The 72089-nt window shown below is 44.8% G+C and overlaps 1 long non-coding RNA gene across 1 annotated transcript; it reads right to left on the bottom strand.

The window, feature by feature from the left end:
* Window positions 25134–34318, bottom strand: LOC106504331. The gene is made up of 3 exons (XR_001297723.2): window positions 34048–34318; window positions 27829–28015; window positions 25134–25288 (listed from the first exon to the last, which is right to left on the bottom strand). It is a non-coding gene; the product is annotated as an uncharacterized LOC106504331 (long non-coding RNA).

The following is a 72089-nucleotide window of genomic DNA, read 5'->3' as shown; positions in this document are numbered from 1 at the left end:
CTTCCAAATGTAACAAAAACAAATGCCCATGAGCTGAAGTTGAATTTAATGCAGTGGAAAGGGCACTGGACTAAAAATAAGATCTTGGTGCTTAACTAGATTCTGCCACTAATATGCTTAATATGCTGTCTTACAGGGTCTTCCATTTAAGACTGCAGCTGGGCCTATTAGCTCAGGGTAGGCTTGTCATTTGGGAGCCTGGTAACCAGGAGATGCCCTCTGGCCCAACTTCACTCCATTTGCAAGGTATCTGACTCCAGCCTTGTCTAATCAGACTTCCTTTTAGTTTTCGACACTTTTTTCTCCCTAGGATTTTGGTAATTGTGTCATCAGTCTTTTCCACTTAACCACCCAACTGTTGAGTTGGCTCTTTTTCTAGTTTGATGCTTTTGGACAAATCTCACAAAACTTCCACAGGCAATCTATAGTCATGTGGGCAAATAATCTGTAAAAAAGAGGAGTTAGAAATAATAGTGACCATTTATTGAGCACATACATGAGCCAGACATCATGCTATAAGCATTTTACATGAAGTATCAAATTCACTCCTCCTGACATTTCAACGCAGTGGTGTTTAATGAGCTTGACGGTGAGGGTGGTTTTGGCTGCCAAGTAATGGAAAACCCAGCTCAAGGTGGTTTACACAATAAGGACATTTATTGACTCACACAACTCCCAGGAAGTCCAAGGTCAGAATGAGCTTTAGAGTTGGGTGTTCATTCATCTAGAAGAATAACTTCAAGGACCTAAATATTTCCATCTCTCTGCTCTGCCACCAGCAGTGTGAACTCTCTCCTAAGGTTGGGTCACCTCATGGTTGAGGATTGGCTGTCAGCAGCAGTCAGGGCTCCTGGCTTTCTTTCTTTTTGTTATACCTCAGGAGGGAATTGCTTCTCTTAGAGCAACTGTCCTAGAAACTCTGGGCAGATCCCCTTGTGTCTGGGTGGCCTGATCTGTGTCATGTCTCATGAACTGAAGAGGAGGATAAAACCATCTTGATTGGTGTAGATACATCAAGACCCACTTCCAGAGCTGGAGAAGGGGTTAGCTTCCCTGAGTCACATTGGCTGCCTGGCCAATGAGAGCAGAACCAGGGTTCTGCCAAGAAAGAGGAAGGAGGGATGCAAATGTTGGGTGGCCCACCAACAGTATCTACCAAAGTGAAGTTAACTAACTTGCTTGAGACCAATCTTGTGCAAATCAGCCTTGTTCTTAACCACAGTACCATGTCCCTTCCATCCTCAAACACTCCACACGTCAAACTCAGTTAGAAACATTTCAACCGGTATCAGAAAGGACTGTGAATAAATGCTGTACTAATCCCCAGACACATTCAACTTCTCTAGATAGCCGCTTTTCAAAGGCTATTTTATAAGTACTGGTGAATGTTGAAGAATACTTTGGCATAAGAAATTTGATTGTCAGTTTATGAGCGGGATGGTTCAGTTTCAAAGTTCCAGATCTCTTTCCGAGTCCAAAGTATGCAAGTGTACAGGACTTCATTCCAAACAAGTCATAAAATCAAAGAGTTTATCCATAATAAAAGCCAGGGAAATGAAACTTTTATATTCCCCTGAGTTCACTAGTGAGGACAAACTTCCCCAGTTGTCCTTAACATTGGGAAAAAGAATCAGAACCTATGTATGAGTTGGGTGGTTATCAGTTTCCACGACAGCTCAAACTGACTAAAATAGTAAATAGAATATATTGATTTGCATTTACTGAAAAACCTAGAGCTAAACAAGCTTCCTTTAGCTCAGGAATGATACCCAAGATCCTATTTATTTTGTTCTCTTCTGTTTGTCTTCTGTGGTTATGCTTCATCTCAAGGCCAGCTCACCTCGAGGTCACAAGAAGACTGCCCAAACTCCTGGACTACATCCTCCGCTCTGGCTCTTTTGTCCTTGAATTATTCATTCAACTTCATTCATCCACATCTCTGGACAACGGGTATCATTGAAAGAACTAGGAAACTTCATCCTCGCAAGTCTCTAGCAATGTCTCCTTGAAGCTCATTGGCCTGAACCAATGTGTGTGGCCAGAGTAGGCTGATTCCCATTACTCTACATCATATATCTCACCTCCTGAGTTGATCCTCCATGGCCTGCTCCTACCCAGGGCCTCTAAAAAAGGGAAGGAGAAATGATGCTGGGAATATTACCCACAAAAGTGGATGGCAGTAGCTTACAGGAAGAAGGGCTTGCCCCTGTTGATCAACAGTCCCTCGTCGACTTCCCAGAAACAATGCCCATGATGGCATAAGAAGGGGGCAGTGAGAGAGTAGGGGGAAGAGAACAATCATCAAATTGTAGGCACAGTCTGTTGGAATTTAGCAAGAGTTCTCTGGCTAACCCAAAGTGTCTGTGGGTGGAAAGTTAAAAATCATGTCCTGACAAGGCTGGCTGAGTCATCCCCACCCCCAAAGCCTCCTCCCTGCTCCCCATTGGTGAAGCGTTCTCTTCCACTCCTTTCTGAGAGCCTCAAACTCAGTTTTTAATTTGTCTTATGTTTATCTGAACACTGGCTGGTACCTTCCCGCACAGTGAGGGATGGCTCCCCCCGCAAAACACTTCCCCTGGTAGACCCCAACCCCCCCCCCCTTCGCTACTTGGTCCTCAGTAGCGAAGGGACGGGCATGCAAACAGAGAGGCTAATGCTAGAGGACCCACGGCTCTTTTGCCCTTGAGTTATTCATTCAACTTCATTCATCCACTCATTTTACAGGTATTTACTGAGTGCCTACCATGTACCAGGTGTTATTCTATGCACAGGGTCTACAGAGTTCAATAAAATTCTCAGAGTCTCCATCACATGGAGCTGTCCTAGTAGTAGAGAAGATAGAAATAAAATATATATATATATTTGTATACAAAGTTAGGAAATGACAAATGCGATGTGAAAAACAACGTGGAGGGAGTTCCCATTGTGGCATGATGGAAATGAAACCGACTGGTATCCATGAAGATGCAGCTTCGATCCCTGGCCTCGCTTAGTGGGTTAAGGATCTGGCATTGCTGTGAGCTGCAGCATAGGTTGCAGATGCGGCTCAGATCTCGCATTGCTGCGGCTGTGGCTGTGGCCAGCAGCTGCAACTCCTGTTTGACCCCTGGCCTGGGAACTTCCATATGCCAAGGGTATGGCCCTAAAAGAAAGAAAGAAAGAAAGAAAAAGTGGAGAAGGGCAAAGGATAGGTGGTGGTGGTGGGGGGTGCTGTTGCTTCGATAATGTGATGAAGGACGTTCTCTCTGAGTAAGAACCAGCTGCAGAAGCCAGGGATGTTCAGGACACAGGGAAATCCCTTAATAATTAATTAGTTAATTGGTTTGCTAGACCCAGAGTTGGGCTTTCGCTACTCTTCGCTCGGAATCAGGACCACTGCAATTCATCCAGATTGCGGACAAACTCTCCGGCCTCCAGTAGAAGGCTTAAACAAGCCATTCTACCTTCCAGCTGAAAGGGCTGAAACGCAGAGGAGTGAGTATGTAAATACTAATTTGCCTCTGAGGTCTGTGCACATTTACAGATAGAGCTTTATGAGTGGAGAGGTGGTCCTTGGGGTTCATCTGCCCGTTTGCAAATGAGCATTTCCCCCAAATGGGCCCATGCGGACTCTCTTCCCCCCACTTGTGGGCTAGTTAGTGAAGCTCATGTGGATCCAGGGACTGAAAGCACCGATTTGACCCGAGCATTCTTTGACCTACATGTTTATGTGGGAATTGAGCGTAGAATGAGTTGTCACTGAAAATATGTGCTTTGTGTATTTAGAAGATAAGTATTTTTTTATTGCTAATTAGTGTTGGACCCACACACATTTGTCATGTTGGTATGTCAGATTCATTTGTCCTTTCAAACCCACTGCCTTAATTAATCTTTCTCCAGCCACTCTCTCTTAGAGCCTGGCTGTAACTCAGACTGCTAGGCTCTGTGGTAAGAGGATTTCTACTTAGAAAATCATGAATTTTAAAGCAAAATCCAGAGCTTGAATCTTGCTAAAGAAAAGATCATTTGGTAAATCCAAGAACCAGCCTCGCCACAGTGAACCCATGGGATGGGGGAGAAGCCTGGGTGTCATTTTTTCCTCTGAAACATTTCCTGAGTCCACCCTCTCTTCCTAAGACTCGGGCAACTCTTCCTCCTTTGTGCCCAGGTAAGACCTTTACACACAGGTATCCAAGTGTCTCTGATTTTATTTTTATCTTCATGTAATGGCCTTTCTCCCACCTTTCTAGAAGCTGTATTCCAGCTTCTAGAATACAGGAATGGTACCCCATTCATGAGTGTCCTTAGCACTCAGCATCCTGCCTGGCAAGAGGTTCTTTGAAAAATGGCACAAAAGAGTCATTCTTCAAGTGCAAGTTCTCCTGCAAGCATCTGAGTCTCATCTGACTCCTACGACTGTTAAGTAGCATTGGACCCTGATGTTTCGGAAAATCTAATTGATGGTAAATTTCGTATTGAGAAAATTCTGTCACTGAATGAAAAAAATGTTTTTTTCCCCTGGAGAGTGAGAAAGACTGCCATTGTTCCCTTTTAATAACAGAACATCTTTTGGCACCTCAGGGCCCCCTGATGATACATTTGAGAAGTAGTGCCTTAACGAATAAGTATTCCCGTGTCAATAATGTTCTAACCTTAAAAAATATAAAAACAGTGATGACCTTTGTATATCATTTTACTGCTTACAGGGGCTATCCTGTCTGCTCTGTGACTTGACCCCGAAAAGAACAGGCAGAGGCAATTATTATAATGATAACCATTCAAATAATGAAGGAGGTGAGAAGGGGTTTGATTGTTCCAGTTCACAAATCTGGCAGGTAGAAGAATGAGGACATTAGCCCACGTGCTCTGTTCAAGAGTCCTGGGGGTTCCTGCTGTGGCGCAGTGGTTAATGAATCCGACTAGGAACCATGAGATTGTGGGTTCGATCCCTGGGCTTGCTCAGTGGGTTAAGGATCCGGCATTGCCGTGAATTGTGGTGTAGGTCACAGACACGGCTCAGATCTGGCGTTGCTGTGGCTCTGGTGTAGGCTTGGCAGCTCCAGTTAGACCCCTAGCCTGGGAATCTCCATATGCCACTGGATCTCCATATGCCACTGGAGTGGCCCTAGAAAAGGCAAAAAGACAAAAACAAAACAAAAACAAACAAAAAAAAGAGTCCTGTGTGGAGTGTGTTCTAATGAAGGTGTGAAAGCATCTGTAGACACAAGATACTGCGACGTGATGAGAGGCAGGGCCAGGAGATGTAGTTCCTAGTCTTTCCACATTTTGTCTTCAGAGGAATTCCATCTGCACTGGTCACGACCACAGGCGGAGAGATGGCCTCTGGTGGGCCATGGTGATAAGGCTGAGGCCCAGGGCAGGGTGGAATTGGGCCACATGCTGGTTCTCATCTCTAGCTGGTGTCTCTTGCCCAAGGCTGGCTGTTTTATCTGCCCTTACAGAGGTTTGTTGGTGACCCTTCCCAGGCATCCTGCAAGTGAGCTCAAGCTAAGAATAAGCACAGCTCTGGGGATCATGGTCATTAAAACCACCTGCGGCGGGTTGATCATATCAACCACAGGCCCCCAATCCCACATCCAAAATCATTGGGGCCAGATGAACTTCAGGACCAGAATATTACCTAACACCCGTGGTGGAGATCCTGCCGCATTGTGTAATCAAGCATCTTATTAGCTCTGCAGCCGAAGGCACGACTGCACTCTGAAAGAGACTATTAATAGGCTCACATGTTCAGGTCAGCCCTGGACACCCAGTGAGCTAGGAATTAACTCATGGTTTGGGGAGCACCTTGAATTTCAGAATGGTGGGTAAAGAATGACAGCCCCTTATCCTCCTTTTACCATCACCACCCCATTTCTCCTTTGTGTGCATCTCAAGGACAGAAGGTTTTCTTTGGCTTGCTGGGCTTGACCATGGCCAACATTCGTTTCCTTAAAAAGATGCTTTGTCATCCCCCTCTGGATGCATCTCCATATGTGAAGGCCAACTTTTTTTGAGCCTGAGAAATTGCCTTTAGGTGTTAATAATTAAAGCTGGTCTATATGGAAGTTTGGCCAATGGGTCAGTTCTTCAAGAATGGTTAGAATTTTGCGGACGGATGGGACTTTGGAGAAAGCCTCACGTGGTGGTTCCAGCGGGCGTCTAGGAGCCTCTAGGCAGGGGCCGTCTCTCCATATAAGAGATGGGACTGGGGAAAGGGCAACTGCAGCGCAGACTTTATGTTGGGAAGAAGTGACTGGAGCTGGGTTTCTCAGGGCGGGGATTCTCCAATGAAGGATTTAGGTTGTAGGTCCTACATGATGGAAAGTCACTGAATGTTTTAGAACCGAAACTGCCCGCTGTGTGCTAAACTGTCAACCTCTCCCAGCATCTGCAGCTCAGTCCTTTGCCTGAAATGCCCTTCCTGGCACCTTCCCGCCCAGGCACACTCCCGCTCATCTTTCAGGACATGGCTCGAATGTCACCTGCTCTGTGGAAGCCTCACCCTGACCCCAGGCGACGCTAACTGCTCCTTTCTCTGTGACCCCACAAGCCTTTCCATGCACCTGACGCCACTTCTTTCACTGCATTGCAATTGCCCTTGAGGCTTTGTCCCCCCAAGTTGAACCACAGGCTCCCTTTGGGAAAGTGCCATGTCTTTTTTTCTTTTTTCTGACTGGCATCTGGCACAATGCTTGACCCGTGCGACTTCTAAACAATTGTTAATTGAGTAAATGCTTCTATGTCTCCTACCATTTTTCAGTGTTCTCTCTGTTCCTATTTTTCTTTCTTAAAAACTTCTCACATCTGTGTAATTGGAGTGATAAATCTTGTCTGGTCTAAGTTTTGGGACCTAGGAGTTTCCACCCTCCTCCAATAAAGAACCATGAGATGGTGTGAAAATAAGCCTCAGGGAAAGGTTGAGGTGAAGTTTGTTGGGTGCTGTAGTGGTTGTCTCCCAAAAGATACACCCAAGTTCCAAACCCCAGTACATGTGAACGTGACCTTGGAAAAAGGGTCTTTGATGATGTAATTGAGGAGAGGATCCTGTATGAGATCACAGATTGGGTGAGTCCCAAATCCAGTATCAGGGGTCCTGATAACGGGAAGAAGGGGAGATCCAGGGTTCAAAGGAGAAGGGGTGTCAGGACGCAGGCTGAGATTGGAGGAAGGCAGCTGCAAGCCAGGGAATGCAGGGTTGCTGGCAGCCAGTAGAATCGAGGGCAGTGGTGTGGTGTGGGAGTCTCCATCCCAGCCTCCAGAAGGAACCGACTCTGCAGACCCCTTGATTTTGAACTTCTAGCTCCTCTGCCTGTGAGAGAATAAATGGCAAGTCTGTGGTCATTTGTCACAGCAGCCCTGGGGGACGAATACAGATGCTGCTTAAGATTTCAAGCAGCGTTATCTGGCAGCCAGCAGGGATGCTGAGAAGAGGTGTAGCATAAAGGTTAGGCATCATGGAGTTCCCACTGTGGCTCAGCAGTAATGAACCCAACTAGGATCCATGAGCATGCAGGTTCAATCCCTGGCCTCAATCAGTGGGTTAAGAATCTGGCGTTGCCATGAGCTGTAGCATTGCAGTGGCTGTGGCCGGCAGCTGCAGCTCCAATTGGACCCCTAGCCTGGGAACTTCCATATACCTCAGGTGTGGCCATAAAAAGGCCAAAAAAAAAAAAAAAAAAAGTTAGGTGTCAGACAGTCCGAGTATCATCTCAGCTCTATCCTTAGTGCCTCAGTTCCCTCATCCAGAAGATGGGGTGATGGACTATTAGTACCTGTCACATAAGACTCTGCCTGGCACGGGGAAGGAGAATTGAGACGATGGATGAAAATTCTTAGCACACACATAGGAGAGACTCAGTATTTGTCATTAGTCAATTATTAGGCAGAGGGGTGGTTTACTGGCCTGCGAATGTCATCAACATGACTTCAGAAATGTATTTGAACGTGAAATTCAACTCTCATACTGCTGAGCCCTAAAAGTGTCCTGCTTTTCTTTTCTTTCTTCTTTTTTTTTTTTTTTTCCTGGTCTTTTTGCCTTTTCTAGGGCCGCTTCCTGAGGCATATGGAGGTTCCCAGGCTGGGGGTCGAATCAGAGCTGTAGTCCCCGGCCTACACCAGAGCCACAGCAATGTGGGATCCGAGCTGCCTCTGCAACCTACACCATAGCTCACGGCAACACTGGATCCTTAACCCACTGAGCAACGCCAGGGATCGAACCCACAACCTCATCGTTCCTAGTTGGATTCGTTAACCACTGCGCCACGACGGGAACTCCTCTTTTCTTTTCTTAATTGAAGTAGAGTTGATTTACAGTATTGTGGTAGTGTCAGGTACACATATATTTGCATACATCAATATTCTTTTTTATAGATTCCTTTCCATTATAGGTTATTTCGGGATACTGAGGTAGTTCCCTGTGTGATACAATAAATCCTTGTTGTTTATCTATTTTATATATGGTCGTGTGTGTCTGTTAATCCCACACTCCCAGTTTATCCCTCCCAGCCCCCTTACCCTCTGGTAACCATAAGTTTGTTTTCTTTGTCTGTGAGTCTATTTCTGTTTTGTGCAAAAGTTCATGTGTACTATTTTGTAGATTCCACACATAAACGATATCATGAAGTATTTGTCTTTCTCTGAGTGTCCTACTTTTCAGCTTTCTCATAGAGATCCAACCTGCTTCCTTTGGGTTGTCTAGTTGTACTAATTTGCAGGCACCTGTTACGTGGTTAGAACCATTGAATTTTATTTTATTTTTTATTTTTTGCTTTTTAGGGCTGCACCAGTGGCCTATGGAGGTTCCCAGGCTAGGGGTCGAATTGGAGCTACAGCTGCTGGCCTACGACACAGCCGCTGCAATGCCAAATCTGAGCTGAGTCTGCGACCTACACCACACCTCATGGCAATGCCAGCTTAACCCACTGAGCGAGGCCAGGGATGGAACCTGCAACCTCGTGGCTCCTAGTTGGATTCGTTTCCGCTGCACCACGATGAGAACTCCAGAACCACTGAATTTTAGAGTTTATCCGTCATCAAGTGAAGAAGTTTCCACCTGGGCTACCCAGAGGGCTAGCCTCCCCAAGCGTAGTAATGGGAGGCCTCAAGTGCTTTTCTCCATTCAGGATGTCTGCCTGTGCATTACTCATGTGGGGAAGAGGGCACAATGCAGCTGAGATGGTAAGGCTTTGCTCGGTGGGTTTTTTGCATTTATTAAATGAAAGGTTTCGACTCCCAATCCAAGACTGTGTCCCACCAGCCTCCTGTTTTCCGTGTCTTCTGAGGACTTTCAGGTGTTGGGCCATTACTGTACATCCCTTGCTGAGCACACAAGTGTGAGCTAGGCAGGCACTGCCCCTGGACAGGGCTCACGGTCCAGGTAGGGACATGGCCAGAGGACACCTGGAGAAATCCAGCATCAGCGAGAGTGGGAATTTACAGCCAAGACCTTGGGTACCTCATGGCCCCTGGGGGCATGACTGGGATCAGCTACTCTCCGAGGGAGGGACCTACTCTCCGAGGTTACTCTGCCCTTGGTCTCTGACTTGCTCAGGTGTCTGCTCCATTCTCCCCTCCCCACCACTGCCCCCACCCCCAAAATTGGCCAGCTTCCAGGTCCACATGGTTAAAAACAACTAAAGTCAGCTCCAAGGTGGCCTAAAAGAAAGGTGAGAGGTTTTTGTTTGTTTGTTTATGATGGAGACTCTACAGAATGCTATTTCAAACTCCAGAAAAGGGTATTTAACTTGAATGTGTGCTGAGATCTGAGGTACAGGTCAGAGATTTATACCATGTATTTTGTAATTTTGCTGCCTTGGAAGAAAATATTGGGCCGCCTCCAATTGCCCTGCATACTCTGCCGAGTGTCCAGAGGACTCGGGTCCTGGGGGCGCTCTCCACCTGCTGCTTTTCTCCTGAAATGGTTGTGGCCCTGATCAGCCCACAGAAAGCCTTCCTCTCCACGGAGGGAAGGGTAGCCCCTCGTTCTGCAGCATCCCTGCCATGCTTCCAAGATGCCTACTGTCACCAGATCCAGGCATTTTGCCACACTGGGGGAGGGCTCATTCTAGGCTTTCCAATTTGTCAGCTTGGTTTTCTATGTCTGGACAGAAGTTGTGCTCTTGTTGGACTTGGTTATTCCTCCCCCCTTTTCTGATCAATTACGCCATCCAAGCAAGTCAGTTCCTGGGATACCAGCCTTTTTAAGGGACCCCAGCTGACAAGTAATACTGACAGTTTTCCTGTGGCATTGCTGTCCCTTTGAGAGATGCAATTTGGGAAGAGAATGCTAATTGTCCCATTTTTATGAGAAATATTTTTCAGAGCCACCCATTCATTTAACTTTTTTTTTTTTTTTACTTTTTAGGGCCACACCCACGGCATATGGAACTTCCCAGGCTAGGGGTCCAATCAGAGCTACAGCTGCCGGCCTACACCACAGCCACAGCAACACAGGATCCGAGCCCGTCTGTGACCTACACCACAGCTCATGGCAATGCTGGATCCCCCACCCACTGAGCCAGGCCAGGGATTGAACCCATGTCCTCATGGATACTAGTTAGGTTTTTCACCTCTGAACCACAGTGGGAACTCCTCATTTAACTCTTGAGGGCATAGTAAGAGCTGTGTTTTGATGTGATTTTTTTTTTTTTCCCACTGTACAGCAAGGGGGTCAGGTTATCCTTACATGTCTACATTACAATTACATTTTTCCCCCACCCTTTGTTCTGTTGCAACATGAGTATCTAGACAAAGTTCTCAATGCTATTCAGCAGGATCTCCTTGAAATCTATTCTAAGTTGTGTCTGATAAGACCAAGCTCCCCATCCCTCCCACTCCCTCCCCCTCCCATCAGGCAGCCACAAGTCTCTTCTCCAAGTCCATGATTTTCTTTTCTGTGGAGATGTTCATTTGTGCTGGATATTAGATTCCAGTTATAAGTGATATCATATGGTATTTGTCTTTGTCTTTCTGGCTCATTTCACTCAGGATGAGATTCTCTAGTTCCATCCATGTTGCTGCAAATGGCATTATGTCATTCTTTTTTATGGCTGAGTAGTATTCCATTGTGTACATATACCACATCTTCCGAATCCAATCATCTGTTGATGGACGTTTGGGTTGTTTCCATGTCCTGGCTATTGTGAATAGTGCTGCAATGAACATGTGGGTGCACGTGTCTCTTTTAAGTAGAGTTTTGTCCGAATAGATGCCCAAGAGTGGGATTGTGGGGTCATATGGAAGTTCTATGTATAGATTTCTAAGGTATCTCCAAACTGTTCTCCATAGTGGCGGTACCAGTTGACATTCCCACCAACAGTGCAGGAGGGTTCCCTTTTCTCCACACCCCCTCCAGCACTTGTGATTTGTGGATTTATTAATGATGGCCATTCTGACTGGTGTGAGGTGATATCTCATGGTAGTTTTGATTTGCATTTCTCTTATAATCAGCGATGTTGAGCATTTTCTCATGTGTTTGCTGGCCATCTGTATATCTTCCTTGGAGAAATGTCTATTCAGGTCTTTTGCCCATTTTTCCATTGATTGATTGGCTTTTTTGCTGTTGGGTTGTATAAGTTGTTTATATATTCTAGAGATTAAGCCCTTGTCGGTTGCATCATTTGAAACTATTTTCTCCCATTCTGTAAGTTGTCTTTTTGTTTTCTTTTTGGTTTCCTTTGCTGTGCAAAAGCTTTTCAGTTTGATTAGGTCCCATGGGTTTATTTTTGCTCTAATTTCTATTGCTTTGGGAGACTGACCTGAGAAAATATTCATGATGTTGATGTCAGAGAGTGTTTTGCCTATGTTTTCTTCTAGGAGTTTGATGGTGTCCTGTCGTATATTTAAGTCTTTCAGCCATTTGGAGTTTATTTTTGTGCATGGTGTGAGGGTGTGTTCTAGTTTCATTGCTTTGCATGCAGCTGTCCAGGTTTCCCAGCAATGCTTGCTGAATAGACTTTCTTTTTCCCATTTTAGGTTCTTGCCTCCCTTGTCAAAGATTAATTGACCACAGGTGTCAGGGTTTATTTCCGGATTCTCTATTCTATTCCATTGGTCTGTCTGTCTGTTTTGATACCAATACCACACTGTTTTGATGACTGTGGCTTTGTAGTATTTCTTGAAGTCTGGGAGAGTTATGCCTCCTGCTTGGTTTTTGTTTCTCAGGATTGCTTTGGCGATTCTGGGTCTTTTGTTGTTCCATATAAATGTTTGGATTGTTTGTTCTAGTTCTGTGAAAAATATCATGGGTAATTTGATTGATTTTTTTTAATTAAAATTTTTTATTGTAGTTGATTTACAATGTTCTGTCAATTTCTGCTGTATGGCAAAGTGGCCAGTTGTACGTGTGTATACATACAACTCACGTTATCCTCCATCATGTTCCGTCAGCAGTGAGTAGATATAGTTCCCTGTGTCATACAGCACGATTGGATGTGATTTTAAAGGAGCATTTTAAAGAACCTTTCTTTTAACGAATACTTCACATGCTGGCCACTGGTCAACCTTCCCATGTTAGTTTATCTTCTTTTCAGGCATTGAAAGCCACAATTAAAATGCCATTTATGCCTTAGAGTAATCCATGCCTTCACCTGCTGTTATCACCCAGGTCGAATATGGTTGTTGGCCTGGTCTCTACTCCCTTGAACTATCTGGCTACCCACGTGTCTGCTCCCCAAGCTGGTGGCCGTCCTGGTTGGTCCGAGGTTCAGAGGCTTCCCCTTCTCTCAGCCCTTCTGTTTGCTCTCTGAGGTGAGAAGGCCATGGCTTTACTTTTTGCGAGTGGAAGAAAGGGACCTGCTCTCCTGTTTAGCACAAGCCCAGGGAGAATGCTTCCTGCGGCTGCTGCTTTAGCATCCCTGTCTTCTGCAGACCGTCCCCTGTCATGGTGTGGGCTCAGAAGGACAGGGACCTGGAGAGGTGGGTTTGGGAAGGGGTGGGGTGAGGAGAACGCGTGCAGGTCTAGCCTGAAGTCAGGGAGCATCTCTGGGTCAGAGGGGCCCCTATCCCAACCCCTGGGGGTGTGGGGTGATGGGTGGCAGGAGGTGGAGGGGCGTAGGCAAATCTCTTTGTCTCTGATCTGGTCCAGCCCCAGCCCTGCCTCCTCTTGCGTGTGGGTTCATTCTGCGCATTCCCTCCCCAGGCTGGCATCCCAGGCAGGGGGCTGTCTTACATTTGCAACCACACACACTTGTGCACCGGGTGGTTGAAAAGCCACCTTGAAGACTGATGCTTCCCGTCATCCAGAGCAGACATCATTCTACGAGCGCTTTATGAGGTTTCAAAGTCCCCCCCACATGCGCCCCCCCGCACGTTTCTTTACACCTTGTTTTACATGATAACCCCTGGAGGGTTCCACACAATTTCTCTTTTTTTTTAAGCCTGAAGAAAAACACATTTTCTTCTCCCCTTCACTGTTCGTTATCAAAGCACCGAAGCATTTGATTTAAAAGCAAAACAAAAAGCAAACACATGAGGCCGAATTATGCCCTCCGTGGAAAGGAACTGTGAGTGTGGATTAAAGAACTGAGTTGAATCGCAGGAAGAAAATGACATGGATTTTTTAGAACAGACAGAAGAGAAAAGTAGGTCAAATTTTCCAACCTCTCAACTCTGTCATTGTCCCTTTAAAGCTCTTACTGCCAGGGTTTGGGAAAGTCGGTGCAAAGCCATGGATACCAAAGTCACACTCCAGTAAAATACGGAGCATTGGCTTTGAGAAAATGTGGGGGAAGCCTGGGTCTCGGTGAAGACGTTGTAAGGGAGAGTCAATTCCTTTTATTTCCACGTTTGAAATCAAGGCTAACAGATCAGCAAGTAACACATTTGCCATTTTGGTTCCCTAATAATACACCATGGGAGGAAGAATTCAAATTTGACCATAAGAAACTAAGGTTCGGAAAAGTATTTAGATGAGATATTCTTTCTGAATCAAAGCTGCCAAGGACATAGCCCTTCAAACCCTTCTTTTTTTCCCCCCCTCACAAAATTTTATTTTTTTGATTAAACAAAATAGACCTTTTTTTTTTTTTAACATTTCAGATATACATTCATTTAAAATTTTAAAATGGAATAAAATTTACATAGGCCTTTTTCCAGTTTTGCTGTGTGTGTATATATGTTCTTTTTTTAAAATTTAATTTTATTGAAGTATAGTTGATTTACAATGTTTTGTTAGTTTCAGGTGTAAGCAAAGTGAATCAGTCATATATATAAATATATTTATTTTTTTCCCATGTAGGTTATTACAAACTATTGAGTAAATTTTCCTGTGCGATATGGTAGGTTCTCATTAATCATCTGTTTTATACAGTGGTAGGTACCCTTTATTCCCACCCTCCCAATTCTTCACTCCCCCCAGTGGTTTTGAGGCAGAATATTAACTCAGGTAGTCAGTGTAGAAGCATGGGTTTCGATGCATTCTTTGATATGGCCATTGATTAACATTTGTGGCTTGGGGAGTTCCCGTTGTGGCTCAGTGGTTAACGAATCCAACTAGGAGCTGCGAGGTTGTGGGTTTGATCCCAGGCCTTGCTCAGTGAGTTAAGGATCTGGCATTGCCGTAAGCTGTGGTGTAGGTTGCAGATGCGGCTCGGGATCCTGTGTTGCTGTGGCTCTGGCGTAGGCCGACATCTACAGCTCCGATTCGAGCCCTAGCCTGGGAATCTCCATATGCCACGGGTGCAGCCCAAGAAATGGCAAAAAAGACAAAACAACAACAACAACAACAACAAAACAAAACAAAACAAAACATTTGTGGCTTAAGGGCTTCAGGTAGTAACATCCCCACAGACCTTGTTGATTACAGGGAGTGTACCTGCGCCCAGATGGACACTAATCCCCAATCCCCTGTGACTCAGTTTACAGGAGAAAAAGGTCAAAGAAACTAGGAGACTTACAGGACATTTCCACCCCCAGGACCCTATTGGACAAGGACTGATATAACTGAATAAAGCCAATGGAAGAAGACCACATGTTTCTGGACCCTACATTGGCGCCCCCCCAACTTTAAGGAATAAACCCCCCTATAGGACAATAGAGAAGCGGGGGCTCTTCTCCCCCCTCCCAGTAACCCTGGAAGCTATCTGCTTTCCTTTAATGAAAACTTTGCTTCCTTGCTGCCTGTGTGTTCGTGGAGTTCATTCTTCGACCGCCGTGAACAAGAACCCAGATTCTGGTACCATCTTTCTGGCATCAGTTTCACCTATGGTGACCATAAGATTGGTTTTTTTTTTTTTTTTTTGGTTTTGAGAGTCATACCCTCCGCATATGGAAGTTTCCAGTCTATGGGTCAGTTCGGAGGTACAGCTGCCGGCCTACACCACTGCCACAGCAACATGGGGTCTGAGCCACATCTGTGACCTACACCACAGCTCAAGGCAACACCGGATCCTTAACACACTGAGCAAGGCCAGGGATTGAACCTGCATCCTCATGGATCCTAGTCAGGTTCGTTAACCAATGAGCCACGAAGGGAACTCCACCATAAGATTGGTTTTGAAATCTGTTTCTGTGTTTTAAGTTCTTTTGTATCATTTTTTTAAATTAGATTCCGCATATAAGTGATATGTGATATTTATCTTTCTTCTCACAAACAGTGACAAAATGCCTACTGTGGGTGTCTTAGTTTCCTATATGTGCTATTTCAACAAATTACCAAAAACCTCATGGCTTAAAATAATGGAAATTTATTCTCTGGCCGTTCTGGAGGGCCGAAGTCCAAAATCAAAGTGTCACTGGGACTGTGCTCCCTCCAACGGCTCCAGGGTGGAATCTTTGGAAGCATCCGGTGGCTCCTGGAGTCCCCTGGCCATGGCTGAGTCCAGGGTCTGTCTCCAGCTTCATGCGGCCTTTCCCTCCTGTCTCTCATAAGGACCTACACCACAGCTCCTGGCAATGCCGGATCTTTAACCCCCTGAGCGAGGCCAGGGATCAAACCCGGAACCTCATGGTTCCTAGTCAGATTCGTTTCGGCTGCACCACGATGGGAAATCCTGTATCCCTTTTTTCACATTCCATATATAGCCGATGTCATATGATGTTTGTCTTTCACAAATAGGATTTTTGTTTTGTTTTTATTTCATTAGAAATATACCTTCAATGAAGAAATTTAGATGTTACCCATAAGCAAAAAAAAAAAAAAGCAAAATTATGTCACATTCACGCCCCATAAAGCTCTATAAAATAGTTCTGCATTTTTTCTGCTTATGTAAACATCTTTAGAATATATTTTCCAATCAATGAAGTCAGAACACAATGCCCCATTTTGTGACCCAATATTTTGACTTATCAATAATGCAGGAATGTGTTTCTATGTGAATAAATTTACAATTCCTATTCCAATTTTCGGTCACCAGTGTCCCATTAAAGGGCTGTGTGTAAAAATTTCTTAACCACTCTCTATTGTTAAGCATATAAGTAGTTTTCAAACTTTTGCTATTTTGAGGTCTGCTGCAGTGAATATTCCATCATGTCGTTTTTGTGTGCTTGCCTGATTATTTTCCATCAGGAAAATTATTAGAAGTGGAATTGCTGGCTGCAAAGGTATAAACTTATATGACTTTTGATAGCTATTTTCAGAAAAGCAATCTGAAAGGTCATAACAGAGGGAAGCCAATGAAGTGATTTTTTTTTTTTTTTTTTGCCAGTTTGTTTTTTGTGTTTTTGAGAGGAGTGACATCTATAAGGTCTGTTCCAGCTCATAGAATTCTGGGATTCCTGGATTTAGGAAATATTAAAACTGTGCTGGAGATGGGGTTCCCATCGTGGCGCAGTGGTTAACAAATCCGACTAGGAACCATGAGGTTGCAGGTTCGATCCCTGACCTTGCTCAGTGGGTTAAGGATCTGGTGTTGCCGTGAGCCGTGGTGTAGGTCGCAGACACGGCTCGGATCCCACGTTGCTGTGGCTCTGGCTTAGGCTGGCAGCTACAGCTCCCATTTGACTCCTAGCCTGGAAACCTCCATATGCCGCAGGAAAGGCCCTAGAAAAGGCAAAGAGACAAAAAAAAAGAAAGAAAAAAGAAAAAAAGCTGTGCTGGAGAAAGAAAGAGACTTAAAGAGAAAGTCAGTGGATTTGGAAAACTTTAAGACCTGAAGAACTGGATGTCCACAAGGAACAAGGACCTTGCGCTCCAAGATGATGCTGGGAGGAAGACCAGAGAGGAGTGTAAGACCAAGGCGTTGAATTTCTTAATTAACGCTTTGGTGGGGACCAGAGATGAGGTGGTCAATATTCTGCTTGTCCATGGCTTCTCCTGCCTCAGAAGTTCTGCCTGGTCTCTGTTGTTCTGTATTTGTTTCTTTTGTGTCCTCTGATCCTTTCTATACCTTGCCCTCAGTTCTCTAAATTGAGGAATATGTTTGGACCAGTCAACTACAGACTAGTCTAGAGATCCCTGTTGTGCAGGTAAATTCAGTGGCTGCTGATTAGCTTCCCAACAGATGCTTTTGTCTTGGGTGCCCACCTGGTCCAGTCGGCGTGGTCGGCGTGGCAGGGCAGGATAGTATTGTACCAAGCATAGGAACTTGTGCGAAGAAACTCTCAGAAGTGGCTGGGATGTGGCGGATATCTGGAAACTTAGACGTGTGGGGGAATTCCTGGTGGGTTCTTTGAATTCCCTGCCCAGGACAGGAGGCTAGTTAGGAGGAGCTGATATAAAGCAGCCAGGTGACACCAAGGACCTGAAATAGGGTGAGGGAGTGGGCATAGAGAAGAGGGAGGGGATGATGCTGATAGTGAACATTGGCTGAGGGCTTTGGATGTGCCAGCGCCTGTTGCCAGCACTTGACACAGACAGTAAAACCAAGTGGTAAATCAATATCCCATAAAACACAATTGGCTATTGGTAATTATGTCCTGATCTCTGCCTGCCCCCAGTCTCCCGTGGAAGCTGGATAAAATTTTATTCTTTGGGGAAGGGGCATCCTTTACATGCCACAATCCTGAAGTTAACCTTGATCTTAGTCCCTCGTTTTTTTTCCTGGCTCCTCCTCTTCCCACTCCCCTCCACCCCCCCCACTTTGAAATTCAAATTTCCTGCCCTCCTGCCGACTTCTCATTACCCACCACTGTGCCACGTCCTCCCTCTGCTGCCCCCTCCCCCGTACCTGAGGCACCATTTCTGGTTAGTTGTATACAGGACCTATTTTATTTTATTTTATTTATTTTTACTTTTTAGGGCCGTACCTACAGCATATGGGAGTTCCCAGGCTAGGGGTCAGATAGGAGTTGCAGTTGCCTGCCTACACCACAGCCACAGCAAAGCAGGATCTGAGCTGCATCTTCTACCTACAGCACAGCTCACGGCAACACCAGATCTTTAATTCACTGAGCGAGGCCAGGGATTGAAGCTATCCTTATGGATACTCCTTGGGTTCATTACTGCTGAGCCATGACAGGAAGTCCTATAGTATCTATTTTATAAGTTTACTTTTGTGCTTCTCCTGGCCACACAGACCGACTGAAAGTACCATTTTTTCCTTAACTTTCCCATAACAGGACCATTTTTTACACCCCTGAATTTTGGGGGCCATGCTTGTCACTGTGTTAGGGAGGGTTTACAGTGTATTCATTTGTTGGATCCTTACAGCCATAGGTAAGGTGGAAACTACTATATCACTCTCATTCTATATGTGAGTCAACTGGGGCAAAGAGTTGACTTCAGTAATTACATCAGCTTCCATAGCGAATACGGTCAAAACCAGGAGTGATAATACAGTCAGGGCAGGGCAGGCTGACTCCAGAGCTTGTAGGGTCATCGACTAAACCACCATACTTTTTTTTTGGCCTCACTCAGGGATAGAACCTGCACCACAGCAGTGACAATGCCAGATCCTTAACTGCTAGGTCACCAGGGAACTCCTACACCACCATAGCTTGTCACGGCTCTCGGGGACAACCTCGAATTACACTGCTTTGTCTATGCCTCCAGTTTACCCACTTCACTTTTGCTTTTCCTCCCAACACATTCAATCTTTGACCAGGAGTGACTTTTCTTTCTTGGCCCACTGGCGTTTCTCCCAACCTTTTAGAGTCTTTCTTTTTTTTGGGCTTTCCAGGGCCGCACCTGCGGGAGGTGGAAGTTCCCAGGGCTAGGGGTCGAACTGGAGCTGCAGCCACCAGCCACACGGGATCTGAGCTGCATCTGCAACCCATACCACAGCTCACAGCAATGCCTGATCCCCAACCCACTGAGTGAGGCCAGGGATCGAACCCGAGACTTCATGGTCACTAGTCGGATTCGTTGCTGCTGGGCCACCATAGGAACTCCTAGAATCTTTCCTACTCTATTTCCTTTTCCTACACAGTCTAGATCGCATGTTCCATCATTTTTATCACTTCTCAGGAGTCCGTTTTCAGTCTAAAGTTATAGAAACCCACCCCCATCATGTTTCCCCATCGCCACATACCACCTGTATTCTCATCCGCTGTCGCTGCCATCACCCCACTTTGCCTATCACCACACTTTCTTCCCTATCCACACACCACCTATACTATCATTTGTTTATTTTTTCTTTAAATCATTTCACATTTAAAAAGTGACTATAACCAAAAACACCCTTCTAATTGAACATAGTCCAGGCAACTTAAGGGAATTATTAATTTTGTTATGTGTGATAATGGGTACGATTTTGTAGAATGCGATTCTTGTTTCCTGGAATTCCATGCTGGAGTATTTTTGGGGTGAAACACTTCAAAGTCTGTAATTTACTTTTACGTTGCTGAACAAAAAAGACATTATAGATGAAGGAAATCTGGAAAATGTAAACAGTGGTAGAATCCCTGTTGGGGGGATATGGATGTTCTCTGCGCTCTTCTCTTATTTTTTATGTTTGAAAGATTTCTAAGTTAAAAGTAAACATTAAAAAGACTCTTCCAGAATGAAAGAAAAAAAAAAAAAAAGACACTTTTTGGAGTTCCTGTTGTGGCTCAGTGGGTTAAGAACCCGAATAGTATCCATGAGGACACGGGTTCGATCCCTGGCCTTGCTCAGTGGGTTAAGGATCCAGCATTGCCGTGACCTATGGTATAGGCCACAGATGTACATGTGGCTGGGATCTGGCTTTGCTATGGCTATGGCATAGGCAGGAACTGACTCGCTGCAACTCTGATTCGACCCCTAGCCCAGGAACTTCCATATGCTGTGGGTGTGGCAGTAAAAAGAAAAAGAAAAACAAAACAAGACACTTCTCTCACAAACATAAATGGAAAACTTCTATTGCTTACCATACTGGGACGACGATTCTGGAAATAAATATACCGAAAATACAACAGAGTCTTTCGATTCCAGCTAAGTATCCTTGCCTGATCGAAAGCTCTGGGTGTATTCTCTTTGCAAATAAAGGGGATTAGTAGGTATTAGAGAGGTGTTAAAGAAATCAAGTCCATTCTCCTTACATGATTACAAGAGAATTGGAAAGGGAATAACCCTTTCATTGCATGTTTCAATGTTATTTAATGCCATGTCCTTGTACCTCTTAAATCACCAAAGCTCTTCATGGCATAGTTTGGGAAATGTTCAAATCACTTTTTCCTTTCCTTCCATTAAACTTGTCCTGCCAAATGCTAATCTGAGATCAGCCCAACTATTCAGCTTCATACTCTTTGGCTGTTTTGGCACTAGAGGGAACGTAGATATTCATCAGGGTTTTGAGGTAGGAGATGGAAGACGTTCTAGGGATTTCTAGCAGACATGGATTTAATACAAGGAGTTGGGTACTTATGAAACTGGGAAGATGTGAGGGAGTAGAGGTAGGAACATCCTTGGGCTTTTGGCTTCACAGTCATACTTGGGATTCAATTAGAAGGAATTGCTACCTCCGTTGCCATGGGCACTGCTGCCTCACCTCCAGCAGGCAAGCTGATGACCAGACAGTGGAGAATACCAGAAACACCCACATCTGCTGAGCTGGCTTGTCTGCTGCCCTGATCCCACAGGATGGCCTCTGCCTCCCTCCTCCCTTCCCCGCACCACACAGGGGTATCTCATTGGCAGAGACTAAGTGACGTCCAGAATCCTATTTACAAGGGAGTCTGGGAAATGTGGCTTTTAGTCTTCTGGTTCCAGTCCAGTGGAGGAGATGGAAGAAGGTGAGAATGGATGTCGAGTGCAAAGAATACACAACCCAGGGGCGCCCCCATCACCTCAAATGTGTGGTTTCCCAAGCCCGGGTCCCCAGGGCCGCCAGGCCAGCTCTAGACATGACCACACACTACTCACTGTACTCTCGGATTTCCCGCATTAGATTTTGTCTGTTTGGAGGATCTCTTGTTTTGTTTTCAATCCAGTCTTATTATTTTCTTAGGTATGAGCTATAATTTTTAGCATTCAATTCCTTCACCCAAGTTCAGCCACAAAAACTTGAGGACATTAAATAATAGATACATTCTAGCCATCATTACTTTATTCCCAAGAGTTAACACACAGGATTATATTTAAAGATAGATTGCTGAAGCAGAACGTGCAAATCTAGTCAGTAAAATATCCATGGAAGGCTTCTAGTTTTCCGAATGCATAGGAAATCACAGCGTCTTCTTCTTTCTCATTCTTCTCCTTGTTCTCCTCCTCCCCTCCCCCTTCTTCTCCTTTTCAGTTGAAATATAGTTGATTTAGAAGGTTGCATTATCCCCAGTGTGTAGCACAGTGATTCAGTTATATATGTTCTTTTCCATGGTGGTTTATTAGAAGGTATTGAATACAGTTCCCTGTGCTAGACAGTAGGACATTGCTGTTTTTGTTTTATTTTATTATTTTATTCTATTTTTTTTGCCTTTTCTAGGGCCGCTCCTGCAGCATATGGACGTTCCCAGGCTAGGGGTCTAATCGGAGGTATAGCTGCCGGCCTATACCAGAGCCACAGCAATGCAGGATCCGAGCCGCGTCTGTGACCTACACCATGGCTCACAGCAACACAGGATCCTTAACCCACTGAGCAAGGCCAGAGATCGAACCCACAACCTCATGGTTCCTAGTCAGATTCATTAACTACTGCGCCATGACGGGAACTCCTGTTTTTCTATTTTATATATAGTAGATTGTATCTGCTAATCTCAAACCTCTCATTTGTCCTTCCCACCTCTTTTCCCTTTGGTAACCATCACTGTTTTTTTATGTCTGTGAGTCTGTTTCTGTTTTGTAAATAAAATCATTTGTACATAGTTTAGTTTCCACGTACATATAAGTGATACCATATGATATTCGTCTTCGTCTGACTTACTTCACTTAGTATGATAATCTTATTTATTTATTTTTTTTTGGCTTTTTGCCATTTCTTGGGCTGCTCCTGCGGCATAAGGAGGTTCCCCAGGCTAGGGATCTAATCGGAGCTGTAGCCGCCGGCCTATGCCAAAGCCACAGCAACGCCAGATCTGAGCCAGGTCTGCAACCTACACCACAGCTCACGGCAATGCTGGATCCTTAACCCACTGAGCGAGGCCAGGGATCAAAGCCGAAACCTCATGGTTCCTAGTCAGGTTCGTTAATCACTGAGCCACGATGGGAACTCTGGTATGATAATCTTTAAGTCTATCCATGTTGCTGCAACAATAATTTCATTCTTTTTTTTTTTTTTTTTTTGTCTTTTTAGGGTCTCACCCGAAGCTTATGAAGGTTCCCAGACTAGGGGTTGAATCGGAGCTGTTGTTCCCAGCCTGTGTCAGAGCCACAGCCACGCCAGATCTGAGGTGCATCTGCGACCTACACCACAGCTCACGGCAATGCTGGATCCTTAACCCACTGAGCAAGGGCAGGGATCGAACCCGCAACCTCATGGTTCCTAGTCAGATTCGTTAACCACTGAGCCACGACGGGAACTCCAGTATGATAATCTTTAAGTCTATCCATGTTGTGCAAGATTGACTTCATTCTTTTTTTTTTTTTCTGTCTTTTTAGGGCCGCAGATTTGTTTCCACTGTGCCATGACGGGAACTCCTCATTCTTCTTCTTTTTTTTTTTAATGGCTGAATTATGTCCTGTGTGTGTGTGTCTGTGTGTGTGTATATCACATACTCTTTAAGCATTCATTTGTCAATTGTTTCTATATCTTGACTATTGCAAATAGTGCTGCTATGAACACATGGGTGCATGAATCTATTTAAATTATAGTTTTTTCCTCAATATATGTCCAGGAGTGGGATTGCTGGATCATACGGCGGCATCTCTATTTTTTAGTTTTTTAAGAAACTTCCATCCTGTTCCCCATCGTGGCTCCACCAGTTTATATTCCCACCAGCAGAGTAGGAGGGCTCCCTTTCTCCAAACCCCCTCCAGCATTTAACAAGCCTTCTTTATGCATGAGAAACAGAAAGGTGACTTCTATGCATTCAACTGCAAAAGGGCTTAAACCGGGGGCCAGTAGAGGCGTGGCAGAAATGAAGGCCAGAGGGCTAGAGCGATGATGATGACGCTATAGAAGGTGCCTCCCTAGGAAAATAGTTGTTTACTCTATGAAGAGATTTAACACCGTTGTGCTTTTAAACTCATCATTTAAAATAATCTCAACTTGCCCATTCCTTAGCTTTGTTCTTTTTCCTTTATGGTTTGCCATGCACTGCAAGAGGGTGGATTTCCTGAGGAACTGAGTTAAGTCCCACCTCCTCCCCTTCTTCCACTCCTGGATCTTGCCCTCTGGCAGTGGAGGGAAGTCAAATTGTGTTTTAAGTGGCTCATCCACCCCCATGTGCTCTATTTGAAGTTTTTTTGGTTTGGGTTTTGTTTGTTTGTTTGTTGGATTCCTCAGTGATAGGATATAAAATGTGGGTTCGTTATTCCACTTGGTAAGAACACATTCTTTTCCCGTTAGACTCATTAACCCTCGATGATTACATGGTAATGCTACATAGCGTTATGTCCTTGGTATCTCTTTATATGGCCACTAATCCAGGTAATTAAAATTAAGAACAATAAGAAGAGGAGTTCCCATTGTGGCTCGGTGGTTAATGAATCCAACAAGGAACCATGAGGTTGTGGGTTCGATCCCTGGCCTTGCTCAGTGGGTTAAGGATCTGGTGTTGCCGTGAGCTGTGCTGAATGTCGCAGATGCGTCTCGGATCCTGCATTGCTGTGGCTGTGGTGTAGGCCAGCGTCTACAGCTCCAATTCGACCCCTAGCCTGGGAAGCTCCATACGCCGTGGGAGCGGCCCTAGAAAAGGCAAAAAGACGAAAAAAAAAAAAAAAAAAAAACAGAAACCAATAAGAAGAAAAGTTCCTTAGCAGCTTGATGACCCATCTCTTACAAAAGAATCCTTTGCTAGGAAGATGACAATTTTATTTTATTGATTGATTGATTGATTGATTGAAAGATGACAATTTTACACAATCAGATTCTGCCTGGAGTTCCTCTCAAAAAAGGAAAACAAAACAAATGGGGTGAAGAAAGTCATCATTGCTTAGTACGGTTAATGGATAGAACCAGCAGAGAGTACAGCCCGGAACCCAGGCCCAGGGAAGAAAACATTAGCTTCCGGAAGAGAGGCTCAGAGAATGGGTAGAAGTGGCTGGAAGCCATCCTCCTCTGTGATTTGCAGAGAGCTTCCTTATGCAATTAAAGTGCCAGGAAGCAACAACCCTAAAATGCAGCTAATGTCAGAGAAGATGTAATCTAGGGAATGGTAATATGCCCATCTTGAAGTAATGTCGTGATGGCGGGAGCTTTCAGTGGCTGATAAGGAATATCGAAAGCGGTGCCAGAATGAGGGAAGGACAATTTCTAGTTTCTCCAGTGGGGACCCCCGGTGCAGCCGCCCTGACCGCTGACCCACGTGTTCCTTTCTGGAGGGCGAGCGTAGGGCCGTGTCGTGGAGAAAGCTGAACCACGATATGACGGCCAGAAGCTGTTCCTAAAGACCTCACACGCCTCCTGAGCTGCTCCTGTGCTCACTCTTCCTGCGGTTGGCTCCTCTTAATTGAATTTCCCAAGTTCATTTTTCTACCGGGAAGAGAAAGCGCTGAGCAGCTGGGAAGCAGAAGCTGGGCGGAGAAGGGTGTGGTCGGAAATGGGGGGTGGGTGGGAGGCGGCGCTTCCATCAACTGTCCCAACCCGTTTCCTCCCGTAAAATGCACGGGATGGTATTTCCCACAGTTTTCCGCTTTTGTGAAATGACACCAGGCCGTGGATTCAAAGCTCCTGCCTGTCCCAGCTCTGAAGACCCGAGCATTCCAGGTACTCAGGCACTGTTGCTTCTCTGCGGAAATGAACAAGCTGGGGCTCTCTGCTTTGGCTCACGCACTTCTGTTTTCCTCTCGCAGGCATTTATGCAGCCGATGCATATTAAGTGACCTGATCCTCAGTCATTCCATAAATACTTGTTCCTAGAGGACCAGAGTGTCATGTTAATTTTTCTTCTCCATTTTTTTTTTTTTTTTTTTTTGTTTTGTTCTCTTTTTTCTTTTTGGCCGCACCTAAGACCTGTGGATGTTCCAGAGCCAGGGATCAAACCCATGGCACAGGAGTGACAAGGCCCTTAGGGAACTCCTGTGGGTTGTTTCTTATGACCGACCTCTGGTGTCACTGGCTTCCCCTGACCTGGGCCCTGGGAACTTTTGAGTGTGTGGCCGGGGGAACCCAAGGTAGTGGGATCTCCTGCATCTCCGTGGATGCCCAACGTTCTACTTCAGAGAAGGGACTTAGGATGTCGTGTCTTCTCTCCTGGGACATGGTGGCTGCTTGTTTGAAAGTGTTCTCCCCCTCAGCTTCCAGAGAGGTGGGGAGATCAAGAGAAGGGTCCATCTTAGCCTGCCTCCACCCCTCAGGCTCTCCTTACCAACTTCCTCCTTCCAATCCCGCAACTACCACATCAGGGGGCCATGCATTCTTGCAACAAGTATTTAGTGAGCTCCCGGTATGTGCCAGACTCTATAAGGAGCTGGAAAGAAATGCCTGCTGTTCTCTGAGGCCTCAGAGCCTGGCATGAATGACCTTCGGATGTTGAGAGGCTAAGAGAGTCAGTATAAAGTAATGGGGGGAGAAAAAAGCAAAGCAAATAAAACAACCTTCGCCATCAATAAGCCACAATCCAAGTAGCAACACATGTATTAAACTCATTCTGTACCTGGAGTTTCCACTGTAACACAATGGGATTAGAGGCGTCTTGGGAGTGCTGGGACACAGGTTCGATCCCTGGCCTGCCACAGTGGGTTAAGGATCTGGCGTTGTCGTAGTTGCAGCTTGGGTTACATCTGTGGCTTGGGTTGCATCTGCAACTTAGATCTGGTTTTGATCTCTGCCCTGGGAACTCCATATGTCATGGGTTGTCCAAAAAAAAAAAAATTCATTCTGTACTTGTCTCTCAACTTTAGTACTTGTAAAACTATATCTTAGAGTCTAGTTTCAGAAGATATTTGAAATAATCAATATTTAAAATTTTTTTTGTCTTTCTTTTTTTTTTTCTTTTCTTTTCTTTCTTTTTTTTTTTTTTTTAAGGGCTGCACTTGTGGCATATGGAGGTTCCCAGGCTAGGGGTTGAATCAGAGCTGTAGCCGCCGGCCTACACTACAGCCACAGCAATGCCAGATCTGAGCTTTGTCTGTAACCTCCGTCACAGCTCACAGCGATGCCGCACCCTTAACCCACTGAGTGATGCCAGCAATCGAACCTGCATCCTCCTGGATGCTAGTCAGATTCATTTCTGCTGAGCCACAACGGGAACTCCAAAACAATATTTTTAGTTGAAAGCACTTAAGAGCGTGTTAGAGACTGAACTGGGACCTCCGCAATTTTTTTTGGTAAAGTTCTAATGGCTGGTGTGACTATTTGGAGAGAGGGCCTTCAAGGACATAATTAAGTTAAATGTGGTTGTAAGGATGGGACATTAATCCAATAGAAACTTCTCTTTCTCTGTGAGCACATAGAGTGAACACCACGTGAGGACACAGTGAGAAGGTGGCCACTTGCAAACCGGAAAGAGAGTTTGCACCAGAAACTAACTCTGCTGACCCCTTGATTTTGGACTTCCAGGCTCCCCAACTGTAAGAACACACATTTCTGTTGGGTAAGCCAGCCAGTCGGTGGTATTTTGTTATGGCCACTTGAGCAGGCTCATGTAGAGCAGTTTTAATTTTTCTTTCCACATAGATTCAGAAATACATATATTTATGGGATGTCTTTTTCTCTGCAAAAGTTGTTGAATCTAGAACTTTATTTGCTAATATCTGAAAAGTATTCAAATAACAGAACACACCTCAAAACCTTTTCTTCCTTCCTCAAAAGAAGCTAACCTTTCCCCTGATCCTCCCAATCTCTTGAAGAGTCTTTCTTAACAAGTGTATTTGGAAATAAAGATGCAATTTCTGCATCTTAAAAGTATTTCGGTGGGAGGGGATGCATGTTGATTTAATGCAGGAGCACAGATTTTATTTACCCACTGCACTGTGGGATCAGGGCAGGGCCCAGGGGAGGGCTGGGAGAATAATGCCCAGACACTGCAATAGCATCTGTTCCCCAAGTCAGGCCGCCAGTCCCGCTGCAGGAAATGCGGGGAGCAGCTTGAGGGGCTCCTACACAGTGCCTGCTTCTGACCAGCTTCTCTTCATGTACTTCTCATATGTATTGATACATATTTACATAATACTATGTATATTCAATCAGTATTTGTTGAATTGAATTATGGAAATGTGTGCTCGCCCATAGTATAAAACCGATTCTGCCAGGATAGAAGCTCTTCAATCGCGAGGCAGGTCCTATTTATACACCTCATAAAGAATGCTAAGCTGTGAGAGATCTGTGGCATCACAGCTTTCATTTATAGCTAGGGGAAAATATTTACAAGCAGGAATGTGGAATTGCATTTGTGTTGACACGTTGTGGGAGGTGTTCTCAGAAAGGTGTTTGGAGGGAGTGCAGGGTCACCCACCGTTGATCTTATTCTGGGATCCCCAGAATGCGCAGGTCGGTCGGGCAGGCTCGAGGCTCTTCCCTGAGCCGTGCAGAAAATATTCGGTTCCGCTCTGTCCTCTCCTCTCTCCCTTTCCCTCCACTGCTTTCTCTTATCTTTGCATCTCCTCCTCCTTTCCTTCTCTTCTTAAAATCTTCTAGTTTTCCTTTTGCAAAAATAAAACGATTGTTGAATTGTTGGTCAAGTTCAAGTTGGTGGGAGGCTGAATGGTAAGTGTTGGGAAAACTACCTTGGGCTGATTAACTTAATATGTGTGAGAAGCAGGAATTCCCGTCGTGGTTCAGTGGTTAATGACTCCAACTAGAAACCATGAGGTTGCGGGTTCGATCCCTACCCTTGCTCAGTGGGTTAAGGATCCAGCGTTGCTGTGAGCTGTGGTGTAGGTTGCAGCCATGGCTCGGATCCCAAGTTGCTGTGGCTCTGGTGTAAGCCAGCAGCTACAGCTCCGATTGGACCCCTAGCCTGGGAACCTCCATATGCCACGGGAGCAGCCTAAGAAATGGCAAAAAGACAAAAAAACAAACAAAAAAATATGTGTGAGAAACAAAAATAGGTTAAACCAGGACTATCCACAGCTGTGCAGGTGTAGGTTTCCTTCGAACTTTGTGGGAAGATTCTGTTTCTTTCTTCTGGCTTGGCTGTCCCCCTCCAGAAGGATGAGGAGAGGAAGTCTTGATTTATTCTAGAAAGAACAATTTAAGGGGGAGAAAAAGAATAGCTCAAGAGGCAAATCCTGGGACAGTGGCCTTGGGAGGTGGTGGTGGGGTTGGGGGTGCAAAGAGGATTTAAATAGGTTTTGCTGTATTTCCTTTTAGTGTTGAACTTTTTTTTTTTTTTTTTTTTTTTTTTTTTTTTTTTTAAGAAGACTAACAGCAGATTGAAATTGCTTTTCAATAGTATTGGGGGGCCAGACTGGTATTTGTCCTGCTCAGGACTCTGTTCAGACACTTGGCATGACTGTAGCTGTTGCAAGTGGGAAGGTTGTCTCTCTAGTCCTGACCTTCAATTCAGCTGTTGTGCCTTTTGCTGGAAAAATGCACGGGTGTGGTAGGCCGTCTCCATCAGCAAAGGCCCTCAAAGTTTCTGGAAGACTCAGTGGCTGGAGGAGGGTCATGATGGTCTTAGATGCTACAACAGCCTATTTTTGCTTCAGGGAGGCCGAGGCTCCTCGAGGGCTGACTCCTTCCTTCCTGGTCTTGCCCGGTAAAGTAAAGCCCATCTGGGCATGGAAGCTGGAGGCAGGCAGCTCAACAACTGCAGAAGAATGAGCAAGACTGGTTCCTTGGTGGGTTGAGCTGCATCTCTGAGATTAAGTTTCTTTTTACAGTGGAACAGGAGTTCCCTGGCGGCTCAGTGGGTTAAGGATCTGTCACTGCTGTGGCTCTTCTTACTGGGATGGTATGCGTTTGATCCCTGGCCTCAAACGTCCTGCATGCCGTGGGCATGGCAAAAGAAAGAAAGAAAAGAAAAGAAAAAGAAAACAGAACAAAACACCTCCCCACACTCCACCTCACCATGGGCCTGGAGATGGAGGTTTTTTTGTCTTTTTGCCATTTCTTGGGCCGCTCCCACAGCATATGGAGGTTCCCAGGCTAGGGGTCCAATTGGAGCTGTAGCCACCAGCCTACGCCAGAGCCACAGCAACGCGGGATCCGAGCCGCGTCTGCAACCTACACCACAGCTCATGGCAACGCCGGATCGTTAACCCACTGAGCAAGGGCAGGGACCGAACCCACAACCTCATGGTTCCTAGTCGGATTTGTTAACCACTGAGCCACAACAGCAACTCCAGAGTGGTTTTTTAGAATAGAAGAGAGACAGCCTCTGGAAGTTAGTGGTAAATCCAGACTCTGAGAGTTGTTTGGAATTTCCTGGGTGTATGTCCCTTTGATTATCCCCAAGCCCATTTTGACAGAGGCCAAGTCATAATGCAAAGGCCTCAGCCAGCACCGTGGGGATAAGGGCGGGCCTTGGCCCGTTTTGGAGATGGGGGAGGTGGCATGGCAGGGGAACTGGTGTGAAGGTGACTAAAAGAGTGTGGGCATGAGTCAGTTGCTGGCTGGTGTCCATTGGCAGCCACAGCAGATTTATAGAATTTCTCTACATCTGCTGGTGTTTCCAGATGCCTGGAAATAATTGGAATTTGGTGGCTGGGCAAGTTAGGTAAGGAGTAGAGGGAAGTATAGTCTTATAGAATTGAATATTATTACTGTGAGAATGATTGCAGAGTCATAATAACTCCCATTTAATGAATGTGTACAGTTAGTCTGTCTCTGGGTCCTATGCTTTGTCCAGAGTAACTCATTTAATCCTCACAGCAACTTGTGAAATCTCTTGCCTGATTTATAGACAAGGAAGCTGAGGGTCAGAACGGTTATGTGACTTGCTCAAGATCACGCTGATGCTAAATGTTGGAACCAGGATTCAAATTCCACATTCTTGGAATTTGAAAGTCCACATTCTTGGCTGTGACAGCACGACTGCCAGCTCAGCTGGTACAGGACCACCAGAAAATCAGCCATCACTGGGGCACAAATCAGATCTTAGTTGTCATTTTGCTTTTGATCCTTTGCACAGTTCCAAGCACATAACAGGTGCTTAATAAAGGTTGTTGACTCAGTCTCTTTGCTCAAGGGGATTACTTTCTTGTTGGAGGGAAAATACTCTCATGCCGGAGAGAGAAACCAATTTGGAACAAAATACCCAATGCCAAAAAAACCATGGGAGGGTCACGAGGGAAGAAAACACATAATCATTTAACAGATTGGATCCAATTAGCTCCTTCTCTTCTAGTGAGGAAACCACCAAAAATCAAATTAAGATCAGATGGTTGTTTGATGAATATAGAATCCAAGCGAAGGAAATTGGATTTCCTAGAGGGTGTATTTTCATCACATGGTGACCACCCCAAGTGAAAAATCCTCCTTCAGCCAGGAAAATGTTTGCCCAGTGGACTGGATGTTTGTGTTGGCCAGCTTGTAGTCTGTCCTGGTCAGTGCTGGAAAAACACCTCGTGTCTCACCTTCCAGCTCTTTCTAGACCCATGGTGACTCCCCTCCCCCCGATGTTTGAACTCGTCATTACGACACCCCCTCCTGGGTTTCCACACTCTTCTCCCGTTACAGATTCTGCATCTCTTCTTATGCTATACACTTATGCCGTTATAGTTGATTCTACCTGGATTAGAGGTGTATGATCTTCAAGACAGTAGGCGACTTGTCTCCTGGTCACATTTTAGGGGTGCCTCCTTCAGTGAATAGGTACTTTGCAACCTTAATCAAGGAGCTAGTCTGTTCTGGGCTTTCATTGTCTTTATCTTTTCCTAAAGACCATATTAAGGCTTATCTTTTTTTCAGACTATGGCTCTCTGAAAAGCTTAAGGTGAATTCCATATAGACATTGAGTTATTTAAAGAGATTTAATAGAAGACATTTAAATAATTATGGTATAAATTATTTTAATTATAATTAAAATATAGTTTATTTAAATAAACATTTTGGGGGGTCTTTTTTTTAGGGCCACACTGGTGGCATATGGAGGTTCCCAGGCTGGGGGAACTGCTGGCCTACACCACAGCTACAACAATGTGGGATCTGACTAGCATCCGTGACCTACATCATAGCCTGAGGCAACACCGGATCCTTAACCCACTGAGCAGAGCCAGGGATCAAACCTGTGTCCTCATGGATGCTAGTCAGGTTCATTACCACTGAACCACAAGGAGAACTCCAAAAAAATTTTTTCTATTTTGAGATCATTACAGTTTCATGCGGTTTTTTGGGTTTTTTTGTTTGTTTGTTTGTTTGTTTGTTTGTTTGTTTTCCTGTCTCATGGCCGCATCTGCAGAGCATATGGAGGTTCCCAGACTAGGGGTCAAATCGGAGCTACAGCTGTTGGCCTACAACACAGTCACAGCCACACAGGATCCAAGCCGCATCTGCGACCTACACCACAGCTCAATGAAACGCCGGATCATTAACCTACTGAGGGAGGCCAGGGATCAAACCAGCATCCTCATGGATACTAGTCGGATTTGTTTCCATTGCACCACGATTGGAACTCCTCACATGCAGTTGTAAGAAATAATACAGAGAAATCCCCTGTACCTTTTAAAAAACATGTTTTGATGGTGCCCGTGGCATGTGGAAGTTCCCCAGGCCAGGGATCAAACCCAAGCCACAGTTGTAACAAGAGCCACAGCAGTGGCAACACTGGGTTCTTAACCCACTGAGCCACAAGGGAACTCCAAATCCCCTGTACCTTTTACCTAGTTTCCCCAGCATGGTAAAGACGTGGACACTGAAAGTCAGGGTAGACAGAGTCTATTTCCATGACCTCAGGAATCCCTCAGGTCTCACTTTTAGAGTCACCTGTTTCCCTCCTGCCCCTAACCCTTCCAAAACCATTGGCAACTCTTAATCTCTTACTTTCTATAACTTTTTCATTTCTAGAATATTATAGAAATGGAATCATATAGTTTGTAAACTTTGGGGATTGGTTTTTGTCATCCAGCACGATTCCCTGGATTTTCAGCCTCAGTGGTTTGTTATTTTTATTGCTGGATCAGATGGATGTCGTAAATGTACCACAATTTGTTTAACCATCACCCATTGAAGGATGCCTGGATTGTTTACAGTTTTTGCAAATAGCTGTTCACACTTGTGAACAGGTTTTTGTGTGACCATAAATCTTCATTTCTCTGGCATAAGTGAGCAGGAATACAATTGCTGGGTCATATGTTAAATCTGTGTTTAGTTTCTTCAAGAAACCCCCAAATTATTCTCTGGAGTGGCTTTACTATTTTACGTTTCCACCAGCAATGTATGAGTGATCTAGTTTCTCCACATCCTCAGGAGAACTTGGCGTTGTCACTGTTTTTTATTTTAGCTATTTTGTTGGGTGTGTAGTTAGATCTATTTGTGGTTTTAATTTGTATTTCCTTAATGGCTAATGATTTGAACATTTTTTCATGTACTTATTCGCCATCTGCATATCCTCTTCGGTGAAATGTCTCTATTTCTTTTCCCACATTCTAATTGGACCGTTTTTTTCTTCTTGAGTTTTGAATGTTCTTTTTATTTTCTAGGTACTAGTCCTTTGGTAGTTAAGTGGTTTGTAAATAGTTTCTTCCATTCTTCACTTCTTAAGCGGGTCATTCACAGAGCAGATGTCTTCGGTTTTGATGAGGTCCAGTTTATTAATTTTTCTTTTTATGAACCATGCTTTTGATGTCACATTTAAGAACTCTGCATAGCCTTGGATCCTAAAGATTTTCTCCTATGTTATTTTCTAAAGTCATTATAGCTTTACATTTTACACTAAAACATGGTCCATTTTGAATTAATTTTTGTGCAAGGAATGAGACTTAGTTCAGGTTTTTGCTGTTGGTTTGTTTTATTTTTTGCTTTGGATGTCCAGTTGTTCCAAGACCATTTATGAAAAGGCTATCTTATCTTAATTGAGTTGCTTTTGCATCTTTGTTAGAAATTAGTTCGGGGAGTTCCCGTCGTGGCGCAGTGAAATATAGTAAATCAACTATATTTCAATAAAATTTTTAAAAAAGAAGGAAAAAAAATCTGACATGAAGCTTGAAAGTTAGAGTTATAAGAAATGTTTAACAGAGAATACATACTAGGTATATTATAGCATTGTATTATATCATTGCTTGAAAATTAAATGAAAGGAGTTTTTTTATTTTATTTTTTATTTTTGGTCTTTTTGCCATTTCTTGGGCCGATCCTGCGGCATATGGAGGTTCCCAGGCTAGGGGTCTAATCAGAGCTGTAGCCACCGGCCTACGCCAGAGCCACAGCAACGCGGGATCCGAGCCGCGTCTGCAACCTACACCACAGCTCTCGGCAGCGCCGGATCCTTAACTCACTGAGCAAGGGCAGGGATCGAACCCGCAACCTCATGGTTCCTAGTTGGATTCGCTAACCACTGTGCCACGACGGGAACTCCGAAAGGAATTTTTAAAAAGGAAATAAAACCATTAATTAAAGTGAGATATCTTCCTGTCCGGACACTAGATGACTAAATGAAATACTAAAATGTTCCAGTAACTGCATGAAATAATAAACCAATTTCAAAAAAGTATTAAAAATACATACCTCTATATCTACTGTATCAATAATCTGATTCATTTTAAAGGCCAAAAATCAAATGAATGAAACATACCTTTTGAAGTCCTATTCACAAAACACAAAATTGCGTTCACAATGTTGGGTTGAAATTTAACGGCCAAAGCTTCATGTTGTTTCCTTTAACACCTTCTCTGTTTGCTCCGCTATGGGGTAGAAACGCAGGAAATATCTTTGTGGTAAGTTTAGGACCCAAGTGTGAAGATTAGCACTGCTTCCTCCCTGCTTGACACTTCTCTGACCTGTGTTATCCTGAGTCTGTCACTTAATGTCTGTGTGACTGTGGCCAATTATTAACCACAGGCTCGGCGGCGTGGGCGGCTCCAGGTATTAGGGGAGGGGGAGCCGCGAGCGGAGGGACCGGTGTGTGTTGGAGGGGAGTGGGCTGGGCAGCGGTGTGACAGGTGGTGGCCTGGGTCTGTGCAGATGTCGGTGGGTGAGAAATTCAGCGGGGTTGGGGTGGCTGGAGGCAGTTTGTAAGTGCTGTGATGAAATGGGCACCCTTCTCTGGGCTCCCCCACCATCCCTGTCCCCCACACCATGGGAAACTGGTGTTTTAAGCAATGGGGAAAAAAAAGGTAGGGAGGAGAGTCGAGGTTGGTGAAATGCCTCTGGGGCTGAGGGTGAAGGGGGAACAGGAAGCCAGCGCAGATCCTAGAAGCCAAGCCCTCCGGAATTCAGGAGACCTGGGGGGAGGGTCCCCACCTCCTTCTGGCCCTGGGAGAGGGGCTTTGAGTGGGATTTACGTGAATCTCAGAGGATGCAATTTAGGCTGCTGTCTGTAGAAGAAAGAAAACCATTTGTTTCCTTCCAGTATTTTTTCCCCATGCATTTCAAAAATGCAGTTAATCTTGCTGTATATAGTTCAGGGGAGGAAAATTATTTTCCTTCTGTCCTTCTTGGCTAGATCCCTCTATAATAAAAGACAGATTACCAGGAGAAAAACAAACAAGTTTAATAACATGGACACTTCCTCTAGCCCTGGGAGAGGCCCAGGAAAGGTGAGTAACTCCCGGAAATGGCCCAAGTCACCACCTTAGGTCACCTTAAGTCACCTCAAGTCACTTGAGCTAAAGACAGGGAGATGCTGGACGCAGTGGGGACAGTAGCTTTGGGAGGTTCCCGGGAGAAGCATGGGGAACGGGGGCAGGTCGTTCAGCAGATGTAAGTCGTGGCCTTCTTGGTTGATAAGAGGTTCTAGAGATTTAGTCCTCCTCTTCCGTGTTGAGAGGGAGACACCCTCGCAAGGGGGGATGTTCCTTATCACTGTAAAAAACGTCTCTCACAGTAAACTTCTATTTGGTTTTCAGAGCTTCTTCTTTGTCTACTTTTTACTTATTTATTTTGAAATAACCAGATCAAAATAACTCCTATGCCAAAGAGGCATGTTTGGGTGTTTGGGTGGCATATTCTGCTCCCTTTCAGTAACCATTTTTCTTTTTCTTTTTAAAAAATATTTCTGGGAAAACTTTTCTTTAATTCAGTGGCTGTTTTTCTGGATGGCTGCATCAGTCCCAGGAGAAGGTGGAAACTCTTTTCTGTTGCTGCCAACGCCACCATCTAGTGCCAGGGCCAGGCAGAGACCAAGTTGCTGGAATTGCAGCCTGGGGCCCCTCCACTGTTGAATTCCAGGAGGACAGGGCTGTCCTGAACTGCCGGCCCAGGACGGAAAGTGTGTATATCTGTGTGTGTATGTGTGTGCGTGTGCGCATGCACGTGCACACGTGTGTGCACGTATGTAAGGTTGTGGATAGCCTCCCCCTTCTCTCACCTTTTTGCTACCCTCATCTCCTAACAGGGTCTCAAAGTCTCCAAAAATTTAGTAAAAAGGCCTTTTGTTTTTTCACTCCGTCTTCTCTTCCTGTGACCCAGGCAGGGGTCCTCAGAGAAACTGATGAGTTGAAATTCTAAGAGGAACACAGCTTTACATGCAGGTTGAGTTTCAAACTGTCAAGGAGGAAAAATAATTTTCCTTCTATTCTTCTGGGTTCTGTGGCTGAGACCCCTTGTAATAAAAGACAGATTAACAAGAAAGAAAGCAAACAGAAATTTTAAAAACATGTGTACGTAGGGGGAGACTGGAAATCTGAGTAAAATGCCCCAAAGTGGCACCACCTTAAATACCATCTTTGGCTAAAGACAAAAGAAAGATGTTGGGGGGTAGGGAGAACAGCTAAGGGAGTTCAGCCCAGTTAACAGGAGTAAGGCTGTTATGCAGAATAAAAGGTGCTTTGCAGAACTTAGTCAGTACCTTCTCCATTGATAAAAGTCTCCTGTGGTTCGGAGTCATCTTCCTCTTCCTGGTAGAAGGAGGGAGGCATTGACCAAAGGAGAATTCCTTTATAAACATAAATATCCCTTACAAAAGGGTAAATTCTGTTTTCAGGGATTTTCCTGCATCTGCAGTTTCTCAGGAATCATGGGCTCAAAGTAACCATTATGCCAAAGAGGCATCTTTTGGGGTGGCGTGTTCTGTTCCCCTCCAAAGGCATGATGACGTTCTCAACCTCTTCTTTCACCCCATAACTCACACATGTCAACACACACGCCATACCCATTAGCCAGTGGAAAAGACAGTCCTTTTAAGATCAAAATGGAAAGCTAGTAAGACTGGAGGTAGAGGAGACTGTTGGCCTTCAAGCCCCTTGCAAGGAGGTAGAACTCAAAGCCTCTGGCCAAGCAAGACAAGAATGACCAGACCCTTATCATCGCCCCACCCATCTCATTGTAATGCCCCCTCCTCCACCTGAGCAACCTGCCCTATTCCTTCCTGCCCCCTACCAGGAAAGGTATGTGGCCCACTCCTCATTCCCACCCCTATAGGGCCTTATTTGCCCCCTACCAACCAGCAAGTGTATCATAAGTCTCCCCCTTTCCCCAACCAATCAGCAGGTCAGCAGGTGTATCCTGAGACATCTCCTCTCCCTCTATAAAAACAGACGTGACCACACACTAGGTGTCAGCTCTCCCTGAGTGTCAGGAGGCTGTCCCTCTACACTAGCAGCGTCCTTCTCTCATCTCAATAAACTCTTCTTTCTTTTCACCTCGCCATGCCAGTGCATTCTTCTTTCCAACCCATGTGCACAGACAATGACAGAGACCCCGGGGCAAGGAGGGGAGGAAGGAAGGCCTGCTGCCGGCTCGCTCAGAGTTCATCACCCCCGTCCCCCTCCCCTCCTCTCCTCGTGTGTTGGGGAAAAGTGACTCTGGTTCAGATAGTCAGTGTCAGAAAGTAAGACACGTGAACGCAGGGATGTCTCGACAAGGCTCGTCTGCAGAAGGGTGAGAGTGCTCAAAAAGCATGCTCGAAAGAGGGAAGACCCCCCCCCCCATTTATTCCTGACCCAGGTGGTATATCTGTCCCCTTCCCATAGGTCAGGTCAGGGCCCACGTTCTTCTCGGTTGGCTGATTTGAAACAAATTGTTACTGGGAGAAGAGGGAAAGAGGGGGGTGGGGGAGGGTGCCTCAGACGAAGTAGGAACAAATGGAGTGACCAAGACTTCCTTGGATAGAAAAGACCTATGTCAATTCTCACGCATGGACACAGCTCTTTCCCTAGTTTATGTTTCTTCTGCACAAGTGTGCAGAAGGGTCTCGGTTAGCTGAAGAAGCTTGAAGACGGCTGTGGACTGAATTCTGTCTCCCATGACCCACCACCCAAATTCATGAAGATGAAACTTGTAGGGGAGAAAAAAATTTTTTCTCTACCCTCTTAAATCCTGAAAAATGGAGGCCTGTGAATTAAACGAACAAAAGACAGATTAACAGGAGAAAAAGATTGTTTTATGCACACAAGAGCTAGCGGAAAAAGTAGCTGACTGGTAAAATGGTTAATGCTAGAGGCTTAGACACCCAACTCAATAGGGGAAAGGGATGGGGGAGAAAAGGCTTTTATGGAAAGAATGCGTTTCTTTAGAAAAGACAAATGGGATTTTAGGAGAACAAAGGACAGATAAGAAAGTTTGTGCCAGTGTTGGTCTATACTGGCGGAGTGATATTCCCATCTCCTTCCGGGCCATAAAACCCCATGGAGAAGGGATCTCGGGTAGGTTTCACTTCCCTTCTGGGAGTAGATTCACCCTGAAGAGGCACTGGAAGCAGCCTTAGTTCCCAGAACTTGCTGCTTTCAGTCAGACAAGGGAAGTTCTGAGAAAGCTTCTTTTTGCATCTGTCTATTTCCAGTTACCTTCAGCTTAAAATAATCCTGTGCCCAAGTGGTATATTTTAGAGTGGCGTGTTCCGATCCCCTTTAAGCTCTAACCCCACCGGGACTGTATTTGGAGACAGGGACCGTAGACAATTAAGGTTAAACGAAGTCGTAAGGATGGAGCCTTAATCCAACAGGATTATTGTCCTTATTAAAAGAAGGAAGAGAGTTCCCGTCGTGGCGCAGTGGTTAACGAATCCGACTAGGAACCATAAGGTCGCGGGTTCGGTCCCTGCCCTTGCTCAGTGGGTGAAGGATCCGGCGTTGCCGTGAGCTGTGGTGTAGGTTGCAGACGCGGCTCGGATCCCGTTGCTGTAGCTCTGGCGTAGGCCGGTGGCTATAGCTCCGATTCGACCCCTAGCCTGGGAACCTCCATATGCCGAGGGAGCAGCCCAAGAAATAGCAAAAAGACAAAAAAAAAAAGAAGAGACACCAGAGACCATCTCCCCACCATGCACTCAGTGAAGAGTGCCTATGGTGGGGAGATGGCTCGGATCGTCAGTGTCGAAAAATGAGACGCGTGAACATGGGGAGATCTCGACGAGGCTTTTTACTTCTGCAGAAGGGCGCGGGTACTCAAAAAACACGCAAAGAAGGAAAGACTCTCCCTATTTATCCCTAACGCGGGTGATGTACCTGTCCCCTTCCCACGGGTCAGGTCAGGACAAACATTCTTCTCAGTTGGCTAATTTGAAACAAATTGTTACTGGGAGAAGAGGGAAAGAAGGGGGGGGGTTGTGGGAAGGTGTTGCAGGCGAAAACTGGAGCAAAATGGAGTCACCAAGATTTCCTTTGATAGAAAAGACATTATGGGAGTTCCTGTCATGGCTCAGTGGTTAACGAATCCGACTAGGAATCATGAGGTCGCAGGTTCGATCCCTGGCCTCGCTCAGTGGGTTAATGATCTGGCGTTGCCGTGAGCTGTGGGTAGGTCGCAGATGCGGCTCGGATCCTGCGTTGCTGTGGCTGTGGTGTAGGCCAACAACTGCAGCTCCGATTGGACCCCTAGCTGAGAACCTCCATATGCTGTGGGTGCGGCCTAGAAAAGACCAAAAAAAAAAAAAAAAAAAGAAGAAGAAAAGACAAGACATTATGTTACTTTCCCAAGTAGGAGCTGCAGTAAGATGGTGGCCGTCTATCCGAAGAGTTCTCATCGGACACCAATCCTGCCAACACCTTGATCTTTGACCTCCAGCCTCCAAAACTGTGAGAAAATAGATTTCTGGTGTTTAAGCCATCTGGTCTCTGGTATTTTGTTATGGCAGCCCACGCAGACTAGGACAAAGATGGGAATAGTCTTCAAGATCCAAAGAGATAAAGTTTAAAAAAATGGTAGAATTCTAGACTGGGACTATGATATACTGGGGTCAGAAGTGAAACTAAGCAGGATCCTGTGAGGTCCTCCTGGGTACAAATCCTTTCTGTGTCCCCTGTTTCTTGTCTGTAGGAAATAAGCTTCAGCCTCCTAGATCTTCCCTGAGTTCCAAAGGGCAGATTCAAACAGTTGCTAATCAGGGAAGAAATGCAGAAACTGAAAAACAGGAGTTCCCGTCGTGGCGCAGTGGTTAACGAATCCGACTAGGAACCATGAGGTTGCGGTTTGGTCCCTGCCCTTGCTCAGTGGGTTAACGATCTGGCGTTGCCGTGAGCTGTGGTGTAGGTTGCAGACCGGCTCGGATCCGTGTTGCTGTGGCTCTGGCGTAGGCTGGTGGCTACAGCTCCGATTGGACCCCTAGCCTGGGAACCTCCATATGCTGCGGGAGCGGCCCAAGAAACAGCTTAAAAAAAAAAAAAAAAAAGAAAGAAAAAGAAATGCAGAAACAAAGGAGCCATCAAGAAACTGCAGTGCAGCCATGGGGCTAGGGTCCTGGTTCCGCCTCAAGGGAAACGCAGAACAATACTTTTGAGTTCTTCTGTGGGAAATAAGGCCACCAACCAGGAGGAGGATGGTAACTTCAGTTGGAGCCCAAGAGTCCTAGAGCACCTCCCTGTTACCCCACTACCAACTAATCAGGAGGAAGCCACTCGCCCTGCAGCCCTCACTCCAAATTTTGCCTATAAAAACTTCTCCCCCCAAACCATTGGGGACTTTGTGGTTTTTGGAGCCCCAAGCACCCATTCTCCTTGTTGGGCTCTGCAATCAACTTTTGCTGCTCCAAACTGGTGTTGTGACTTGTTTGGCCTCATTGTGCATCAGGCACATGACCCAGCATTCCCTAATGGAACCTGGACTGGCATACCACAAAATAAAGTGATGGGGGAATGAGGCACTTTATGAACATCTAAGGCCAGCCTTGGTGAGGGGTCTCCGTTTTTGTCAGGAGTCAAAAGAACAAGGAGAAATTTGCAAATCATACACTTGTTTCTAAAAGATAGGAGTCGCATCCCTTGAGTCCTACCGTCTATTGGACTTTGTGCCAGAAACCACGTCAACCTGGTTCAAGGTAGAGTGCAACCTGCCGATGAGTCCAAATCTTGGATTCCAGCCTCAGAGCCTCCTGCTCGTTCTTTTCCCCCGGTGGAGGGGAGAGCTGCCAGCGCACCCTAATCAGATGCATGCTCTCATCTGGAAATGATTAAAGTCCTAAGGACAGATAGAAGCCATGTTGATAGCATTAATTGGTTCCTTATTTCTGAGTTGGGACTGCTTCATTGTTTAAGATTCCACTCTAATTTGTTGGGATTTTCTCTTCGGCATTGTAAAAAGCAAACTTATTTTGCTGGATGAGAACAGACCCTTTTAAACCGGGCTTTGAAGTTTGCGGCTTTGTAACGTGTCAGCCTTCTGAAAGCTTCTGCTCTCTTGCCAGCTCGAACCGACCCACAGCCATGATTAGCATATCAAAGATTGGGGGCCGTCCTGATGGGGGCTGCAGGAGGGGTGCTTTCCCCCCCCCACCCCTTTTGGGTGGTAAGGAGATACAGGGCCCTGCTAACACAGGCCTTGCTGCCCGGGTGGTTTACTCCTTTCACCTTTAATTCCATTTCCTCTCCTCTTCCGGCTGTGCACTTTGACAATTACACACACACACACCCCTCCCTGAGATACAAAAAAGAATGGAAAAAAAAGGGAGGCATTTTAATGGAGATAAACCCTGTCTTCTTATCCCTTTCTAAATCCAACCACTCCCACAGATAAAGATGCTAAGTATTCAATACTTATTTTTGTGCCTACATTTCGACAAATTGCTGGGTTTAAGAAAAAAAAAAAAATGAAACCTTCAGAAAGTTTGGGGAAGCAATTCAGGCCCTGAGGTTCTAATCCAAAATCATTGGAACGCTTAGTAGACAAGCTAAGCCATGGGCTGCCTGGCTACTGTTTCCTAAGGAGAGGATCTGGCGGCGCCTAGGAAACCGTCCCTGGAAAAGCACTGCCTCTGTGGGGTCACCAGAGAGGCCCCCAAACAGCTACATAGAGGCAGGTGATGTTGCATACAGATGGTGAGAGGGTAGAAAATGGACAGAAATAAAGACTCCCAAGACGAAACGTCATGGAAATAAACAAAAGGCTACGGAAATGACCTGAAGGATCAAAGAAAGTTCCCTATAATGAACTGATTTTGAAAGAAAATGATTTGGATGCTTTCCATATCAAAAATGTACATCAACGAGCCAAACGGGCGAAGGGGGCCAAAAGGTACAAACTAACAGGTATAAATTAGTCCTAGGGGATAACGTACAGTGTGGTGACAAATTGTGAACGAATACATGTTGTATATTTGAAAGTTGTTAAGAGGGGAGATCTTAAAATTTCCCATCACAGGAAAAAAAAATTTTGTCAGTGTGTGTGGCAATGGATGTCGACTTATTGTGGGGATCAATTTACCATAGGTACATGTTTCAAAGCTTGATGTCATACATCTGAAGCACACAATGTTCTATGTCCATCATATCTCAATTAAAAAAAAGAAAAAAGAAACAGAAAAAATTATATACAAGGTAGATTTGTCTTCTTGGAAGCTAAATTACATGACTTTTTAAAAAATTCCTAAAATATAAGGAAGAGTATAACAATATATTAATGGCTTCAAATTTCAACTTTGTTTTTTGATGAATTTCAAGAAGGAAATTCATCAAAATATTAATAGTAGATATGGATTATAGATTGTTTTTTATATTTTTGGTATTTTCAACTTTTTCTACAATGGGCATGTATTAATTTTACATTAAACAGTAGCATGTTGTTAATAAATGTCAGAATTCCCATTGTGGCTCAGCAGGTTAAGAACCCAACATAGTCTCTATGAGGATGCGGGTTCGATCCCTGGCCTTGCTCCATGGGTTAAGGATCCTGAGGTAGGGAGGCGTGGCAGTTATTTCCCCAGCTGACTTTGAAAGTGAAGTTGCTTAGGAACAAGGAGGCTAAATTCAAGGTTGAGTAGCTAGTGCCAAGAGATCAGTGTCTGAAGCAGAGCGTCCTAGCCAGTGGCCACTAGATACACGCTGCTCTTGGGCCCTGGAAACGGGGCTAGACTGAACTGAGATGTTTTCTAAGTGTAAAACAGACATGGGATTTTGGAGAATCTTTTTCTGCAGGTATGGAAGAGATTAAAGATCTCAATAATTACATTGATGATGTAGAAATAAGGAATTTGGGGATATATGGGGCTAAAATTATTTTAGCCTGTTTCTTCCTATTTGTTGTAGTGTGGCAGTTAGAAAATTTAAAGTTAAGTATGTGGCGCCCACTATACTCCTCTTGGACAACATGGGCGTAGAATACAAGCCTTGATCATCAGTGTTTTCTCTGGACACTCGTACTTTTTTTTTTTTTTTTTTTTTTTTTTTGTCTTTTTGCCATTTCTTGGGCCGCTCCCCCGGCATATGGAGTTTCCCAGGCTAGAGGTCTAATTGGAGCCGTAGCCACCGGCCTACGCCAGAGCCACAGCAAGGCAGGATCTGAGCCACGTCTGCAACCTACACCATAGCTCACGGTAACGCTGGATCCTTAACCCACTGAGCAAGGCCAGGGATCGAACCCGAAACCTCATGGTTCCTAGTTGGATTTGTTAACCACTGAGCCACGACAAGAACTCCTGGACACTCGTACTTTGACATGGAGAACGTCAAAAGGTAAATTTACTTCTTTTTCTAAAATCAGGTGGTAAAACATTACTCAAAGGAAGAGCACTATTTTATTATTGTTATTACTGTTTTTTAGGGCTGAGGGGCAGCCCAAAAGAAAACCCAAAAGACTTGGAGAATTGTGGGAAGTTAGTTTTAGGTGTTGCTTTCCAACTCTCCATGCAGTTATGCAAATATTTCCTAAATCTGACAAAGCTGCCTCATCCTTTCTCTTGTTCTCCAGGCCCCCTCCCCTCCTCCTTGCCATCTAGCCCACGAAGGGAAGTGAGGGCCACCCCACAAGATGCCACTTTGACGTCAGGGTTGTTTTGACTTGAAGGCAATAAACTCTCTTTCCTCCCTCCTTCTGTCCAAAGGCAGGACATAAGTTTCCCTTTGTAAAAGTTAACATAAATTTCATTTATAAAGATGTCTCCTTTTCCCGTACATGGAAGAGGAGGAGGACACAGGATGCTCAATCACCAGAGATGATGCTCTCATCAATGGAGGCGGCACTAAGCCGAGTCTGCATAACAAACCTTCTTAAATAACCCTTATCTTTAGTTATTTCCCTCTCTATATATAGCTTCCTACAATTTACAACCCCTAGGAGCTCCCAACCGGCCCCTTTCCTTTGTCTAGTTACTTTCCCACCCCCCGGGGTCTAACTACTTCTTTGGGGTTTTTTTTCCCTGAGACTTCCCATGTCCATACAAAATAAACATTTTCTCCTGTTAATCTGTCTTTTTTTTTTTTTTTTTTTTTTTTTTTTTTCTTTTTGCATTTTAGGGCCGAACCTGTGGCGTATGGAATTTCCCAGGCTAGGGGTCGAATTGGAGCTACAGCTGCTGGCCTATGCCACAGCCACAGCAACATTGGATCCCACCTGCATCTACAACCTACACCACAGCTTGCCACAATGCTGGATCCTTAACCCACTGAGCGAGGCTAGAGATTGAACCTGCATCCTCATGGACAATAGTTGGGTTTGTTACCGCTGAGCCACAACAGGAACTCCGTGTCAATCTGTGCTTTGTTTAGTGTTCAGCCTCTACTAGCAGAACCTAAGAGGGTAAAGGAAACTTTTCCTCCCGTGCACGTAGTACTAAGCATATGAGAGTTTTTGTTTTGTTTTGTTTTTTTTAAGCAGTTTACAGTGTGATTAATTAGGGAGAAAATATATATTGGACTTTTGGGAAAAATCAATACAGATGTTCTTTTAAACATATGTATTTAACCCTATCTCATAAATTATACTCCTGATAGAAGTTATTTTAGCATATTGAGTTAGATATAATTTAAGAAAGGCAGGAATTTATAGACACAACTGCAGAAAGGATTCCCGTGCCAACGTGGCACTTAAGAAGAAAACGTTTCACACCAACCCAAAGATTCATGAAGCCAAGAAGCATGACCCTCTCTTGGAATATACTCTGTGCTCTGTCCTGGGGGTGGGGGCTAGGGCAAGGGGACAAATGAAGATGGCTTTGACTATGAGAAGCCACAATCTATTTAGGAAACAAGACCAAATCTCAAGCCCGTGTTGAAAGAGCAGAATGACCCAGTCCTGGATGAGGTGGGCTGGGATCTAGGTGCAAGAGCTGTTAGGGAAAAAAGAATCAGAGGACCGTGAAGGATCATAAGCAGGATCTTGGACTTGAGCTAGACTCCAAAAAAATGGGTTCTTGTTTGAACAGAAAAGAGAAGCGGAGGGGGAATTGTGGGCAGTATGAGCAGAGGCACAGAGGAGGGAATCAGCAGGTTATCTGAGCCTACAAAGAAGCTAATAGAAGATAGGCACTGTGAGAGCAATTACCTTGAATTTCCTGTTTACTGCCATCCCCCCCCACCCCAGTGCCTAAAACAGTGCCTGGCACACTGGAAGCATCTACTCTTAGCTATGTGAATGAATGAAGGTACTGCTACTTTCAAAAATCTGCAAGGAGTACACAGAAGGAATTATCTCAGGACCTTCCTCTCTGGAGCAGAGAGAGGCAGGGCGTGCTTCTGAGGTCCCTGAGACCAGCTCTGTGTCCTAGGTGACAGATGCCTCCTGAGGGGGTGGCAAGTTGTGTCCAGAGTTGTTATTTTGAGGTTTTGAGTTGGTGGTGACCTGGCCCAGGTTCAAAAAATTGAAAAGGAAGAGGGAGGTAAGGTCTGATGAGTCTGATCCCCCTTTCCTACCCATGTCCATATATTTTGGATGCTAGGAATCTCTCTAAAGTTTTAAGTAATTGATGAGCTTGTCGAATGAGATGAAGAAGGGAGAAAGATGGAAACTGGTCGAGCATCTACTTTGTGCCAGGCATTTTCACTTATACAATTCTCTCAAAGGTTAAATGAAGTAAGGTTAAAAAACATATAACAGGAGTTCCCGTCGTGGCTCTGTGGTTAACGAACCCGACTAGGAACCATGAGGTTTCGGCTTTGATCCCTGGCCTCGCTCAGTGGGTTAAGGATCCGGCATTGCCGTGAGCTGTGGTGTAGGTTGCAGACGTGGCTTGGATCCTGTGTTGCTGTGGCTGTGGTGTAGGCCAGCAGCTGCAGCTCCGATTGGACCCCTAGCCTGGGAACCTCCATATACCGCAGGTGTGGCCCTAAAAAGACAAAAGAAAAAAAAAAAAAGCATAGAACATAAAATTTACTATCTTGGCCATTTCTCAGTGTGTAGTTCAGTATTGTCCAGTATATTCATATTATCATGAAAAAGATCTCCCTAACTTTTTCTTAAAAAACTCTCTTTCTCCCCCCTCAGCTGCTGGCAAGCACCATTTTACCTTGTGGATTTGACCATTCTAAGTACCTCTTCTAAGTGTTTGTCATTTTGTGATTGGCTTATTTCACTTAATGTAATGTTCTTGGTTCTCAGGGTTTATCCATGTTGTAGCATGTGACAGGATTATTTTCCTTTTTAAGGCTGAATAATATCCCATTACATTGAGATACCACACTTTGTCTCTCCATTCATCCATTGATGACACTTGGGTTGCTTCTACCTCTTGGTTATTGTGGCTAATGCTGCTATGACCATGACTGTACAAATATCTCTGAAAACTGCTTTTCATTCTTTTGGTTGTATGTCCAGAAGTGGAATTTCTGGACTAGGTGGCATTTTTGTCCTCACTTTATGAATGAAGAAACTGAGGTGCTGGGAAGTCCTGCAACTTGCCCAGCATCTCAGGGGCAGAAGGCTACAGAGCCTGTGTCCGTTTCCACCCCATATGAGCATCAGCCTTATCTGCATCGATGAAGTACGTACCCCGCTTTGACTTGGAAAATTGGGGATTAATTTATGCATACTCTGGGCAGCAGCTGATTTTATAGTTTACATAATTGGAAATGGAGAAGGCTTGGAGCTCTGTTTCATCCAAGGCTCAAGTTGCACAAATGCCTGACAACCATAGAGTTGGTTAAATTCTTTTCTGGACACCAGGTTCCACAATTGTTCTGCGTTTGTTGCAGTTTTGTGTTAATTAAATGCTAAGCGAAGTCTAGGGTGGATTGCTTTAGAATTAGCTGACCAGGGGCCTATTTATAGTTCCTTAACCTTGGGCATACCAATATTCAAAGACAATTTTAACCTGCATTGTTTAACTATGAAGTTGTAATTTATGCCGACTATTGCATTGCTTAAGAGTTTTAAATCAATATTAATATTTTAAATAGAATTTTCATGAGCCTGATTTTATAATGAGTCTGAGTTTATGATGTGTGGGGAGAAAAGAAATGGTTTCTTTGTTGACTTTCTAACCTATTGTCTTTTACTCTTCATCGGGTGACACCTGGGATTTGTGTGGTGGGGATTGGGGGTGGGTGGGTACTGTGTGCATGGGAGGGAAAAGAAGTCATAAGAGGAAGAAGGGCAGGGAAGGTGAATGGCATCTATAGAATGATCATAGAGCTAAATGGGATCTTAGGGACCTTTCAGCCTTTCATTTCCATCAAGAAGGTCCATGGAGTTCCCGTTGTGGCTCAGTGGTTAACGAATCCGACTAGGAACCATGAGGTTGTGGGTTCGATCCCTGGCCTCGCTCAGTGGGTTAAGGATGTGGCGTTGCGTTGCCGTGAGCTGTGATGCAGATTGCAGACAAGGCTCGGATCTTGAGTTGCTGTGGTTGTGGCGTAGGCCAGCAGCTACAGCTCCAATTGGACCCCTAGCCTGGGAACCTCCATATGCTGTGGCTGCAGCCCTAGAAAAGACAAAAAAAAAAGGAAGGTCTGGGCAGACAAGCTGGGTGGCTAGGCCTGCCGTGCAGTGGGTGCATCCCAGGATGCTGCCAAAACTCTGGCACGTCCCTACACCCCCATTCTGGCCTCTGGATTTCCATTGACCTATTAGCCCTGGCTCGGAAGTTTTGGAACCAGGCAGGAAAAGAAAAGTACACTCCCACTGGGTCGAGGGGAGTTTGTAAAGGAATTGCAGGGCAGGGCATGGGGCTGTAAGGGACCCTAAGGAAGAGTGCATTGTGCCAGGGTGGATCCCTGTGGGGAGCCACTCTGACCCCTGGGGCGGAAGGACTGAAGTGAGGAAGAGGTTACGGAGACCTGGAGAGAGAGAGAGCTTTGAGAAGAGGCCCGCCCGAGAGGAGCTGTGGATTTTGGCCGAGGGGCTCAGCCAGCTTGCAGTGGCCGCTAGGATGACAGTGATGGACTGAATCGTGCTTGCTCCAAATACACATGTTGAATGCTAAGCCCCCAGTGTGACTGCAATTGTTACAGGTTCCATAAGGTGGTAATCAAGGTTAAATAAGGTCACAGGAGAGGGGCCCTGATCTGATGGGATTAACATCCTTCTAAGACAAGCCAGAGAGCTGGGTCTGTCTTCCTTCCTTCCTTCCTTCCTTCCTTCCTTGCTTCCTTCTTCCTTTCTTTCTTTCTCTCTTTCTTTTCTTCCTTCCTTCCTTTCTTTTTTTTATTACTTAATGAATTTTATTACTTTTATAGGTGTACAACAATCATCACAACCAATTTTTACAGCATGTCCATCCCAAACCCTCAGTCCATCCCCTCAACCCCCCCACCTGTCTCATTTGGAAACCATAAGTTTTTCAAAGTCTGTGAGTCAGTATCTGCTCTGCAAAGAAGTTCCTTGTGTCCTTTTTTTAGATTCCACATGTAAGTGATAGCATTTGATGTTGGTGTCTCACTGTCTGACTGACTTCACTTAGCGTGATAATTTCTAGGTCCTTCCATGTTGCTGCAAATGCTGTTATTTCTTTCCTTTTAATGGCTGAGTAATATTCCATTGTGTATATGTACCACATCTTCTTTATCCACTCCTCTATCTGCTAAGTGAGGACACAGTAAGAGGGTGGCCTTCAAGGCAGGAGAAGAGCTCTCACCAGGAACTGAGGCTGGCTCCTTGATATCCACAAGAGCCATGAGAAATAAGTTTCTATTGGTTAAGCCGTCTAGTCTGGGTATTTGTTATGGCAGCCTGAGCTGGCAAGACACTGGCCTCTCTCAATCATCTGCTGGTGCTCCCCACTGGCCAAACCCAATCGGATGCCAGGGGCAAGACAGAGTTTGATGTTCTTACAGATCAGCCTTTGGGTAGAGAAGGATGGATCTAGAGGGGGTAAAATATACCCTTGATGTAAAAGTGGAGAAGCACATTTCAAACTGCCCAGGGAAAAAGAGGAACATCCAGATGTGCAGCCTTCCACAGCTCCTCAGGCCGTGATTGAATTTCTGAGGTCTTTGGTTCATTATTATTTTGTTTTCATATGAGCAGGCCCCTGAATTTTGGCCTTTCTGCACGAAGCTCTGAACCGGTCGTGGTCTCTTTCAGTGATTTCATGATCAGGCTGACTCTTGTGATTAGGTGGTAGTCTTTGTCCATTACCACAATTTCTGGGAAGACCGGATGGCCCACATTGCAATCTGACCGTATTTCCCGTATAATTATAGGCCTTAATTTTAATCAAACTATTTTGAGTTCATTTTAATCAGTAAGTGAAATGTGGTAGGTACTATAGAATTTCATCTTGGTTGGGCATTGAAACCATACATGAGACTTTGGTTGCTCTTGGCTCTCATCTGAGGTCCTGGGAGAATGTGGTTTCAAATGGAAAAACTGTGCTTCCCTCATATTCTGCTGTGGATGAAACATAGCTCTTACATTCACAACCATTATTTAATTGCAGGTACAGAATAACTTCTATATATCACTGCTGACTGATGTCTTTATTTTTAATGCATTTTAAAATTTAAGTATAGCTGATTTACAGCTATGTTAATATGTGTGTAAATACACACACACACACACACATATTCCCTTGCTTCTATTATCTTCCATCATGGTCTATCCCAAGAGACTGGATATAGTTCCCTGTGCTATACAGCAGGACTCTTATTCTTTTCTCATTAGTCACACAGTCCAGGGAATAAAGAATGACCCTGTTGTGAAGAAGGCCTTGGCAAGATGGCTTCATGCTTGTAGACATGTATGTTCTTGGGGGGATATAGGGCCTAGCTGATGGCATCACTGGCCTCCTGAGAAGTCATTTATGAAGTTTGGCGTGGGAGGGAAGTTGACTTTCACCATTATATACTAGTCAGTTTCATTAATTTACATAGCAGATAAATTATATGCATAGTTACTCAGCAATCCAATAGTTGTGGTATATTGGATTATTAGTGCATCTATCTTACTTTACTTTCTGTCACTTCTGTGATTTTATAGTATTGTGTCAGGGCTAGATAAAAGTGAATGGACGGATGCAGTGTCTTTCTTAATGAGTAAGCTAAAGAACATATGGATTCTGAGAGGTGTGAGTTTTTGAAATCAGATTGCCTGGGCTTAAATCCTTGCTTCTCCATTTACCTACCTGTTGGAACTTTAAAAATCCCCTAACTATGCTTCAATTCTCTAATATGTAAGAATGAGAAAAGGTGTATCAATTAATGTTAAGTTCAAAAGTGTAAATCAAAAATTCCAAATAATAGGGGCTTAGTCACATATTAGTTTATTTTTCTCATATAAAATAAATCTGGCAGTAGACTGATTCATGGATGGCTGCTCCATGATTTTACCAGAGACACAGGTTACTTTTATCTTTATCCTCTGCCATCTTTAATTTGTGGTTTCCATCCATAAGTTACAACATGGTGGTTGGTGCTCCAGCCATCTCATCTAAATTTCAGGCACCTATTAGGAGAGGGTGAAGGGGCACATGCCTTTGGTGTGTGTCCCTGTCTTTCTGCAGGCTTTACTCAACAGCTTCTGTTTTTCATCTCATTGGTCACTGCTAGTTGCAAGGTAAGCTGGTAAATTAGTGCTTTAACTGGGCGCATTGAAGTTTCACATAAAATAGGGGTTCACTTCTAAAGAAGAAAGGGAGAATAGGTCTTGGGCAGGCAACTTTCAGATTCTGCCATAGGAGAAGGAGACAGACACATTTTCCTGAAGTTGATGATAAATCCATATGAAAGTGTTAAGCCAAATGGCTGGCACTTGGGAAACACTCATGGCACACATGTAATTATTATCTAATTATAAAGCAAGGAGACGTTTGTAACATAATCAAATTGAACAGCATTTGTATGTTTTTGCCTTCAAAAAATAGTTACCTTGGAAGGCCATGTATTATTTCCATTCATTTTCTATTACTACCATTAGAAATAGTTTCAGAGCCATTTAGTATTTACATAGGAGCAACGGCTTGGTTGATTACATCTCTCGACCATCACTTTCCTCACTGTCGTAGTCAATCAAATTAGCCTCAAATGACACTCAGAGGATGATGGTTGATGATGGGTAAGACTATGTTTTAAATGCTCAGTGGGCTCTACAGGGAATTCTGGTTCACTTATCTCCTGTTTCCAGAAGCCAGACTTCCATATTTCCCACACTAATGGGAGATATTTTTATAAACGTAACTGAGGAAAGTACATGTAAAACATATCAGCACTAACTGTGAAGATTAGTATAATCTAAAGTGTTACTATGCTTTGTGTTAAACTTTGGCAAGGTATTCATGGTAATTTATGCTTATAGATAAAAAGTTTTTTTGGTAACTATTTTGGTAAGACTAAAACTTTATGAACACATAAGGCTCATTTACATACTAAATCATGCCATGATTTTCATAAAGTGGGCTCATTTTATATATTCCATTTAAGCCTAAAAACCTTGTCATGATATAAGTTCTGGTCATTTATTAGTCGACTTGAGGGGCTAATAAATGTTACAAAGTCTACCCTGTTATATTGTCTGCTCTGACATCATTACGTGTAAGATCTACAGGTAACCTGAGATATCACCTGGTCCAATTTCTTATTTTGTCCATGAGGAAGTTGGGACCCAGAACTTGAATGAGGTGGCCGAGATCTCATGGTTTCCCTGTGACAGAGCTGGTAGCAGGATTCGGGTCTCCTGCGTCCTAATATCAGGTCCCTGTCACGATACCAGATTTCTTCTTAGTCACTTCAGGGTTGACCTTGCTCCAGTTCCCCCCACGGGGGCAGGGAAGATGGGATGCTGGGTCCGGGGACTGTCTCTTTGCCTCCTAAGTGTAGTGAGACAGCGACCACTGCTTCTCTATCAATATCCATTCTTCTCTTCCTTTGGCAGCCCCAAGTTTGTGCTGGGCATTTACCTACCCAAGCTGAGGACATTTCCCAGCCTCCCTTGAAGCTTGGTGTGGCCAAGTGACGTGAGTGGGTACGGCTTCTGTGTCGTGCCCTGTTCCCCATCCTCTTCCCACTGGTTGGGAATGGCGAGACGGGAGCAGATACCTTGGATTCAAACGATCCAAGCCATAAACTGAGGATGGCAGAGCTGCCCTAACAGCGTCGCGTGGTCTACCTCTGGACTATTACATGTGGCAAAATAAAGTTCTGTCTTTATTTACACAACTGTGTTTTAGAGTCCCCTTGACACAGCAATCGTGACTGTACCCTCACTAATTACATTTGATATCGATCCAACACCCCTGTACGATAACAGAAGTAGACTGTCTCCTTTCAAATTCCAAGTTACCATCAGCTATAATGGAAAAAATAAAAATCATTATAAAAATAAATAAATAAATAATTTCCAAGTTATAATTAACCAAGGTCAGTTTTGCTAAGAACATTCTCCCTACCAGGCAAATTTTTTTTTTTTTTTTTTTGTCTTTTTGTCTGTTGTTGTTGTTGTTGTTGCTATTTCTTGGGCCGCTCCCGCGGCATATGGAGGTTCCCAGGCTAGGGGTTGAATCGGAGCTGTAGCCACCTGCCTACGCCAGAGCCACAGCAACTCGGGATCCGAGCCGCGTCTGCAACCTACACCACAGCTCACGGCAACGCCGGATCCTTAACCCACTGAGCAAGGGCAGGGACCGAACCCGCAACCTCATGGTTCCTAGTCGGATTCGTTAACCACTGCGCCACGACGGGAACTCCACTACCAGGCAAATTTATTCACTAGAAGGAGAACTGACCTAGGGAGCTTGGCTCAGGGTTCTAACATTAGCTTGCTACTCACTTTCAAAATGAGATGCCTCCATGGCTGTTTGCTTCCTTAGTTATAGAATATGGAGATTATAGTGTTCCTTTATCTCCCAGGGTGTTATGAGTAATACTACATAAAAAAACAGTTGTAAAGCATCTGGCAAATGCAAGGCTTCTGCCTATAATACTGAGCTATTACAGTAGCTTTCTTGGCACCCTGAACTTCTAATGATTTATAGCGAGGCCTTTTTTACTGAAGGGGGCTTGACTTTGGCATGATCTGCCCGAGCTGATGAGCTCTCTCTGTCTTGATCATGAGAACCCAGGGCAAGTGTTCCCCTTTCCCCTACATCCTTGCTTACCAGCCCCGTGGTGAGGAAGGCATCTGACCAATGGAAGGGGGAGCTGGAGGGCCCTGGTTGACAATTCTATTTTTCTATTTTTTTTTTCCAGAAGTGCTGATTGCTCGAGCCTGGACATGTTAAATAAAGGAGACTTGCTTCTGAAACTCTTCTCATGTGACCAACATCACATTTTGCGAAAAACACCACCAAGCTGGAATCATACTTTGGCATTAAAAAAAGCAAAGGAAAGAGACTCATGACCAGTACAATTCCTGTGTTACGTTCATGTCACATACATAGAATAGCTCATTGTGACGGCTGAACCAGACCCCTGATATTCTGCCTTGGAGACCATTGCTTAAGCAAATGACTCTTGACCCTTTTATTACAGTACTTTCAGAAATTGGCCAGAAGGTGCTTGCTTGTGCCAGGCAGTCCTTAACGTTGCCATGTGCGCAGCCTCAGCTTCCCTAGACTTAACTTAGGACCATGAATCCTTCTTCATCCTAAGCATCTTGATAAAGAGGAGATCCGGAACACTCTCCAGACCAGATCCCCTTCCCTAAGGAGCATAAATCGGTTAAAGTGTAATAATAGTGGAAAGTTCAAGAATAGGTGGCAGGTCAATGAGAGAATAGCAATGTCACCATCGGAGTCCTGTGCGGAGATAATAGGCTGCTGTCAATTCCATGCTGGCCTTCAAATGGAATGGTCAGATGAAATTACAAGGCAGCCGTCTTCGAACAGGATATGCTTGTTCACCATGGCATTATCACTTATTTATTTATTTATTTTTGGCCGCCCCATGGCATACGGAGTTTCTGGGCCCGGGATCAGAGCTGAGCCACAGTTGGAATATGTTGTCTATGGCTGTGTTCACGGGTACCCTGAGTGAAGACTTTGCTTCCAGCTTCCTCGGCCAAGTGTGGTCATGTGACCGAGCTGTGACCAGTAATGTGTGGAGAAGTGGTGTCTGGGTCACTGGGCAGAATGTTGGGTCCTCCTCTTTGTCCTTTCCCTTCCCTCCAGCTGGAGCTGAGGTGCCCCCACTTTGGACCCAATGGCCAAATACAGTATCCTACAGATGATGGAGCCAAGAATCAGAATGACTGTTGTCATCGAGCTGGTAGCTGCCAGGCAGCTCTGATTGCTCTCAAGCCTGGGCTGTTCTGTGAGAAAGAACAAACTTCTACCTGCTTAAGCAACTCGTAGTTCAGATCTTGGTTATCTCAGCCGTACCTAAGTCCCTGAAGCATCTGAGAACAGCCTGTGTGCTATTGCAAGGTGACCGTGTGTGTGATGGCCATGCATTCGGCATTTACCCATTACTGTTCCAGATGTGGATGGTAACTTGCTGCTTTGCTCTTTTCCAGTTTCTCTGACTTAGCAGCACCGCCTCCCCTTTTTTCGGAACCCAGCTCCAGGGTTATTCACTTTGGTCCCTGTGCTTCATTCAGTCCCCCCCGAATGAGGTCTCAGGACCCCTTGTGCCCAACTCCGTGCTGGGCCAGCTTCCTGTGCGCAGACTCTTTCCATCGTGGTCCTTACCACCTGGGATTGAAGTGGGCTTGTTCCTCGGTTCCCTCCCTGCAGGGCTGTGAGGTCCCTCCCAGCCGGGCTGTCTCTCCTCTTGTGCCAGAAAGCCTGGGCCATATTAAGCCCACAATGCGATCTGTTAAGTGCTCATCCATGTGGGTGAGGAAGGATGGGGATGCATAAAAACCACTGCAAATGGGAGTGTTTATAATGACTGTCTCCCGTTATGGCTGAAAACTTACTTCTCTCTTGGTTTGAGGTCGGCCCGTGTGGGACTTGGCGATACGGATGTCTGATATAAAAGGAGTTTTATTTGGGAGGAACGCGCTGCTCATTTAAAGTTAAATGCCCTTTCTTCTTGACACAATTGGCGCTTTCAAATCAAGTCCTCATCATGTAACTTTTCATCCTATTTTTCTCGTTCTCCTTGTCCATTTCCTTCTACCCTCAGGAAATCCCCTCTATCTCTCTCCCTTTATTTTGAAGCAGCAATCATGTAGTAAATCCCATCCCACTGAGTCAAATTTAGGTCATCTTTTATTTGGTCAAAATATGGTCTTACTGGCAAGTGGTATCACTATTATTCAGGAACACACATATTGTTTTACTTACAGCTGTGTAGTGTTTTATGTTCTCATATAAACGTTATGCCTGGATTATAGCTGAGGCAAACTGGACTCCATTTATTTGAAAGAATAATGGGAAATCAGGTTCATTTTACCCACCTTTCTAACAGTTCCCTAGTTCTCAAGGGGCCCTTCCTTGGGCTGCGCGGTGCTGCTTTGCACACCGGCTCTCCACGGCTTCTCTGGGACCGCCTTCCTCCGCCAGGGGAGGGGGCAGGGAAAGCTGCTCAGCTGAGCTGCTTGTAGGAAGAGGGACAGACAAAACTCTCAGGTTCTCTTGGGTTAGGATGTTGGAAGGTACTGAGAAAAACAGCAATACTTCCTTTGGGCAGAATGTTCAGAAAAGAAGGAAGAATGCAATCCTGGTTGTGGATTTGTGTGTTCTCACCAGCATTCTCCTGCATTCAGAGAGGGCCCGCTCGGGTCCTCCCTTTAGGGGTATGTGTGTGTGTCTGTGTGTCTGCAGGCTGTTTCGCTGCCCACCCTCCCTCCTCCCCTTCACTTAGCAAATGGTGAAGCAGGAGAAGAAGTCTGGCCCTAAAATCCAGGCTCTGTCTGCTCTGCTTCTCTCTCGCTCCTCTAAACATGCGCCTGCCTGTTCCACGTCTATATTTATGCCATGTTACCTTGTACATGTATATACATATGTATGTACACATACTGCTATTTTTGTGGGGATGCGTGCAGGAACATAGTTCTGGAACTTCTTTCACGGAATTACACAAACAGGAACGGCATTCTGGAACCTTGTTTTTAGCAGAACTCAGTTGCCTGTATAATGAAGCACATGCTACATACAGATGAAACTGAATGTTCAAATCAAATCAGAAAATATGCTCATTTATGCGCACGTTTCGCTCTCCTTCTGAAGAAGCAGGAGCCGTGTTTTTTTGGATGCCTTTTATCTTTCTTTTTTTGTCTTTTTAGGGCCGCACCCGCAGCATGCAGAGGTTCCCAGGCTAGTGGTCAAATTGGAGCTATAGCTGCCGACCTAGGCCACAGCCACAGCAACACAGGATCTGAGCCGCGTCTGCAACCTACACCACAGCTTGCAGCAACGCTGGATCCTTAACCCACTGATCAAGGCCAGGGATTGAACCCATATCCTCATAACAGATTCGTTTCTGCTGAGCCATGACGGGAACCCCTGGATGCCTTTCTTGAGTGAGTGTGCCATCTCTGAGGTTTGAACTAAGGCCACCAGGTCCCACAGGCAAGCCCACCGGGAGCTCCCAGGAGAGAAGGAGGAGACAGGGGAGCGGCAGGTTTAGGGTTCACTGCATTGTGACACCAATGATGAGATGGTAAATTGACCACATCTGCCTTCTTAACTCCCCTCATCTAGGGGCTGGTGGATGGATAACTCTAGACCCAGGCTCACACTGCAGTATCTCCACTGACATTGAGAGAAAACCAGGGACAGAGGTGATGACAGAGGCAGCATAGCAGGGGGGACAAGATTAGGTGCTGTTGTTGGTTGGCCTGGGTCCAGTACTGGTGTGACCTTGAGCAAATCACTGTAACACCCATTGCCTCTCATGGCTTGAGAATTAAATGAAATAAAAAGATGAGTAGTACCTGGAACAGAGTAAGCTTCCCGTGAATATTAGCTAATACCATTATGAAAACATGGTCAGGGTATATACTTTCTCATAGGTTATTGTTTAAAAAAATCAGATACTGGGAGTTCCCGTCGTGGCGCAGTGGTTAACGAATCCGACTAGGAACCATGAGGTTGCGGGTTCGGTCCCTGCCCTTGCTCAGTGGGTTAACGATCCGGCGTTGCCGTGAGCTGTGGTGTAGGTTGCAGACGCGGCTCGGATCCCGCGTTGCTGTGGCTCTGGCATAGGTCGGTGGCTACAGCTCCGATTCAACCCCTGGCCTGGGAACCTCCATATGCCGCGGGAGCGGCCCAAGAAATAGCAACAACAACAACAACAACAACAACAAAAAGACAAAAGACAAAAAAAAAAAAAAAAAATCAGATACTGTAATAATTGTGCTACGACATTTGTCTACATGTTTTAGGGACTTTTTTTTTTGTCTTTTTAGGGCCGCACCCACAGCATATGGAGGTTCCCAGGCTAGGGGTCTAGTCGGAGCTGTAGCTGCCGGCCTAGACCACAACCACAACAACATGGGATCTGAGCTGCGTCTGCAACCTACACCACAGCTCGCAGCAACACCAGAACTAAGAACTCACTGAGCAAGGCCAGGGTTCGAACCTGCGTCCTCATGGATTCTAGTCAGATTCGTTTCCGCTGAGCCACGATGGGAACTCCTGTTTACATATTTTAAAGGCATATCGCTGGACATTAAATGTTGTTATTTATTAAAACCGATTTATTAAGTTAAAAATTAAGCAAAATTAATTAAAAACTAAGTGTAACATTCATTTAAATTGTTATATTTAATCCTATTGTTAAGGAATCATGATATATAGAACATAGATATATGCTTTTATATGTGTACATAGATATATGCTTTTATATACGTACATACATGCATACACATGTATGTTTTAAGAATGGTAAAAAGCAAGTAATGTAAAATGTACAGTTGAGTAATGCTAACTACATGCCCGTTGTGTGTGAATATGGAACTTCTTCGTCTTGCAGAACGGAGACTTTATACTGATTGGACAACGACTCCCTATTTGTCTCCCTCCCACCCGCTGGCAGCCACCATTCTGCTTCCTGTTTCTGTGAGATGACTACTTTGGATATCTCATGTGAATGAGATCATGTAAATGATTGTCCTCTTTCACTTAGCATAATGCCCTAAAGTTTCACCCATATTGTAGCGTGTGACAGAATTTCCTTCTTTTTTTAAGGCTGAGTAATATTTTATTATTATGTATATGATACATTTTCTTTATCCATTCATCTGTCAATACACATGAGGCTACTTCTGCCTTCTGGCTATTGTGAATGATATTGCAATGAACATGGGTATGCAAATTCTTTTCAAGATCCTCCTTTCAATTTTTCCGTATATTTACCCAGAAGCGGGTTTGCTGGATCATATGCTAGTCCTATTTTTAGGTTTTTGAAGAACCTTCATACTGTTTTCCACAGTGGCTCTTTTTTTACATTCCCGCCAACAGTGTACGAGGGTTTCAATTTCTCTCCATCCTTGCTAACTCTTATTATAATTTCTGGCTTTTTGAAAGTAGCCAAACCAAGGAGTATGAGGTGATACCTCCTTGTGCTTGTGATTTGCATTTCTCTAACGTTTAGTAATGTTGAACATCTTTTATATGCTTGCTGGTCATTCGTGTATCTTCTTTGGAGAAACGTCTATTCAAGTCCTTTGCCTATTTTTTAATGACGTTACTTGGGTTTTTGTTGTTGCATTATAAGAATTCTTTGTATATTCTGGTTATTAATCCCATGTCAGATAAATGATTTGCAATTATTTTCTCCCATTCTGTAGGTTGCCTTTTCATTCACTAGATTGCTTCCTTTGCTGTGCAGAAGTTTTCAAGTTTGGTGTAGTCCTATTTGTCTGTTTTTGCTTTTGTTCCCTGTGCTTCTGGTGTCATGTCTAAGAAGTCATTGCCAAATCCAATGTCATAAAACTTGCCCTCTTTCTTTTCTTATGGGAGTTTTATAGTTTTAGTGCGAGTGTTTAAGTCTTTAATCCATTCTGAGTTAAATCCAACTTCATCATTTTGTATGTGAATATCCAGGTTTCCAACACAATTTGTTGAAGAAACTCTCTTTCCCCATTGTGCGGTCTTGGCACTCTTGTTTTTTTGTTTTCTCTTGAGGGCCACACCTGCAGCATATGGAAGTTCTGGGCTAGGGGTCAAATCAGAGCTGCTGGTTGACCCCAGCCACAGCAACACCAGATCTGAGCTGCATCCATGACCTATCGCTGCAGGTTGTGGCAACACTGGACCCTTAACCCACTAATCGAGGTCAGGGATCGAACCTGCATCTTCACAAATACTGTCAGGTTCTTATTCTCGGAGCTACCGCAGGACCTTCTAGGCACTCTCGTTGAAGATATTTAACCATATACTGTGTAAGCCAATATGTATGTATTATAGGTCTGGCCTTCTCTTTTATCCCATTGGCTCTCTTTATGCCAGTACCATACTTCTTTCTTATTGTATTTTTTTTTTTATTACTCAAGTGAATTTATCACATCTGTAGTTGTATAATGATCATAACAATCTGATTTCACAGGATTTCCATCCCACAGCCCAAGCACCCCCCCCACTCCCCAAACTGTCTCTTCCAGAGACCATAAGTTTTTCAGTGTCTGTGGTCAGCATCTGTTCTGCAAAGAAGTTCAGTCTGTCCTTTTTCAGATTCCACATGTCAGTGAAAGCATTTGATGTTGGTGTCTCATTGTATGGCTGACTTCACTTAGCATGATAATTTCTAGGTTCATCCATGTTGCTAAAAATGCTGGTATTTGTTCTTTTTAATGGCTGAGTAATATTCCATTGTGTGTATGTACCACATCTTCTTGATCCTCTTATTGTATTTTTGTATTATGTTTTGCAATCAGGAAGTGTGAAGCCTCCAACTTTGTTCTATTTCAAGACTGATTTACAGAGTCCCTTGAATCAATATACCTTTAGGATTTTTTTTTTCTATTTCTGCAAAAAATGCCTTTAGGATTTTAATGGGGATTGCACTGAATCTGCACACATGTTTTTTGTTTGTTTGTTTTTGTTTTGTTCATCTTTTCTAGGGCCACACCCACGGCATATGGAGGTTCTCAGGCTAGGATCAAATTAGAGCTGTAGCCGCTAGCCTATGCCACAGCCAGAGCAACGTGGGATCTGAGCTGTGTCTGCGACCTATACCACAGCTCACAGCAATGCCAGATCCTTAACCCACTGAGCGAGGCCAGGGATCGAACCCCCAACCTCATGGTTCCTAGTTGTACTCATTAACCACTGAGCCACAACGGAATTCCTACACATTTATTTTTAAGCAAAAACTATTATAACAACACAGATATTTATTGAATACTTGGTGTATATATTCATTTCCTAGGGCTTCGACACATACAAAAAAACACACGAACTGGATATTTGATCAGGCTACCCAAGATGCTTTCTGTACACTCACCTTTTGACTAGTTCCTTCCTCACCTACACCCCACTCACCTGACCAGCCTTCCTCCTTAATTATAGAGCCCAGTCAGTAAGTGCCCTTGCACTTGCCCCTGGCACCAGCTAGTGATCGTTCTAATCTTTAGATCAGAACTCTCTCCATTATGACAGTTTATCCAAGGGGTGAGGAGGGGCATGTCCCTCTGCTAGTTTCCCTGGCAACTGATGAGATGACCTGACTTCAATTCCCACATAACTGGTACTCTCCCTCTTTCCCTGGAGTGAGGACTGCTGCCATGCCCTGCCCACCATCTTCCGCCATCTGTCACAGATGGTGGCGTATTGCTCCAGGACCTGCTTCACACATGCAAGCTCCCCCATCCATTAAAGCATCCATGTCTCTGTTGCTGACTCTGGACTCCTCCTTGGTTTTGAGGCTGAGCCTAAACAGGGTTTGCATGCTTGTGGGTGAAATCGAGGTGCTAGCAGGACTGTGATCCCTCTGAAACCTGTAGGAGGGGAACCCTTCCTTGCCTCTTTCCGGTTCCTGATGATTCTTCGACTATCCTCACCGTTCTGTGGCTTGCAGCTACAGCAGGTCCAACTCTGCCCCTGTTATTTAATTACACGGCTGTCTTCTCCCTGTGAGTTTCTCTCGTGTCTTGTAAGGACATCAGTCATATTGGATTAAGGGCCCACCCTGCTCTAGTATGAGCTCATCTTAGCCTAACTAATTACACCAGCAGGGACCTGATTTCCAAATAAGGTCAGACTCTGAGGCCTTGGGGACTGGGACTACAAATATGTTTTGGGGGCGTACACAGTTCAGTCCCTACCCATTTTATTTCAGGCACTAAGCCAGACGTTAAGCACCACACTACTCCTTACAACAACCTCATGAGAGTAATAGTTATCATCTTCATTAGATGGTTAAGGAACTGACACTTAGGGGAACTCAGCAACTTGCTTGGGTTTTCCAACTGGGGCGATGTTCGGGAACCACCTGCCTTTTAAGTAACCAGACACTTTGACAGTTAGAAGGGAGATTTTACCTCTTGGACCTTCCTGCTTTAGCATTTTAGCGATTTTTATTTATTATTATTATTATTTTTTGCTTCTTTTGGAGCCAGGGATATTTCAGAGGGTCAGGTTACCCTGGGTCAGAAAGGAAGTTTCCCATAGGTTGAAGCAGGCCTGTTGGTTGGACTTTTCACCTGTTCTTTCTGGATATGAGCACAATGTTGACCCTTCAAGGGGATTTGGGTTTGGACCCAGCAGGACAGAAAGGTCTAGAAGCTCAGACTTAGAGAAAATCCGGAGAAGATTAAAGGTGCACATGACTAGTGATTTTCTGGCGGTACAGATGATACACATAGTAACATCTCCACAGCAATATGTAAGACCTGAAATGCACACATGGGCCGCTGAGCTTCATGCAGGAGGGAGAAAGTGGCCAGAAAGTCTGCCTACCTCGATTCCCAGCCTTTCCCAATCTTTTCTGTCTCTAGCCTCTAGCCTCCGTCTTTGCCTTAAAATTGCTTTCAGGAAAAAATAAAATAAAAAGCCCATGAAATCTGCGACTGCCTGTCTAACTCTGTTTAGAAACATTTACATTTTAGCAGACATTAAAGACCAAAGAATTGAACTCAAGCCCTTTTGTGAAGCCATACATTTTTTAGAGATTTCAATCAAAATTTATATGGAAATCAACAAAGACCGGAAGATTGACTGGAAGGCCCCTTGGTGGGAGCAGGGTCAGGACCTTGAGGTTGTCCTGTTTGCTTCTTGGGACAGTGTGAGGGTGCCCCCCCACTATAGGACCCCTAGGACCTTGGGGAGCCCAGGTCACCTTTGAAATTCCTTGAGTGGAGAAAGATTTCTAAGACATTAAGAGCAAAACATGAGGGTCAGAATAGCACAGGTGGTATGGTCCCCAATTCTTGTCATGTTTCTATGGCTTAATGTGTCTGTAAACGTCCAGAGAAAGAACTAGAGGAATCTAGAATACTTGTGTGAACAGACCCTGTAGCAAAGGCAGAGGAATTGGAAGAAATCAAGAGGTCTTTCAGCTTGAACTATTGGAAAAAAATTTTTTTGCAGTGCTCATGCATTTCAAGTTATTGAAAAAGTTGAAGTAAATAAATAAACATAAAAATAAATCAAAAATAAAATAAATGGAAAAGAATGTATTAAGAAGTCCTTTGAAGCCTCTGTGCCTGTAAGGAGAGAATTTTGGTTATCAGCTCAGAGCATGCTGGGAGAGTATATTTGTTTAGCTCAAACAAGCAGTTGCGTCTTACATAGATACGTACATCCACATGGTGTGCCTGAGGAGCTATGAGATATTTGATGCATATAGTTCTGATTTATTTGTATGGATAGCCCTAGTGTGATTCTTTGAAGAATAAGCCGATGCAAGACTGAAGTCGCCTTTAATAAAAACCCCCTTGCTTCTCCCTTCCGCTTCTCTTAATCAATAAGAAGCCCCATTTGACACAGGCAGACCCTGACCCCAGGATGTTTGAGACTTTACAGTGAAAGACATTCACCTCCTGTGGAGAGAAGCTATTTTCCTTCCTCCGTCACCCAGCCAGAGAGGCAAGAGCGAGGGCTTCCCTCAAGCCAGGAAGGAAACGAGTGGACTCTTATTCTTAAAGAAGGGTTTACGACCCGCCCCAGCTCTCACCGCCTGCTGCCCGACACAAGGTTCCTATTTCCTAGAAGGCATGGAGGCTCGCAGGGCCCGCAGTCTCCCTTCCTGCGGCTCCCGGTCCCCCCAGGTAGCTCTTTTTTTTTTTTTTTTTTTTCCTTCTTTCTTTCTTTCTTTATTTATTTTATTTTCCCACTGTACAGCAAGGGGGTCAGGTTATCCTTACATGTATACATTACAATTACATTTTTCCCCCCACCCTTTGTTCTGTTGCAACATGAGTATCTAGACATAGTTCTCAATGCTATTCAGCAGGATCTCCTTGTAAATCTATTCTAAGTTGTGCCCCCAGGTAGCTCTTTGCAGATAAAACCCGCCGTGATTCCGGATGGGCTGTGACTCCAGTGATATCTTGCCTCCGCTGAGTAAGGGCTGGCTTTCCAAGGTCTGGTCCTTTTTCTCTGTGTCATCTTGTTAAAGTGTCTTCTCTATGTGACCGCAGCCCAACTGGAAAAGGGCACGTCTGCCAAGTGGCGGAGACGAGGAGGGGAGCGGAGCCTGCGCTGAGCGGCCAGAGAACGCGCGCACTCGCTCCTTCACCGCGTGGTTTGCTGAGTTTCTACTATGTGCCCGCCGCGGTATAATTACTAAGGATGACAAGACGATTGCGATGGAAAGGAGCCCACAGTCTTAAACGTAGCGGTAGGTCTGCAAGAAATTCTTAAATGACTCGGCTGAAAATAAATAAAATTTTAAAATAGAAGTAATTAGAATGGTGCATGTATATAAGAGAGAGGCTGAAAGAGAGAGACTGAGGGACAGAGAGAGGAAATAAGGAAGGAAGCAAATGTGCGCCCTGGTAACAATTGGTGAATCTGAATGAGGAACGTGTGGGTGTGTGTTATACCATTTTTAGAACTTGGCTGTAGGTTCAAAAGCTTTTAACATTAAAACTCAAGAGTAGCTAGAATACAAAGCCCAGGTCTCTGGCAGGGTGCTATATCCCATCAGTGGAACTTTCTCCACGTTTCTGGTACCACTTGGACCTTTTGTGATTGGGCATACTGTGTGTCACCTCTAGCAAAAAACTGGGAGGATTTCACAGACCCTGGCTCCAGTACCGCTTCTTCATTCTGACATGCTCTGTTGGTTCTGCTCATTCCTGATGCCGACGTAATGACTGGACCTCTGGGTAACCATCTGGCTGTGGTTTATTCTGAATCATTATACATGTCACAGCTAAGCACCATGGAGTCTAGGATTACTGTTTTTGAAGTATACTACTATAAAAGAGTCAATCAATTATAAGATGCCGTCCACTCGAAGATGCATGGTGATACCAGACAGGCAAACATTTGAAGACATTGCCTAAGTTTCATGAGGCTTTATAGATCACCTAGGTTACAGGGAAGAGTAAGGCAAAGTGTGGGGCAAGAGAGGCAGATCAGTGAGTGTCCCCGGAGTAGCCCTCAGAGAGCAGGGACTCCCGGGACTCCCCAGTACTCCCCCGCAGTGCCCTGGCATACCCAGCATTCAAACCTAAACAGACAGTGTGCTCCGAATAAGAGCTGCCATGTAGGATCCTTACCTTGGCCTCTCCTGTTCCTGCTAGTGCACTAAAAGTCAGGCAATTTGCATACATGATCTCGTTTTATCTTCACAACAAGCCTGGGGGGAATTTATTATTATCCCCTCTTTGCAGACAGAGAAACCCGAGGGCTAGAGAGACTGAAGGCCTTGCTCAGAGTCACACAGGAAGGAGGAGGTGGAGCTGTAACTTACAAACCAGCAGAGGACTGATGTCAAAATCTACAGTGTAACCACTGTTCTGCCAACACTTTGCTCCAAATGCTAAAATTAAAAAAAAAACAAAAACACGGAACAAAAGGGCTGTGGTTATACAAGCTTGAAAAAATAAGAATGAAGTCTGGAAATTTGGGTCACCTCCTCAGTGAGGCCTTCTTCCCAGATCATTCCGTATTAACCTGCCCCCCACTTCCTGCCCCCAGATGTTCATCTACCCCCACCCCCAACTTGTTTTCTCTAAGCATTTACATCCTATGGCATCTTGATTTGTTTTGTGTCTGTTCCTCCCACTGGAATATAAGCTCCAGAAGGGCTCTGTCTTTATTCTGGTCATTGCTGTAGCTCTTGCACCTACAAAGGTGTCTCACACATGGCAGATACTCAATTGGTATTTGCTGTTTGAAAGGGTAAATGAATTCTAGTCTTGCCTTTGTCACTTTAGTAAATGGTCAGTCTGATTCTAAAGCTCTTGGTCTTACCCTTCCTCTAAACTACCTAAGATCTTCTCATCTGCATGAGCCTTCTGGCTTGGTTCTTTTTTAAAATTGAAGTACCGTTGATTTACCATGTTTCAGGTGTACAGCAAAGTGATTCAGTTACACACATATATGTATACATTCTTTTTCAGATTCTTTTCCCATATAGGTTATTACAAGATATTGAATATAGTTCCCCAAGTGCTATACAGTAGGTCCTTGGTTGTCTATTTTATACGTGGTATTGTATATCTGTTAATCCCAAATGCCTTGGCTGAGAAGCGACAAAGCGAAAGGAGGAGAGCAAGGGCCAGGCTGTCTGGGTGGAGGGTCCGTGCCCACCCCTGTGGACATCATCCCACACACAGTGGTCTCTTCAACGGGCCTCAGTGCCACGCGCAACTCATTCTGTGTCCTCTGCAATGGCCCCTCTCCCTTCAAAGCTTTTCTCCTGCGTTACTTACTCTTCGTTCTCCAAAGGTGCCCTGCCTCCTGCTTTTCAGGGCACGGAAGCCCCCCCCGCAACCTGAGCCCCTCCCTGCCCACACCTGGCCCTGCCTCTCGCTGTCAGTTCAATGGACTAGGAGCCCCAACCTCTGCCTGAGCCAGGTGTCTGTCTGTTTCTCTCCAGAGTCTGCCCCCCACCCCTTTGGCCATTGTCTGCTCTTGTCGGTATCACCTGTGTTTGCCTTTCTAGTGTGTCCTTCCCCTCAGAATTTAAACCAATGTAAGTTTCTACACAACGCAAACCAACACAAGGAAAAAAACAAGAACAAGAGCCTCAGCATCCCCTTCCAGCCAAGTTTCAAATTGTACATGTATGCACATGCATATGTATGTGCACATATATACACATAGGTCTGTATATGTATATATTGCATACATACATGTCATTTGCCAGTAGTGCACAAACATGACATATCATCGTACAGTGCCCGAATGTTTCCTTTTGTTAAAGGTGCCGCTATTTTTGCTGGTAACAAATGGAGGCCCTTACATTTCTTATGTCATGTTTTTTGATCTTTACTTTCTGAGTTGGGGCTTTGAGGTTTATGGCTCCCGGTAAGGGAAGTGTTGGTCCTTTGCCTCTTTAGAGCCAATGGGATCACCTTGCTTAAAACTTTCAATAAATCATCATTGTCCTCAGGATAAATCCCAGGTAGCTTGATGTCATTTATAAAATGCATCTGGATGGGTTCTCCTTCACCTCCTATGTCCTGGGCAGACTCTGTTACTGTTGGTGACCATCTACTGCCCCTGCCTGGGCGCAGGGGGCAGGAGTATACCTCCCCTCCATGTAATATCAAGTTTGGCCACAGCACTTGCTTTGGCTGATGAAATGTGAGCAGCCATGGCACTTCCGGGCCCAAGTTTAATAGCCCGCGCATGGCTCACTTTCCTTCTCTCATGAGACCAGTAATGTTACACACAGAGGTTACACCAGCTCCTGGAGTGAATACGAAATAAGCAGAGCACCTGCTGGTTCTTCGTGGATGAGTCTCGTCGGGCAAGCTCACCCCTCATAGGCCACTGAGATTTGGGGGTCATCTGTCAACTGCCACACAGCCTGCTCTGTCCTGACTGATGTGCCTTTGCCACCCTTACCTCTTGCCATTGCCTCTTTTCATCTTATCCTCTCATCCAGTGGCTTTCAAATGGTTTTTAATCCACCCACAGTAAGAAATACATGTTACATCATAACCTGTTACTCACCTCGTAGATATACATAGATGCACACATAAATTCAACAAAAGCTCTACAAAAAGATCTTTTTTGTGTGCAATTCATTCTGATACATTCTTTTTTATCCATTTAAGTAAAAATGCTGGTCAGGTCCCGCTAAGTTGATTTCATGACTCATTAATGAGTCACAACTATGTTTGGAAGACATTGCTCTACCCGACTGAAAAACGCCACTTCCTTTTCATGCTTTAAATGTTCTTCAGGGCTCTACTCCGAAGGCACTTCTAGGAGAATTCTTACTACTCTAGGTGGCCCACGTGATCCCATGGCACCCAGGAGTTTGCTGTTTTGTCCTTGCCTCTTCTCTCCTCTCCTTTTCCTTTCTATTAATTTTTTTTTTTTAGCAAAAAATATGTAACATAAAATTTACAATCTTAACAGCTTTTGACTGTGCAGTTCTATAGTAAGTATAGTCACATCCCTGTGAAAGAGATCTCTAAAAATCTTTCATTTTGCCAATCTGAAACTTTACACCTACCGAGCAATAATGCCCCTCCCCTCCCTTCCCCCCAGCCCTGGCAACCACCACTCTACTTTCTGTTTCTGTGAATTTGATTACCTTAGATAACTCATACAACTGAAATCACACAGTATCTGTTTTTTGGTGACTCACTTATTTCACTCAAAAAGTGTCTTTAGGGTTCATCCATGTTGTAGCATGTAACAGGATTTCTTTGCTTTTAAAGGCTGAATAATATTTCATCGCATACACCATTGATTATTTATTTATTATTTATTTGTCTTTTTGCCATTTCTTGGGCTGCTCCCACGGCATATGGAGGTTCCCAGGCTAGGGGTCCAATCGGAGCTGTTCCCACCGTCCTACACCAGAGCCACAGCAATGTGGGATCTGAGCCGCGTCTGCAACCTACACCACAGCTCACGGCAATGCTGGATCCTTAACCCACTGAGCAAGGCCAGGGATTGAACCTGCAACCTCATGGTTCCTAGTCGGATTTGTTAACCACTGAGCCACGACGGGAACTCCTGATTATTTTTTTATTGATGCATATTTGGCTTGCTTGCTGGAAGCCTCTTGGTTATCTTGAGTAGTGCCGCTGTGAACATGGATGGGTAGGTAAATATCTCTTTGAGACCCTGCTTTCAACCCTTTTGGATATATATCCAGAAGCGGCATTGCTAAATCAGATGACAGTTCTTTAATTTTTCGAGTCCCCTCCATACTGTTTTCCATGGCAGTTACGCTATCTTACATTCCTACCAACAGGGCACAAGGTTCCATTTTCTCTACATCCTCACCAACTCTTGTTATTTTCAGGTTTTTGGTTGGTTTGTTTGTTGATAGAAGCCATTCCAATCAGTATGAGGGGTTTCACTCTTGTCTTATGTGTAGTCAAATTAAAGTCCTTGAGGACAGGAATGATTCTTACCCTTTGTGGTAACTCTGATATGAATATGTTGTTTGCTATACCGTGTGTACACAATAAATACATGTCCCCTGACAATAAAATAGGTCTGCAAATTCCTCGCCACTCTTCCCTTCAAAAGATGGTGTTTGCTTTCCTTCCTCTCCAGTGTGGGTCAGGCTTGCATCGATCACTCTTCTAACAAAGAGAAGGTGGTGGGGGTTATGCAACGTGGCTTCCAAGGCTGGGTCGTTAAAGGGTGTGGCTTCTGCGTGGCTCTCTCTCTTGGATCACTTACTCATAGCTGCCAAGCTATGAGGACGCTCAGACAGGCCTGTGCAGTGGCCCCTGTGCAGAGGAATGGAGGCCTCCCATTAACAGCCCCCGGTGAGCCCTCTTAGAGGCGGACCCTCAATCCTCCAGCTGCAGTTAAGTTTTCAGATGACTGTAGCTCCAGCCAACATCTGTCTGCAGCCCCATAAACCATCCTGAGCCAGAACTTTCTAGCTCTCAAAGTTCTGACCCAGAGTAACCCTTGAAAGATAATAAGTATCTAGTGTTGTTTGAGGTGATTTGTTCCACAGCAGTGGTCAACTGATACACTCCCACTTTACAGATAATGAAATTGATGCCTGTAGAAATGAAGCAAGCTGCTTCAGATCACACAGCTAATAAGTGGAAGTACTGAATCTCAAATGCAGAGCTCTAAACTCCTCCACTCCATGGCTTTGGACCGTGGAATACTTGGCTCTGGGGGAATGTATTCTGGCCTCTTATGATAGAGTCCCTTTGGAGTGGTACCATGCAGCAGCCGCACAGCATCGCTGCTCTGGGATGCGCATCTTGGGCTGGGTCTTGGGTCTCCTTCTCATTATTAACCTCTAAAGGGGGTTAAGAGAATTACTACCTATTTTATATAGATAATAATTATCTAATTTTAAAAAGAAGCTTTTTTTGGGGTCTGGGTGCCCTGGTCTCCTTGGACCTTATCTTACTTTCTTGCTTCTCTGGAGTCTTATTTACCCCAGTCAATCATTTGACAACAACTCTCTCGCTCCTGGCTGGAACATGCCAATGATTCTGTAGAACAATTAAACTTCATTTCAGGGTGAGCTGATTTCATGACAGCTTTCGGCAGCTGAGCAGCATCATCCACATGGGATCAGAGCGCTTGGGCTGCTCAGCTGAGGTTGGGAAGCAGCCCTGACAAACACTCCTTCTGTCCTCACGTCCTGTGTCTAGAGCTCCCCGCCCCCGCTGTCTTCACTGAGGTTGGGTCATGGCCTTTACAACCCTTCTTTTCCCTTCATCTTGCTTTCCTCTTTGTTCCTCTCCTTCCTGACGGGCTCTTATTTTACCCTACACCGTGTGACGGGGGAGTCAGGCTTTTCTCCTCCAAAGATCAGTTTACTTATCTGTATCTTGGATATGAGGATACGTGTCTAGCAGGGCTGTTCTGGAGGCTAAACAATAGGGCACAGGTGAAGCCGCGGGATGGTGTCTGGCGCAGGTCAGCCTTTGTAAACGAAAAGCTGCTTCCCCTTCCACCCTGGACTCTGTCGATAACGGGATAATTCTCTCTCAGCCCATTACAGAGATCCTACCCTATTGGGTGTTTGGTATTAAACTGCCTCTTCCTTCTGTTTTTTCTTTTTTCTTTTTCTTTTTTTTTCTTTTTTTTTTTTTTTTTTTTTTTGTCGCTGTAGCAACTGCTGCCTTTTAGACCTGCCATTTGGGATTTAGCTTCTCTTCTCCGCAGCCACTTGGCATCAAACTCTCCTCTCCCACCTCCTGGTTTTGCCTGTCCTCTTGTCTAGGTTTTCATCACTCTTCCCAAGGGTCCTGAACTCCTCTGCCATCTGCCCTCACCTGGCCCAGCTGTTTTTAGGTCACCTAATCCTTTTACTTTATTCCCTTCCCAGGTAACCAACAAATGGCCATATTTTCCAAGAAACTCCCACAGAGACTTCTTCTGTCTCTTAAAAACACTTGACCTTGATGAGGTAATACAACTCCGGCTGGTGCAGATGTCTCCTCCAAACTCTCCACCCCGGCTCCCCTTTGGGAGGGAAGGGATAACCCCACCACCTCATCAAGGAGCACGCCCTCCTGAAGACACTCGGACTGTGTCCTGGGCAGTGACAGAATTTTCCAAGTTCTAATCCATCCAGGGTTTTGGATTAGAGGCAAGACACCCTCTGAAGTCCTCAGGGGCAGCCTGAAGAACACATATGACTCCTTCTGAATTTTATCCCTTGTTTGCTAATGACCTGGGAATATGGTTCTTTGTCTCCAATTGATTGGAAGAGCTCATCCCTGACCTGCTATCATTTCAGGCTGACTTCAGAAATATGTGCTTTTTTCTTTTTCAGTACATTCTCCGCAGGATTAGGACGGCATCATTGAGCCCAAGCTTTGTATCGACTCCCATCCCTCTTTGCCTAAATTCTAGTCCAAAGACTTTCAGGCAAATGAGAAACTCCCAGAAGGAACTATGGAATTAAAAGGTTGACTCTCTTTTGCACTTCTGGCAGAAGTTTGCTCCAGTAACCCAAAGACCACACGCTGCATTGGTGCTTTGAGGTGACCAGATTGGATTAGTGGGGATAGACTGGGGGCAGGGATGCAAGGTTGTCATTGTCACAGTAAGGTCAGACCTCCATTCCTGCCTCTGCATTTAACTAGTTGTTTGATATGGGGCAAATTATTTAACTGGACTAGGCTTTAGAAAGCCTGCCTCTGAAAGGGTAATAAGGATAACTCTTCACTGGGCTGTTTGGTGGGAATGATGTCACACACAGGAGCACCTGGGACAGCAGGGGTGCCCAGGGGGAAGTGAGCCCATCATGGGTGTGAGGGTATGGAAATTCTCAGGGGCAGGCAGCGTTCCTCTCTTAGTTGCCCAGGCTTCTCTGGTCCTGGATGAAGAGCGTGTGTCTGATCACTCTTGAACTGGGATAAACAGTGAATTTCAGGCAAGGTTATATGATTCTGCAGGGCAAAGCTGAACAAAGCCCACTTTACTGCCTCTTTTATAGCCTGTGACTTTTAATGGCTCCTGCAGTTGACAGTACTTCTCCCCCAAGCCAAAGGGAACTTGTTCTCCTGCAGTTTATTTTGCATTTAAATAGCACTTTGGTTTCCAAGGTGCTTAACCGTCATTAATTCATTCCTTCTCCTGCTAGATCCTACACTTTTCTTCTCTTTATTTATATACTTATTTTTGCAGAGTTGGGAGCTGGCTAAAAACCTGGAGATTTGTCCAAGGCCGCACAGACCTGGTCGGGGAGCTGTGATCTTGTTCTTTTTCACATCTCGGTTCTGTGCTACGTTCTCTGTAGTCTGTTACTTCTCACTGCTCAGGGGTCATTAGGCGATATCAAAGGATGTTTGGGAAAGGATTCTCGAACAAGTGTGGCTAGAACAGATCTTCTTCCTTTTGGGAAATTTTGGGAGAAAGGTTCATATGCTGACCCTAAATCTTTGGGTCTTGAACCTCCATCTTGGTTCTAAGGAAAGTTATGGTGAGTAGTTGAAGTCCTCTGTCTGATGTCGCTTTGAGTCAGTTTGGCCATGACTCCTAAGTTGACCCAGCCATTTGGGGAAAATAGCTAGATCAGATTTCCCCTTTCTTTCATAGAATGATCTATTCTTTCTCCCTCTGAAGTCAGAAATGATCCCTCCATTGCTCCCCAGATGCCTGTCCTTTCTAGCACTCACCCCTTCTTTGCCCTTCTTCCAGGTCTGCAG

The sequence above is a fragment of the Sus scrofa genome, chromosome 7 (assembly GCF_000003025.6).
Source record: "Sus scrofa isolate TJ Tabasco breed Duroc chromosome 7, Sscrofa11.1, whole genome shotgun sequence".
Classification (NCBI taxonomy): domain Eukaryota; kingdom Metazoa; phylum Chordata; class Mammalia; order Artiodactyla; family Suidae; genus Sus; species Sus scrofa.
The sequence above is the reverse complement of the archived record's forward strand: the minus strand, read 5'-3'. Positions and strand labels throughout refer to the sequence as shown.